General features: G+C 42.0%; 2 protein-coding genes and 2 long non-coding RNA genes across 6 annotated transcripts in view; 1 reads left to right on the plus strand and 3 right to left on the minus strand.

Moving 5' to 3' along the window:
- Positions 1 to 22,965: 22,965 nt before the first annotated feature.
- LOC132447451 (uncharacterized) lies at positions 22,966 to 25,439 on the minus strand. Its single transcript, XR_009523078.1, has 2 exons — positions 25,021 to 25,439; positions 22,966 to 24,850 (listed from the first exon to the last, which is right to left on the minus strand). It is a non-coding gene; the product is annotated as an uncharacterized LOC132447451 (long non-coding RNA).
- A 15,150-nt stretch (positions 25,440 to 40,589) lies between these two features.
- On the minus strand, positions 40,590 to 62,121 carry LOC132447455 (uncharacterized). The gene is made up of 4 exons (XR_009523082.1): positions 61,846 to 62,121; positions 60,141 to 60,315; positions 47,080 to 47,255; positions 40,590 to 41,057 (listed from the first exon to the last, which is right to left on the minus strand). It is a non-coding gene; the product is annotated as an uncharacterized LOC132447455 (long non-coding RNA).
- Positions 62,122 to 62,211: 90 nt separating this feature from the next.
- Positions 62,212 to 67,070, plus strand: kdm8 (lysine (K)-specific demethylase 8). Of its 3 annotated transcripts, XM_060038280.1 has the most exons (9): positions 62,212 to 62,547; positions 62,655 to 62,720; positions 63,590 to 64,087; positions 64,506 to 64,678; positions 65,068 to 65,200; positions 65,285 to 65,335; positions 66,363 to 66,512; positions 66,634 to 66,726; positions 66,847 to 67,070. In XM_060038280.1, exons 3-9 carry the CDS (start codon positions 63,611 to 63,613, stop codon positions 67,009 to 67,011), a joined length of 1,242 nt encoding a protein of 413 aa, XP_059894263.1. In that variant the 5' UTR covers positions 62,212 to 62,547; positions 62,655 to 62,720; positions 63,590 to 63,610; the 3' UTR covers positions 67,012 to 67,070. The 3 variants fall into 3 exon arrangements, with proteins under 3 accessions (XP_059894263.1, XP_059894256.1, XP_059894248.1); XM_060038273.1 differs by having other exon boundaries at positions 62,212 to 62,720; XM_060038265.1 differs by lacking the exon at positions 62,655 to 62,720 and having other exon boundaries at positions 62,213 to 62,547.
- A 1,620-nt stretch (positions 67,071 to 68,690) lies between these two features.
- LOC132447464 (UNC93-like protein MFSD11) overlaps positions 68,691 to 72,089 on the minus strand; it is a 6,978-nt gene continuing 3,579 nt past the window's right edge. The window contains exons 9-13 of the mRNA XM_060038251.1: positions 71,852 to 71,917; positions 71,637 to 71,762; positions 70,803 to 70,977; positions 70,102 to 70,237; positions 68,691 to 69,701 (exon numbers count right to left, since the gene is read on the minus strand). Coding sequence (XP_059894234.1) covers positions 69,549 to 69,701; positions 70,102 to 70,237; positions 70,803 to 70,977; positions 71,637 to 71,762; positions 71,852 to 71,917 — 656 coding nt within the window. The 3' untranslated portion in view covers positions 68,691 to 69,548. The remainder of the gene's footprint in view (positions 69,702 to 70,101; positions 70,238 to 70,802; positions 70,978 to 71,636; positions 71,763 to 71,851; positions 71,918 to 72,089) is intronic.

Genomic DNA, 72,089 nt, shown 5'->3' on the forward strand with positions numbered 1-72,089 from the left:
TTCTGTAACAATACGTCAAGTGGAAACAATCCAATCAATTTAACTGAAAATAAATGATTTCAGTAAAGTTCATATTTAAGCCTTTTATCCATTTGAGACATTGCTTTGTCTGCCATTGTAGCAATGGGTTAAATAAAACAGTGCATCGCAACATCTATCCACTCAGTTTTCAGTAAGGATGTTTTTTCAGCTGACTCGATCTTGTTCAGGGCATGCTCAAGTCTGTTTATCTACATACACGATGGATTGTTCTTGTGCGTGGATACACCTCCATATAAAACCAACTCCCTTGTCTAAACTGAATCTTGTATCACAAAAAACCCTCATAAACCACTCTTACAATATCATATAACATCATCATTTCCAGAATGCAAAACAACAAGCGACAAAAAAAATGCAAGTGACACAAAACTCTAATGATAAACCACATCTTACTGCATCATAAAACATCCATCCTTTCCACAATGAAACGCAACACAAAACAACAGCGACAGCAAAAAAACAAAACCAGTCTAAGTGACCATTAACACGGGGGCAGGTGTCGCTGCAGGCAGCTATAATTAACATTTTCCCAGCAGATGATCGCTGCCAGAGAGATACCCCCACAAGCCCAGCGATGTTCTGACTAAACTAAGCCCTGACAACAATATTAGACTGCCACTAGGACCCCGGCCAGCAGCAGATTGGGCTGTGATCCTGCCAGTCCCTCCCCACACTGCCCGAACCCGCCAACAGAGCGCTTCTTCCACACAGCCATCCAGCATCGCATCCACTTCGCCGTCTCGTGCCAGTGTGTGTGTGCTTCTGTGTGTGTTTGTGTGTGTGTGTGTGTGTGTTTGCACTGTGGAGATGCTAGGGCTTAAAGTTGCAGCGTGACCCCCGCCGACCCACTAGACTGAGACGGCGTGCAATGACGGTTGTAATCGCGACTAAAGGAAAGAAAATCGGAGGCAAAAAAAACATGTACGAAAACAATCAGCGGACCAGCGATGGATTAAATGTCAAGTTTATCCGTGGAGTCTTTTATCACAGTTACGGCCTCAAAGGGTTTCCCAGGATATCATCCATAAGACTTTTAAGTGATTTTTCACTCTACTAATAACAAAAGGGACGATACGCTGTCCTGATGAAGACAGCAGTTTATGTCATATGCTGACAGAAAATAAAAGATGGACAGCATTTGTTTGTGAATGAAAGAAAGGAGTAAAGCCCTCAAAGCCTCTGTAATTACGAAGTGCAGCAAACCTGTACAGATGTCAGGCTGTGCATCGGCCACGGTGTTCGACTCCCAGACAAAAAGGGATTCTGGGTTCAATTCCCCAATGTCTGTAACCAAACTGTGGGCACCCATGAGCAACATCCCTATCCCTGGCCCTGCTCCTTAATGAAATGTATCTATATTCACTCAGGTCCTTTGGATAAAAGCATCTGCTAAAGTGCTCACTGGTTGAAGAAGCCTCAGTCTGCTGGAGTACCATGCGTCTGTCCATAGGGATGCCCGCCTCTTCCGCCACCAATCTGGTTCCAGAAAATATGTCATGGGGTTTCCAAAGTTAGCCCGTGACTAACTATGTTTACCTCTCTGCTGCATCACAGAGCACATCGAATAGAACAGGCATGGGACGGCACAGTTCTGCTCACTCGGATGTAACCGCAAGTGGGACGCCCAACAAGGGCACTTTCATAACAGATGGGGCCTAGGGCATGTGCCTTACGGCCTATGTGAAAGGACCCTGTGATAAAGAGTTCCTGTCCAGTAGCTCGGATATACTACAGGTTGGGTCAACATGAGATATATTAGCCAATAGATGTACTACTGCAGATATATTATACAGCACCACCTGACTCGTACGACTATCTCTTTGGGTTTAGTGAACTGTACCCCTTCGTAATCACATTTGTTTTGTGTTATTACCCGGGATGCACCAATGTTAAGTCAAAGTGCCTGTCTTCAAAGAATCAAAAGAGCAAACAGCCCAATCGAAATGATCTGCTGACATGGTTACAGGTCGTAGTCTGTGAATAGACGTTCACACATTTGGATTCCTGAAATAACCGGTAAATTCATGAGAAAAAGATCCATATGCCATCTGTCTGACTGCCTTCTCCAAATACTGAAAAGTTTGAAGTGGTCGTGTGCTAATCGTGCAGAGGAAAGCTAAGCCACAACATGGGGGCCTTCTGTTTGGAAGTTCAAAATATAACAAACTAGGTTATCGGAATAGAACACGTTTATTTTTTACAAATCGTCCCATTACGAAAAGCATTGGATACACATTGCATCGAAGCAATGGCAGTGATGTTTTTGAAGATCAATGCGTATGTAAAGCTATTCAGCCTATATGTAGCTAATGCTCTCTTGAAAGCAGGACTGTATGATTCCTTAAAGTAGTGAAGCTAGATTGCACATTACAATACACCATTTCTGAACTCGACTCAAGCAAGCGTACACCGGTTTCAAACCATTCCGCCAGCATTTAAGTTATAATGCTACCTCTTCAAACGTGTGCACTGGTGTGGTCTAGCATGCACATATAACAAAGCGAATGCTGGTCATTAAATGTTATAAATATATGGAAGTATTATAGACCTGGTGGGTGACATAAGGATGGTATTCTAGGGTTTTCATTGAATGGAGACTGTTGTATGAGCCGAACAGGGCTTTAATTTCAGCTCGCCTGAAAGAGCTCCCTAATGCACTCCATTGAACGATGTGTTTTTTAAGGCTTTTTTAATTAGATAATTTACAGGAACCATTACTTGTATAAATTGCTTTGTCATTGAAGAAAATGTATACAATATGAGGTTTGAGAATGGGAACGCCTTACCTAAAATAAAACCTTGATATTACAGTAGGCTGCATGTATTTTGTAAAAGTTGGTTATATTTAATAATAATGTCTCTTAATAATTATGAAAAAAAATAAAACTCCTTTTAATGTCTGAAATGAAATGATTTCCAGCAAACTGGCAATAACAGGTATTTTTGTAAAGTAAAAAACCTCTGTTGTCAATGTAATTGTGCTGGTGCATCAAACAAAACAGAGTAACGATCAAAACCGGCCTCCCTTACAGTTGGACCCACAACAGTGAAGCAGCAGAACCAACCCATGTTTAAACTAACCAAGGGGGAATAACAGAGGATTGAAATATTGACCACGTATTGCACAGAATAATATACCGTGCTGATCCACACCCATAAATAAATAATGCACATTCGATGTTACTCGCGGAAAATAGTGGAGGGCAAAATAAAGTTTCCTTTTGTGCGGGCAAACACGTGAGTTGTTATGGGCTCCATGGGTAAAAAGCCTCGGTATCAATCCCAGTATGTGAAACCGCACATAGAGCAAGTCGGACATTGGAATCATCTATATATCATATAACCATCGCAATGCTGCGATGGTTATATGATCTCCTTGAGAAGTCATCAGATGCAACGAGAACTGGAAAGAAATCAAAACTAACTTATTCTTATTCAGACATTTAGAACATTTAGATACCAAAAAAACAAACCAATTCCGCTTCTAGTGGTCCCAGCAGTGCATCAATATGTTTCATGATGACTCATTGGCTAAAAGCTGGCTCTCTCACCTAGTTTTGTGGGCATTGGTGGGATGGAAACAAACAAACATAATGCCCACTAGTTTCACCCACAGAGAGATTCATCCTGGTGGAATCCCAAAATGATGGTTCCGGGGTAAGAGAAGCCATTGACTCTACCGAAGATAAATACATTTAGAGATTGCATATCCTGTGTGTAAGCTGAACAGCCGCCTTCCTCAGGGCCCCGGCAGTGGTTCAATCAATTTACAGTGTGTAAGCAATGGAAACTTATGCTGTTCATTGTTTTACTTCCGATTAAGTGGGTAGGGGAAATAGACTCCGGTTTCTCTTCTAATAAACTCGAGTTTCTTCTAAAAATCCTTCAGTGTTGTTGCCCGGTGAACCCTGCTGTTTTCTAGCTCACGGCTGGAGGATGTTTCAAATTGTGAAAGACAGGTTGCCAGCGATGCTGATAGCTGCTTGCCGGAGGTTGTATATATTCTGGGGCAGAACTTTTGAGTTCCTGAGCTTTGACCCATGACTTGCCTTTCCTTCAACCTCACTAAACACTGAATAAAAAGAAACACATAAGGAAGTAATTGCACATTAAATGCATTGTGCTGTCCATTGTTCCTTCTCATTGGTTCTTGCGGTTGATAATTGTTGTCAAGCGTATGTTTATATACAACCAATCACAGAGGTCACAGGTCACAGGTTGACACGTCACATGAATCAAAATAAATGGAAAAAACCCAACAAGCGTATCCATGTCCCCTCCAAGACAAGTTCCCATTCCTGAAGTTTACAGCATGTGTCTAAAGTCACAGAGAAATGCGAGTTCTCTTGCTGTCGATTTTTTAGGTTGTGCCAGGTGCACCGCCACAGTGAGAACCACCCCACCTGGCTCCGGTGGCGGCCTCACCACCTGGAACGCATTACCAGCAGCAGCCTCCGCCCCCGCCTCCACAACCCCCATCGCAGGGTCTGCGCAGCGTGCCGGTGTCCAGGCGGGCCGGCAGTTCCGCTCCGCTCAGCTCGGATCAATGGGGGCAATCTGCCAGCTGCGGAGGGACCCCTGGAGGGTCAGCCAGAGAGGTGTAGGTGTAGGAGCAGGCAAAGGCCCCAGCGGTTCTTAATTTATGACTGCTTACTTCCTGGTTAAAAGCGCTATTAAATCTGAGTATAAGCAACAGGTTTCAAGTGACTTGTACACCTGGTTACATTATGTCGTTTTTATGAATGATTGCATTTTCTAATGTAACGTTGGCCTGAGTTATGTTGTTTCTGTTGATGCTTATTTTATTGTATTGTTTGCTGTAACAGAACTGTTTGAATACCTTGAAAAGTCGAACATGTATTGGCCAGAAACTCCTTTGGTGGGTTTTTTAATTAATACTATATACCAAAAGTCGAATGAAAACAAATGCTGTAGTGAGTATCCGTGACTGTTCAGGTGCACATGGGAAATAATGCATTCCATATTTTATTTATGTTGCATAGAGGATTAATGTGTGCACTGTTGTAAGGGAAGCAATGGTTGCACACCATCGTTTTGAATAAGACCAAATTTCGTTCACCAATAATAAAGTTCCACACAGTTGGTATGTGTAAGAATTCCTCAATGAACTTATGATAAATCTATAACATCCACAGCTTGTGGATAAGTTAAGAAAAGTGCTTGGTTGGTTACTCACTTAGTTACTCAATATTTTTGGACGAAAGTGATGGCTCCATTGAAAAGAATGAGGTCAATGCAGGTTCCGGCATAAATTAATAAACTTGTTTTTCCAAACTCTAGCTTTGAAAATGTATCAGTTGTTAGAAAACTGCTGGCTTCTAATAAAGTACCCAAGCGTTGCAATTTAGAGGCAGCGCACATTCAAAGGTAAGAACAAATGTACAATTAGCTTTTTAATATTGTAATATTATAGTGTGAAATGGGGAAGCTCTTCTTTGAATATGTATGTGATCTATTGAGGGGAAGGATTATTGAAATACACAGAGACTGTCAAGTCATTAAATAATGTTATTGTCCAAATGGTGAGAGACTGAAATGAAATAGTGTTATATCCTGCAGGCTGGATTGGATTTACTTTTGTTTGCTTGTGATTCACATGTCTAGCAGTTGTCTGCTTAAAAATACCAATGGCAAATACATTTGTTTGTTAAATTTAAGCCTTTCTTTCATGTTTTAAGTTCAAGTATTCTCTTTCCAGTCAGTCTTCTAGATTCTGTGTCTTCTAATAAAAAAATAAAATGAGGTGTGAGAATTAATATAAGTGTGGTCAGACATTATCTTGAATCTTGAATAAACCATGTAAATACCTTGCATACAAAGTCTAAATGTGTAAGTGTGTATTATATATTGCATCTGAGGTATACATTTAAATGTATTAAAGTCGTGCATGATGATTTAATAAGGCAAAAAGCTTTGAGAAAAGAAAATGAAACGGAATGGAAACCAATTATCAATAGCCTTGCCCTAAAATGTCATTATACAATGAGTACGGTAATTATGAATATGAATACCTCTTTGCCAAATAGACCTAACTCGTACACCAGCTTTATAGTCCAGAAGAAGGGGCTTGTTGTAGCTGTTGTTGTAGTGTTAGTATGATTGAGTTTGATTGTAGCCTATATTGTTATTAGACTGTTGCAAGAGAGTGTAATAGCTTGTTGTTTTTGCTAAGCCTGGAACAGCTGTATTAACCATCTAAATTGCTCCAATATATATGTATATATATATATATATATATACAGTATATATTTATATGTATATATATATATATATTTATATATATGTATATATATATATATATATATATATATATACATATATATACATACATACACATATATATATACATATATATATATAGACATATATAAACACATTGGCATGAAAAAGCAATTCCTTCCCATTTTCTGACATTTCCCATTTCCTGTTAGACTCTTGTTATTTCCAAATCTCCGTTCTGTTCATTACTTGTCTTAGATGTTTATTTTTTTTTCCAATCTACTCTGTCTCAGAGACACAAAGGGACATCTGATTACGGCGTAAAAATGATTTGTACAAAGAAAGAAAACACAATCCCGCCCTGTATGCATCAGAGTACCCCATATTTAAAGATAACACTGTTTGATTTACTTTATCATCTTTTGCCCATTTACACATTTACACCCCTCCCCTTTCCCCACCCATCCCCTTCTCCTCATCCTGCCCCCTTAAGTGTCAAAGCTGGATGAATAATGCATTGATCGTCATACTTGCTCAGGACATTCTCAAATATATATTTTCCCCAGAATGGGCAATCACTGTTCTCATGACACATCGTTTTAGCAGTTTGCTGGGATTCCATGAAGGCATCTCAATGCACACATTAACATTTGAACCCATCGGGTCACAGAATGACTCTGTTCAGAATGAACTCATCAAGGCGTTGCGTTGTGAAGACCCTTCCGCTAACTCACAGAGCGCTTCCACTGCCTCTGCCTTAGCTCGCGGGCTGTCAAGAGAACAATGGAAGAGGTGAGAGCGCTAATAACCAACCATTATATAAGAAAGTTGTGAAGAAGAGTGTTTTTCAACTGCCAAAACTGTCCTAGCTTTGGACAGGGCTTGATTAGTATAACCCCCCCCAGCCCCATACTTTACCAATTTGACTACTTTGTCAGAATACTTTATCCAATATGAATGAACAGTGGAATGACATTTATTTTCCCTCCACAATGGGAGTGTTCCAATAGTCCAACAGTATCAACGGCTAATCGACATCATCAGACACATGCGCCCATAATGGAAGATTGAAGGTTGTGGTCAGCCCAGATCATCAACAGTAAACGTCACCTTTAATAACGAAGCAGCTCTGCCGTCTCAATTCCACACTGCTCTGCTGCTCTCACTGTCAACCAACTGATACGGCTGGTCTCCTCGGAGGTATAGTGAACGAGCAATAGGAAGGCAGGAGAAAATGGGGGAAACAGATAAGGAACACAGCCCTCTACAGTTGAATTAACTTGTGGGCTGTGGGGAAGTACCATTTAGCAATCCATTGATCATGAGCCATCTGTGCTGGGAAATCACGCCAATTATGGCATCACAGACCATATTGATGTGATTGTAATGTATTGCAAAAGAAAAGGCAAGTATTGTAGGCATTTGAGGGGCTCCAGATGTCTTCTGATTTCATTATTATTTTGCCCAATGTAGAACACAAATATAAATATTTTGCTATAATGTAATACATTTTCCATCTTTCAAATATATAACAAAACACAAGCAATATACATACTGCAGGGTAAACATTTGAAGTTGCATTGCATCACTGCTGCAAAAATGAACCCATAGACTGAAGCATTGACAGACATTGAATCATCTCAAATATTGCTTTAATAATACAACTGACACAAACAGACAGAAGGTCTCTCATTCGATTTATTTGCATACATTCTACCAGGTACCAGTGTACTAAGTGTACTATTTTGAAGTTAGCAGTTAAGTACTCATAGCACCACAGAGACAGGAGAAAAATCAATGTGCGGTAATATATTCTGCCCCCAAGCAGTCTCCTCAAAGATACACAGCACAGCGCCGGATTAATGATGTATTTTAATTTATTCATTGTTTTTTTCCTTACCAATAATCTATTTTCAACCACTGTCTTTCCAGGGATATTTAAGGTAATATATAAGCAATTGTCATAGCATCTTTGAACAATTAGAGTGCTAAATTGAGATATTCAAACTTCCCTCTGGTGTAACGTCAAAGGACTGAATTATGATTGGCGGCCGCTGTTACCGTGGGCAACCGCTGGCTGCGGTGTGGCTTGGTCATGAAAACGTGAAGGCCCGAATGTGTTTCATTTTAATTATGCAAGATGGCTGTCTCTTTTATTCTGTGTTGGTGTTGAGTCTGGAAAGTAGGTTGTGTCGAGCCCCAAGGACAGGTGTCGGTAGCAGAAATAAAATCACTTAATAAAATGTCTTAGGGGAGGCTGTTAATGTTTGGATTCATCTTCACCATGTCAGCTAAACCAACCGTTTTCCCCGAATGAAGTATAGCCCAATATGCAAAAAACAGTAGTAACAGTAATCTTTTGATGGATCACGCTACAGTAATTTTATGAAGCCTATTGCTCTCGAGAACTTGAGTTAGAATAAGTTACTAAAGCCGTTTTAAATGTAGCTTCAATTCGATGAGACAAATGACTTCATATTGAGCCCATTAACCAAGATAGTTTAACAGAAGACACTTTCACTTGTTTATTCAGCATCTTAGTGGTCAAACGCGGTACTGTTAGCACAGACCACCACTTGGTCGCCATGGAGACACAGTAGCAAAAATCACACACTTAATTGCGACTTTTATTCCCTGTAGTCTTTCTTGATCGACAGTAAAACAGCAGATTGTGGTTTATGCAGTTCCAAGTTACAACTTGCAATAAGTGTTTATTAACGAACCATTAGTTCACATTAGTAAATGCAGTAATAAGCATTAACTAACAGTTAATTTACTGTTATCTAATGGTCTGGTAATCATTTACTAGTAATGGTGGTGTTAACATGTTAACTAGGTTATTGTGGTCATGTTGAATATTAATTTATACATTATTTAACAAGGTTAGGGTTAACTAGGGTTAACTTAACAATAACCTTAACCCTCACCCCTGTGCTAATGCTATATAATAGTGCTTAGAACAGCATTAACTTAGGGTGATTTATGGTTGATAATAATAATTGTGAAGATTAACCCAGAAACACAGATATATAAATATAAATAAGAAATATAAATATTATACCAGGCTTTGTTTTGATTTGTTGTTTGTAATTCAAATGTTTGAAAGGCACTCTGCGTTTGCACATATTTATATATATATTTGAACAGTGTGAAAGCCTGAAACTCCCAAACTGTTGACATCATTCTATTGCGTTGTGTTGAGGCAGTATGTGGATTGTATGTTAAATGAATGTACATATCATGTTATCGCCTTGTATTCAAGGTGCCATGCAACCATACTGGGTCATTAACTTGAATGCCACAATGCCTCACGAGAGAACTACCATTGTGCGATTCTATACAGATTTTGTACGCTGTTCCTCCATACACATGTTCCAATAAAATAGCGTAATCTCAAACATTATTTTCTCCAGCTACTATGGGAGAAAAAAAAGAAACCTGATTTGCTGAGAGCACATCCAAGCATGCAATTATGTCCCTATCTGAAGAACAACCTGAGTGACAGCGCGGTTGTATAACAATTATACTTCATTTATTACATGGCCTGAAGATGCAAACAAAGAAATGTCCCTATGTCACTTAAAACACGTGATTTCATTTGTTTTTTGGTTTTCAGAAATAGAGAGCCATCTGATCACAAACTCATCGCTAGAAATACACATTCAAACGCGTCCAAGATGCCTGAAAAAATATCAACACCCAATTATGAGAAGCACATTGTCCATGCTCTTTTGGCAAGTAGGGAAACAGAGACATGATGTTGGATACCCAGAAAAACATCCGTCACATGACCATGTCTCTCTTTCTCTCTCACTCAGTTGTGATCAACTCGGCGGCCGATGAGGCTTCTTGGCTAGCAGCAGCAGCAAGAGGCGCAGCAGGTAAAATGGCGGTTGACACGATTCAGGCAGGGAGCTTGAGGAGAATCGCTATAGGTGGACTGTTGGAATCCGGCCTAGGCCTTGTGCTGGTGACGCTGTCACACTAGAGCAAACAATGCAGTGGCTGATGGCTGCCACACACACCAAATACATTGTTTGGAAAACAAAGCTGAGCTCAATGTATCCTGGCAAATGGCCTTGGATCTATACTCGGTGAGTCATTTGAATGATTTAGGGACTCATTCTGGCTAGATGGTTAGTAGTAAGGAGATAATAATTGTCTCTGGGGGCTTTTGGAAAAAGTATTTTTTCCTTAAAAAGTCTTTACAAGTGACAACCAAATCACTTATAGTATTGAAACCTCTTCAGTAAATGTTACATCAATGTATTAACCACATTAAACCTATCCAGGTCTAGTTTTTTTTATAATACCTGCAACAGTTGGACATTTTAAATACAAAACAAAGATGTTTGGTGCCCACCATGCATTTGAATCCCATCCCAGAAGCACATTGATGTTGTCCCTTGTGTTTTTTTTCGCTCTGGAGACCGGCAGCGGAGTTATATAAGGAGAGGTATATTGAATGACATTAGGTCAAATCCAATTTGGATTGGATTGCAAAATGGCTTCATAACTGCATGAATTCAATATGCTTGATAATATGGAATTAAAAGACTGTTGCAAGTGTTTGTTTTTTTTGTCTGAATAAATTGGTATCCTTGCACATTTATCAATTGTATCATCACAATAAAAAGCTGATGCATTGGCCAGCCAGGCAATCATTCCACCGCCACCTCCCACACCCTCATTACAACGCCACTGTTGCACAAAATAGTGCGAAATGATCCAAGGGGAAATGGGAAGAATCATTATGAAATTTGATGTTCCTTAATTGATTTTTTGCTTGAAGTAAAAGTATTTACTTTCAAGAGCTTCATAAGTATTGGGTTGAGCAGAACGGACCCCTACGACAGACCCCAAAGTCACAGGATTAGTATGAGTGTGTGTGACTGCGCATATGAACGTGCGTGTGTGTGTGTGTGTGTGTGTGTGTGTGTGTGTGTGTGTGTGTGTGTGTGTGTGTGTGTGTGTGTGTGTGTGTGTGTGTGTATGTGTGTGTGTGTGTGTGTGTGTGTGTGTGTGTGTGTGTGTGTGTGTGTGCGGTGTTTGGGGGGAGGGGGGGGGGGGAATGGAAGGTTTGAGATTAAAAAAGGTAAGCTATCATTCAAAGTGCAGTACAGAAGAATAATGACCTGCAACTGCTTAGCGTACTAAGTCACGCTGCATACGCTTTCACTCATCCCTTGATATTCAATTTCTTGTGTCGTTCACATTTTTCATATCGTACCTTCCAGTTTTGTTATGTTAAACAAGCCGTTAAACAGGCAGCTCTTTCTGGACCTCTTCTGTAAGGACAAACATGCCGGGCCATACGGACATTCCGACATGATATGACATATCACAAATGTGGTTTTCGTTTTTTTTATAGACGGGTCAGCCTGTGTGGTATGTTGTAGGAGGATGACCAGATGGCCAGTCTGCCCCCTGGTTCCAAGTCTCTTTGGGCATCGGGGGACATGTGCTTAATGGGCAGCATATTGAAGGCCCCGTTTTGTGCACAAGTGTGTCATTGTATTCACCCATAAGATGATCTGGAATTTTCTTAGAATCCAAACATACTTACATACTGTATGTCATGTCCAAGTATGGTTCTCTTACACAAACATTTTGGATTAGATTGGATTGGATTGGAAAAAACTGAGATATATAAACAAAGCAAACACATAAACACACACACACACACACACACACACACACACACACACACACACACACAAACACACGATGCGTCACATAACATAAAAAGCTCCCGGTGTACCCGTCCTAGTATTTCATCCGTCAGCGCGCTCAGTTAACGATTTCAGTGATGGCTGGAGTCTAGTGGAGAGAGATTCACTACACTTAGAGCGAGTTGTTAAGGATAAGGTACAGCTCTACTGTGGAAACCATGGCAACGCATTGCACGTGCCACTCTGGTTTCCCTCAGCCCTGCCAGGGTTGACAAATACCTGTGCACGCTCCTCTCCATTCAACACCTGCATGGATGTTGTCCAAATCACCACAGTATGATACACACAAGGGACAGGCGTGTCTGATGGGTTGCCATTTCCCCCTGAAATGTCCTCAAAATAAGCACACCAGCCTGGAGCACGTTGGCTTTGCCCGTGGTCAGATTAGGTGATTACCTGTTTTTATGGAGACAAAGGCACCATCAGATTGTTGTGTTTGCAATGTAAGAAGAGGGTTTTATTTGAAACGCTGTGCCTGTTAGTATGTCTCCTTTGTCTCTCTATCTTTCTGTCTGTTTTTCCTCTGCTGTGATTTATTTTCTCTGTCCAATTGCCATTAAGTCTTTTCTTTTTAGCTTTTTGTATTCAAACAACCTAACATAATCAACCTCGATTAATGGTGTATACATATTTATTCACGTGACATTTCTGTCACTTTAGAAGTTATAGTTACTGAATGCATTCTCAACTCAAAATTGTATCTCTCACACGGTAAACAGCTCCCCTGGCTGATGGCTTAAGAGCTGAGCCATACTGCATTCTGCATAGCAGAATCCAGACCTGAGGCATGAAGGGGGTTTGGATGCATCTTCTGCACCATTATAGGTGATGTGAGCTGGGGGAATTGTCACAATCTTAACTAAATTGAGATCAGACAATAGCGAAGTTCATTAAAATATTTTCTCATAAAATGGAGTGACTTTTGACTGTTGCAAGCACAGGGGTAAGAAAGTGCCCAGCCAACTCAGAAAATTTGCATTATTATTATTATTATTATTGATGACGATGATTATAATGATGAACCATGAACATAAGATGAATCTTGAAATAGTTTGCTTGTGTTGTATTCAATTAATATTGCTCTACTCTTAAGTGTGAAATTGGGAAATTGTGTTTATAGGTACGTAAACATTTATAGAAATACATAACAAGAATGGACTTGCAAAGTCTTTCTCTCTTTGTTCCAGAAATTGTGTTTGGAATGATTTTCATCATTATCTTTGTTATCTATTGTTATTTTCTCATCTACCACTTATCTTACTTTGCTGCTACCGCTACTGTGACATGCCTGTAAACATTGAAAAGAGGAGAATGAATAGGCCTCTTCGTGATTTATATTATACCACAAACATGGCCTTGTGCGACAACCTAGCTCTTAGTAGAAGTCACCCCCACGCTATTTAACAGCCCCGCTAACTTAGGTTCTAAAAGACAGCTACTTCTTTGAAGATGTTCAAAGAAGTTGCTTTTATGCAAAATCCTAACCACCCAGTGATTCTCATTATATTCTTCTGACCACCCAAGCAAAAGTTTTTTTATACAGAAGTTGAGTGCCTCATTTCATCGAAAATGATCTTCATGGGGATTTTAACATCCCTGTCTGCTCACCCACTCGTTGGTAACTGAGTTTACAAACAATCTTCCAAGTTTTAATCAAGTGTATGACATAAGAAGGGTCATACACTTGATTGTCTATCCTTTAGTCAAGACGGAATAGAGACACTACAAAGACAAATATGTTTTTCTGTCTCTTTTACCGGCTGCTCTGATTTCGTATTTCAACTGCCTCAAACCCACACATCTTACCAAAGAGGAGCAGGTCTTCATAACCTAACCATTGGTAAAGGATCAGGTAACATGTGTTCTTGAGATCTTCAAACAAGAACTGCATCAGAAGGCAGTAAAATAAGAAAGTTCAGTGTTTTCTTCTTAAAGAAGCCAACCAGCGTAGCTCAGCACTTTAAGGTGAAAGGCTCATCAGCCCTTTCCTTGCATGTAAACACGTATCCATCTGTTCTTCATCCTTATTTCTAAACACCGGAGAGAAAAATCCATGTCCCCAACATTTTATGCACTCTTAATTTAAGTACTTAATATAATAGCGACTGCATTCCTCCTACAGACTAACTAAGCTGTAAAGCACGATTCCTTCATTTCATGTTTTTCTTTATTTTAGGCGTTTGATTTCTTTCGATCTTACGTCTTACTTTTCCTTTTCAAGGTATTATTTTCTACATAATAAAAAATATTCTACAGTAACTACTTTTTATTCACGACTGAGATTTACCTATGGTGTACCCCAAGGTTCTATTTTAGGCCTTCTTTGATATAAATGTACATCCTTCCACTTTGTGGCTTTTTAGATGTACAATTCCAATGGTAATGTTTGTCATATGCACTCATGCAGCTGTAACTCAGATATACTTTCCAATTATGTCTGGATACTCCATCATCCTCCTACGTGTGAAAACTAAACATAACAATGTCATCTGCGAATTATAGCCGGGTGTAGAGCACAACATGGGTCCTATGCTATCCCTCAAATGTAATGCAATTTAATGAACTTCAGAGTTACTTTGAACCATGAACTTTAGAAATTATATTTATGTAACTAAAGAAATACTGATCACTTTTTCAAACGCCGACGGGTGTAATACAAATTTCCATATGCCGACCCCCTACGACCCTGAAGACCAGGCTGATATCCACAGGCTGGGCCCTTCTGGACTTTGCCAAGTCTGGGCTTGAAAATTATGGTTGTTCAAGCTTTTGCAGTTCGGGGGCCCCAGGCTTAAGAACATCTTGCTTGATGAGATAACATGAGCAAATTCAGAGACATCATTTCTATCACGTTCACGTAAAAAAAAACTTCAATATTCTTCAAGGGGTGTCTACTTAGTATCCGTTTTTTGTATAACCTAATGATTTTACAAGAATTTATAAAAAAAAATACATAAATACATCAAATGTATGATGCATCTCCTGACCCAGTTGGCACAAATGATGTGAATGATGTATATATATCTATATATGTATATTTTTCATACAGAAAGGCAATTTACATAACTAAACAATGAAACCATTCAAATGAAAACAGATTCCTGCACCAGGATGCAGGTGTGAAATGTGAGAGCCACCTGGGAATGTCTCTCAGTCTGAGATTTAATGCATGCATTTAAATCAAATCTGCTCCAGGTTAAGGTGAGTCAAATTCAAGGGATATGTTAATATTGTCTTGCATGACCCTAAATTATATTATCAGGATCTTTGAAAGGAGCCGCTATGAGAGCATAAAGATAATGTTTTCCAGCAAAGTGGTGTGAATGAATTAATGATTTCACATGTCTGAGGATTGTTCAATATTAAAATCTTGGAGAAGTAAGTGTAGTTGGTATTCTAAACAGGATTCTTGCACTAAGCAGTTTGTGCATGCATGATCTCACTCCAAAATGCACCCTTATTTGATCCTCCCAGCTATTATGATGGGCACACTACAATTCTTGTTGTTCTTCCCATCTGTACATTTTACAGATCGTCTGCCAATCTGAACATCCATTACATTCATAATGTAGCGTCAAATGCATTGGCAGACTCAAAAAAAAAACATTGGCAGAGACACTGATAATACACCAGTGCAATCACACCTGAAAAGATGCGTCATTCAAAGGAGTTTTGAAATATTTCTTGGTATACAAAGATTGAGAAAGAAAAATATACGATCAGTTCAAGCAGTAATATTGCTATGAATGCAAAAATCAAATACAATGAAAATCCTATTCCACGGCATCCAAATATGAATTCAAATTCTGATTTATTTTGAGGTACCTAATACCCTTCTCTTCATGCCGCTTGTCCTCAAAAAACACTTACATTTGTCCAAGTGCAGCACTGAGGAGAACACGGCTGCTTTTCCTCAGTACAGCATCATGACTGCGGCAGTTATCGGCTCCGCCTAACAATTCATGCGGGTGTGACAAATTAGACAGACAAAGAGAGGAGTGTACATTGACCGTGACCACAGCATGGAAACCAACAGCTTGAAACCGTGAACTGATAAAACATTTGTGATTCAAGAGGATGGGAATAAACGCTCTGTTGTGTCTCGAAGTCGGAGAGAAACAAACGTGAGAGAGCTTGGCAGATAAAGAGCGATAGAGAAAAGGGGGGAAAAGAGAGAGAGAGTGGTCATGACAGCCTTTTTTGTTTTGCTAGTACGGCCACTAGACGGTTTACAGAGGAGCGCACACATCCCACCACTAATGGGAATGCATAAAATGATTTATTTATTAGGCGCTTTCAGGATATTTGATATGCTTGGTTACGTTTAGCCCATAGCCTCATCATAATGAAACAGTGAGAGCATTTCAGACGTTTTTCAGAAGAAGAAGGAGCATTTCAGTAGAGCATGGGGAAGACTTTCTGAGAGGCCTGGGGGGGAGGGGGGGGGGGGGGGGGGCATGACAACCGATTCTCCCCCAACCCCATAGTTGCCCACTAAATATTTCCTCCTGTCAATGACCTTCTCGACGGTAAAGATCAGTAAAATAAAGGTATGGCGTGTCACTTACATGTGGAGAAGCTTCAAGTGCTGTGGAACGAAGGACAAACCAGGTAGCCCTGCGGTTCTGCAAAGGGTTTTAGAAAGGGTTATTTTTTTAACTCCATGGAGAGCCATTTGAATTTCTTTTAACTTAAGTCGAGGGCTTTTGGGGAATAACAAAGGCCTCAACACAGTTAGGCTATTATGTATTAATGGATTATAGTTTGTTTTTCATATATATAAACACTTTTTTTATAGCCACACTACTTTGATGGGTGTCATCTTTTGAGGATCATTCAATTAGATGTTTTAAAAACCTATGATATACATTCGGATTATATTTATAATTGGGTCATGGGCCAGGCATGTCTAAATAGTTAAAAAATAGGCTTCCTGACCTTGTATTCATTCAGCGTGCTCTCTGAGAACCTAACCAACCCTTACCAGCTTATTTCTTGAGTACAATGCCTTAATTTAAAAAAATAATAACTTTTAAACATACCACAGAAGAGAAACTGCTGAAAGAGCAACTCATTTATTTTAACTGCTGGCTCATGTCACTGGCCGTGTCGGATTATCTTTGAAGTCACAGTGTGTCTTTTGATACAACTGATGATGCAATAGATTAAGCCTGTTAACAATAGACTCTGATTAGGGGCTATGTTACAGACTCTCTCTTCTCAGTTATAATACAACAGGCAGGTTCTGCTTAGATGACTGCAGAAACATCTGCCTCTTCATTTCATCCTCCGTGCACTTTCAATTTGTTTCTATTACTAGATAAACACTTCATAAAAACAGTTGATTATATGGAACATATATACTAGGTGTTTTAATGATTATTAATTTAGTTATGGCTTATTATCAAATTTCGTCCCAAGGTTAGGTATCTTGCGGATGCCTACTACAGCAGACATCGAGATTCAAACACAGAACTTTTCAGCTCGGCAAAGTTATGCATGTTTTTGACCAGTATACTGGTCCAGCCTTGAATATTCTCAAATCCTATGCCACACTCCAACCAGAGCCTGTTGAAAGTACATTCTTATTCACAAAACTGATGGTTGTGGAGGAAAGCACCAGAGATGGTACCAAATCCAAACTCTTAAAATTCCTCATCTGCACAGAGTCTGGGGCTGCCTTGAGAAAATAAGTATTCACTGCTGCTGTTGTGATTGCAGTGTTTGAGATTCCTCTGTTCATTAGGGTGAAAAAACAGAATATACATCAACTTGACACCAACAGAAGTCTTGCAGTCTGGCATAATTAATCACATTCTGACATAGGCTAAATCTAATGAGCAATCCAAATTGTAAATAGTTTATCATAAAATGCTTTGCATATGCACACTATTAGGACTATTCCGTGATTATGTTTGTCAAAAATCTGTTTTGTAGATGAAGTGTGGGGAAATACTGGCATTTTTAAGATGCAAATGATTTTGTATTTGGAGTCGTCATTCGAGAGAACGTTTTATTCTGTCCTACATTTTATTGAACTCGCCTGGTTATGTATTTCATAGGATTTCTTTAAATTATTTTGTGAACATATTGAGAAAACAGTACCTTTGTCATTCATGCAATGAAAGGGAAAGAAGAATACACAAGTGCTTGACTATATTCTGCATGATTATTAGACGTTTAAACAACGCATAAATATACAAGGCGCGTTATTGTCTTGTGAATAATAAGGTCTATTGCTGAGCCTGAGTTGTCTGTCATGTAACAACAAACAACAAACATTTCTGTTTATTTTTGTCTTAGCTCTAAAAGGGAGATGATGTTTGGAAGAGCTACTCTGTTGTGTGGTTAGAAATACATTTTTTGGTCACCACTGTGTACATTACTAATCAGACGTGATGGCTTGTTTTAATGTGACCCCCTCACCATGCCCGCACCTCATCATGACAATTCCCTGCTTCCTGGATTAAATGTGCTGATATTGGTGCCAGTGTTCAGGGTCTTTTGACAGTGTTTAGGGTAATTGCGTGAAAACGTTTGTTCCTGGGGGCTTTTCATGAATCACTTCAAAACTTTCATAGGTAAAGATGTCTCCATATCTCTCAATACTGATGGCCAAATAATATGTATATTATACTTTATGAGAGACTCCTAATGACATGAGAGACAAATGACAGTCAAACTTCCCTTTGAACATGTAATTGAACAATTTGACGTATGCAATTACACATCTGTCTCAATATTTTATGCTAATAATCTGTCCTGTGTGAAGGGCAACATTAAGTGACATTTGAATGTCCCACAATTGCAACAGACTTATTTTTTAGCATCCGACAGCTGATAGCAAACATAGGTTGCCGATTTGTGTCAAATCTTATCCGTGTGTATCCTAACAAAAACAATAGAAAAGATGCAGAGGCCATGTATTTGCTGCTCTTGACCATGACGCTGTTTGAATTTGGAATGTGATAAGAATTAGGTGGGACCATCGCTCTTGTGTCCCCTCTTAAGACGGTAATCTACTGTAAATCCATACCCCTCCCCACACTATCGGCATGGCCAGAAGCTGACCCAGCTTAATCACCCGGTAGCGCTGCTCTTTAAATCACGCAAATGGGCCAAAATAAATAATGACCAGTTAAAGTGTCCACTGTCCACCGGTGGCTCTGTCAAAATTGGCATGCGCAAATGAATTGCAAATTTATGGAAATGAAACAAGCGCAGGCACCTCGCGTCTTGCATTACGCCTGACAAATTGAAAGCTGGGGAACACCCAAGAACTGTCTACCGTGCTGCCAAGTAAAGACAGTTAATCTCTAAGCAGTCCTGGGCAGCTTTATTTCAACTGAATTGTGGACCTCTTTTCTGCCCCCCACCCCACCTCTCTTTCTCTGTTCCGTGCCACCCCCCCTTCTTGCTGTAATTTGGTGGTTTGTGCAGATGACAGCCATTTTGAAAGAAGTGTTGACATTAGCCCATTCCTCAGTGGGCTAATCATGTCAAGGCGTCGCGAAATGAGTTTAAATGTGGCTAATAGAGTGTCTCAGTAGGACTCGATGTAAACAATATAACATCTTCAGCCACAGGGATCATCCGCCTATAGCCCTTTAAAACCGTTGGCAACCAAAGTTAGCATCTGAGGGAGCAACCCGCACGAACGAACGTTAATCTATTGAAGCATGTTCCAGAGCACGATAGTCCGACTTTTTGCGTGTTACACAGAACGAAATGTAAACCAATGCATTCTGAATGGGAGTGTTCTAAGACAATTAACGTGCTCCACAAAACGGTACGAGAGAGAGTGAAAGAGAGAGAGGGAGGGACAGAGAGAGAGAGAGAGAGAGCGAGAGAGGCTTCAGAAAGGGTGTGCGCAGATAGTACAGTGCCCCCTAGTTATCTTTATGCCAAAACCACAAATGCTATATATATATATTGCCTAATTATATATATTGCCTATATATATGTATAGGCTATATATATAATTAGGCTATAATTATATTATTTAGCGTGTAATGAGACAATCTATAGCCAAATTGTCAAAGATGCCCGAGAATCTTCGGGGATATCAGCATGGGAAATCGGCGAATCAGACCCATGAACCTATAAAGAAAGACGTCATCTCAAGCGGGAGAGAACGTTTGCGGTGCTGGTTTGTGTCACGTAAGTACAGGGCTCTCATGTCTCATGCATTCGGCGTGAGACACACGCAATTCAACCCATGCACACGCTCGAACCTGTGCCGTGTTCCAATACCCGTACTGTCCGTACTTACTAGCCAAAATTTGAGTAAGATCCGGCGAAAAGAAGTATACTTCAAGGACCCGGATGCCGTACTCAAAACGGGCTAATCCTGAAGTGTGGATCGAAGGACACTCCCCGTACTCAACGGCAGCCATCTTAGCTACGTAACGGAAGAGGCGGAGCCAGGCTGAGCCAAAGTCGGCGCATTTTCCACATAGCCTGCATTAATAGAGTCATTTTGTAGTTTTTATAGTTTTTATAGCTGCTAGGCGTAAAGAGTTCACCGTTCAAAGCGGGATGTTTATTGCGGGGGAGTAGCCACGGCGGCAGTCGCGATCGTAATTTCCGGTTAGTGCACCACGGAGTACTCGATTTGGAACAGCACTCACATCTGAAAAAATAACGTAGTAGATAGTGCGGATAGTATACTTCCTTTAAGTATACTCATGGAAGTACGGGTATGGTCTCACGAAAATACGTGACACTGTCACATTATTTAATCTATTGAAACGTGATCAGCGACACGTAGGCCTATTTTCTAAATGTTGTATTTCAATTGGAAGTAGGCTATTTGTCGTGTCACTAAGCATGACTTCCAAACTAAGGTTCTGTCCGGGAGCGTTCTCCCTAATGTCCCTTATGGAGCTCCGTACAGATCATTCATTGTTGAAAATTGTCTGTGATAACTAACAAATTACAGCTTTTGGCCACCCGTTTCTACTTAAAATTGTCTGTGATAACTAACAATATGACATCTTTTGGCCACCCGTTTCTACTTTCATCTTTGATACTGAGAAATTGTGACAATACACGGATAGGCCTATATTAAATGCAGGTGCGCTGCTCTGTAGGCAAACCGCGAAGGAAAAAAGGTAGCTGCTTCAGCTAGCCATCTATTCTCTTGTTTTTGGCTATGTGAATGAACGTCCGCGTCGATGCCTCGATCGCAAGTCCAGTGTCGCGAGCGGACGTTGCCATGACATCTAGAAATCATACCGTATTTAATGGGTTGTAGTGAGTGTAACATAATTCACCTACAGTATTTTGTTATGTGTTGTTCTTTCAATTGTGTTAGGCATGTCGTTTACTGTCTTGGTGGTTCAGGGATCGCTGTCCCTTTTAAGGATTACGAGCGTCTCATGACGTCAGAGCCCATGCGGGATTTGTTTACCTTCAGCACGTTTTGATTTTCCGTTTCTCTCTTACTAAATAAACGAGTCACACAACTGTGTGCTCAACGTGCGAAATTGTGTCCCTCACTTATGGCAATTTCCACAGGGTTATCATTAATATTGATGTGTAGTCGTTTTTATTTTTATTTTACCATTGGTTTATTGGCCTAATCTGAGGAGAAATCTATGCCATAAACAGAAATATTATAGGCCTTTATTACACGGGTCTTCTCAATGCCGTGGAAAGCTCTGTTCACTTGCATGGGTAGTAGTCCGGTGACTTGTCTACCCCAGCGTCTACCGTTGCTAAGCGACGTCACCGTCTTTGCGGACAAATTATTTCTCTGCTGATCAACACTACAAATGGCCAAAAGACTTGTATCCCCCCCCCCCCCTTAAATAAATACTATGGCAGAATTATTATTATTATTATTCTCATTCAACTTGAACATGTGTTTTTACAGTAGAGTGGTGGAGGGATGACGTATGTTGGCCAACCCGGAAGTGAGCGTCGCCCTGGATTCCCTCGACAAAAAGCCAACGGATTTTGGATTATTATAAATTGAAACAATTTATTCAATAAATATTTGTGAGATGTCATTACTCATTTGTGAGATGAGTTTGCTTCCTATTTATGTTGAGTATACACCCCTACTGTCCACAAGCATCCCCCATATGGATTTGGAGAATTGTTGCCACGTCCCAGTGGTGGAGGTATCATATATATGAAAGAGGGCATTTAATTATACTTTAATGATCAATTAGGAGGGCGAAGCCCTAAAGGAAGTGATGCAATAGGTGTCTGAGGGTCAACATTTGAGAACCCCTTTTATCAAAGGGGTTCTCAAAGGACTCATACGCTTCAACAGCGGCTGCAGCAGAAGTGTTGAGACGAAAGATGATAAAGACATTTATAGAATATTCCCATTCACATGATTCTTCGCACGACCTGCAGGTTGGAGAGACTGAAATAACCCCCAAAATGAGTAATATGTAAAAGCAGCCAAGTCCCACAAATTGCTTGAACTATTTATTTCATTCCATTGTTGTTTTGTTGATATGCATTATTGAAAAGTTTCAAGCATATGGATTTAATGCAATATCCACAAACAGTTCAAAATGGTACCATGAAATGTCTTGTTAATTGTATTAACCAGTTCATTTCTCTTTTGTGAAAGTCACCAAAAGTCAAAAAAAGTTAAACGCAAGGTCACAGGCTAACAGTGGAGCTGTGTTGGGAACCAGCAGCCAAGAGCTTCCATGGAAACTTTCTACCCATGTTAAATAGATTTAGTTGGCAGTTCCTTTTCTGCCCATTCTTTTTTAAACTTGTGGAAGCACTTTGCAGTACTGGGAGACACCATTTCTAACGGCAATGGAGCTAGATTCTAAAAATATCAAAAGATGCCCAAAGCTAATACCTTTAACCCATAGTTGTGTTTTATCAAATTAAAAAATTTCAGTTTCATTGACCACAAATTGAGCAGAAATATTTTGCATACAAATCTTTAAATAGTTTAACCACATTAAGAAAAATACATTTGTTAATTTTTTTTATTAGTGAAGCCACAAGTTTTGCACATTATCCAAACAGAATACCTGAAATGTTGATATTTCAGCCCTTTCGGGTTGAAACAAGAGAAAAGGACAACCTAACAAGAGTGAAAAGTTTGGGTTAGGTGACCTATAGTTCAAAGATGTCCCTGGTCAGGTAGACTAAATAAAAGTGTATTCCCAATTGCTCCAGGACATTTGTGTAATTTACTTGTGAGCTCTCCCTCAAGCCTAGAGAGACATCAGTGTTGAACCACCAACTGAAAGAGGGTATTTGCCATTAGTATGAGTGACAACATTTCATGGCTATTAATTTAGTTCATTATATTTAGCCGATTTGAATAGACTTTTCTAGCAGGTGAGGCTGTCAAAGAACTAAATATGGAGCAACTACAAAAAGTAAATTTGCAGCATGACCAAATTATACAAAAAGTATAGGAACCGTTCTAGCAGATATGTTTTAGAAGTCTCTTTTGATAGGCAGGGAATAATTGTCTTTGTCACCCTGTAGTCATGCCATCAAATCTGTTGGGCAAAGTACCGCTACTGATTATCCAGTAGACTCACCAGTCAAGTCCCCCTAGTTAGAAAATGGAAGAAACCCAGTTAGTCATGTTAATTATTTTAACACTAATACTTTCCACATATTGCGATCCAAGTTACTGGCTGCAGTCTTGGATTTTATAGTTCTATATGAATAGATTCAATTTACTAAACTATTAATCATGCTTCAGAAGAATTAACCTTTCTTGGATGGCAGATCTACCACAAGCCTCCATTGCCACAACCTCCAGATGGCTTACGACCTACGGCAACTCCTCGACTACTGCAAGCCAACAAATTGGCTCTTGCACACCAGACACGCATTTTGCTTTATTTTAGGTTTTCAAGCATCTTAAAATACCCAAATCATCGCTCCAATACACAAGTCAGCTAATGGCCTACAAGGAAATGCTGAACCTAGTGTTAGTGATGGCGATAGAAATGGACAAGCTTGCGTGTACAAATATGCAACTAGAATTGCAAGGTTCACAGCCCAGTTGCATAAGTGGTCACAACCGTTGGATTGAAAGCAAAGGTAAAAAAATAAATAATAATTCCCACAAACTAGTCAACATGGTCAATTGAAAGCCTGTACAAAACGACCCTGGAATATTCAAATGCAGCTTTACTGCGGATGAATTAAGCCAAATTGCATAAACATCCAATGGTAAACAGTATACAAATGCAATCAAGGTTGCACTCACACTAGGCCATCTGGCCGTGGCCGTCGCAACTGTGGCCTGGCCACGGTAGGCTCTTGTACATACGCCATCACGTCGCTAGCATCCAAACAATTCTACCAAACCTTAACCAACTAGTGAAAAATGGAACAAAACTTTAGCACACACCCAGTGACTAATCACCTTGTCCAGGGGTGTTCCAACGTGGTTTACCAGAGGGCCTTGTGGACTTAAAGTAAGCCACACATTTGACAGAGACAGCACGGAATGACGTTAAACTAAGCTAATCTACAGGTTACTAGTGCTAGTGCAATTACATGAGCATTTTGCACAATATTTGTACTCCAATGCTACGTAAAGCAGGCTTCTTCAGAAACCCGTAGCCTGCTACATTGAAGGGCAACTGTAACAAATCCTGACCAAGACCGAAAGATGGCTCTGGAAGCCACTACGGCCCACGCAGCAGATTACTGCGTGGACCGTGGTGGCTTCCAGATCAACCCTTCGGTGGACCATTCATACACATGTATTCCGAGGATGATTTGAAGACACTGGAGTCCCATGGCACTAGATTCCTTTGAAGACTAAGTTGGTATGGGGGGGCCCAAAGGGGGCCCCCCCATAGATCTTGTCAGTCATCTAACACCTGTTAAGAAAAACACACACGCATCACAAGATACAAATCAGCAAAGCTAGGTTAACAAACAGCAGCGACATGCATGTCAAGGTGCAAAGAGCAGGGATACTGATGGCTTGTGTCTGAGGAGACAGCCCAAAAACGTCAACAATTAATAAAGGAAAATAACTTTTACTCACTGCGGTGGTCTGTTTCGAAGTGCCATGTTGGTAGCAATATTTGTCTGGGCTGTTCAGTCAAATGCCCACAAAAACAAACACGCAACAATGCATACTTACAGTTTGTATAAAGTGACAATAGTGATCTGCAATCTAGATCGAAAACTTTCAACCCTCACTAAACTCAACCTCGATTGACAGAGGCCGATGCGAAAAGTAAACCAAACCCATTGTTTTCACCTTTAATAAAGGGGTGCGTGACAGGTGATCTCAATTAAGAGCTAATCAGAAAGAACACACTGATCTGCCATGAGTGAGACGTTCAAAACGAGGACGAGGATTTAACGGAATTGTTACCATTCAAATTCAAATTTCTTTATTATTGGATAGGGTATGATATCAATGATTTGGGCTTTGAGTAGGCCTATATTTCTTAAATATATTTCTTAAATGTTTTCACCCCTTCGCCTTTTGAATATGAAATCTATAATCTCAGCCTCTCTATAATTTGCCCAACACATATTTTATTGTTCAAATAAAATCCCATCCTTATTTTGCCATTCATATTGAATCTTTACTGTCTTTCATTGTACAACACAATCATCTAATAATTATTCATAACGCTCTTCCATCTCCTTGGCTGCATTAAGACGAGGCTCGGGTCAGAGCAAAGATCGGGATCCACACATGATAAGGGATAAAGTTATTTATTAGAATAAAGTAAGTATCATGAAATCTGTAAAGGGATTAGTGTAGCGTATGGAAGATTAGAAAATGTGCGATTATATGGTTTGGACAGAAAACCAGTACCAAAATCACAAGGACCGACCGAGCCAGAACGGAGGAAACTTACCCAGACAGACAAAACAAATACTGGGAACAACAAACCATCTTTACAATGTTGGAAATACCCAAACAAAATGCAACAAACCAAACCTGAACCGCAAACCAACATATGTGACCAACCAACTGAACTACTGACCAAACACACAATTCTTTCGCCTAGCCTATGTATATGGGCAGTGGAAAGTGTGCTGTGGGGATGTTGAATAGTGTTAACATAAAACAAAACATGGAACCAATCCAAAGGTCCAAAACCTTAAGGAACCACCCTAAACAGAACCCAAGCCCACCTGCCTCTGTGGAAAGAGAGACTGGCTAAAGCCTGCGTGGCAGACCAGCAGAGGTGCACCTCATCAGCTGACAAGCCTCTCAGCCCCGCCCACTGGCTACCTGTAGCAGGTAGGCAAACACAGAGGACCCAGCAGACGAAGGAGAGAGAGAGCAGTCACAGCTGTCACATCTGTTGCCTGAAGATTCTTTGTTTGTCTCCAACAAAACCTTCCAAACAGATTGGCTCATCCCAGAAGTGTCAAATTACTTTTGTGTGTCAAAACGGGCAGGGTGGTCGTGGACTCCTGAAAAATACTATGGTTGTTTTTTGTATGTAGAATAAAATGCCATTGTACATTTAAAAAAAAAAGGGAAGACTTTCACAATGCAGGATTCTGGGAATGCAGTGATGGAATCCCGATAACACCTGTTCCCTAATAAATGGGCTCAAGATTCTGAGTCTGCCTGCAAGAGGTTGTGTGTGTGTGTGTGTGTGTGTATGTGTGTGTGTGTGTGTGGTTGCAACCCGGTATCAACCCTGCGCACGAACGTTAATCTATTGAAGCGTGTTCCAGAGCACGATAGTCCGACTTTTTGCGTGTTACACAGAACGAAATGTAAACCAATGCATTCTGAATGGGAGTGTTCTAAGACAATTATATCTGTACGGAGCTCCATAAGGGACAATAGGGAGAACGCTCCCGGACAGAACCTTAGTTTGGAAGTCATGCTTAGTGACACGACAAATAGCCTATTTCCAATTGAAATACAAAATTTAGAAAATAGGCCTACGTGTCCCTGATCACGTTTCAATAGATTAAATAACGTGACAGTGTCACGTATTTCCGTGAGACCATACCCGTACTTCCATGAGTATACTTAAAGGAAGTATACTATCCGCACTATCTACCACGTTATTTTTTCGAGTGCTGTTCCAAATCGAGTACTCCGTGGTGCACTAACCGGAAATTACGATCACGACTGCCGCCGTGGCTCCTCCCCCGCAATAAACATCCCGCTTTGAACGGTGAACTCTTTACGCCTAGCAGCTATAAAAACTATAAAAACTACAAAATGACTATTAATGCAGGCTATGTGGAAAATGCGCCGACTTTGGCTCAGCCTGGCTCCGCCTCTTCCGTTACGTAGCTAAGATGGCTGCCGTTGAGTACGGGGAGTGTCCTTCGATCCACACTTCAGGATTAGCCCGTTTTGAGTACGGCATCCGGGTCCTTGAAGTATACTTCTTTTCGCCGGATCTGAATTGGAACGTACTGCGTACTCAAATTTTGGCTAGTAAGTACGGACAGTACGGGTATTGGAACACGGCACAGGTTCGAGCGTGTGCATGGGTTGAATTGCGTGTGTCTCACGCCGAATGCATGAGACATGAGAGCCCTGTACTTACGTGACACAAACCAGCACCGCAAACGTTCTCTCCCGCTTGAGATGACGTCTTTCTTTATAGGTTCATGGGTCTGATTCGCCGATTTCCCATGCTGATATCCCCGGAGATTCTCGGGCATCTTCGACAATTTGGCTATAGATTGTCTCATTACACGCTAAATAATATAATTATAGCCTAATTATATATAGCCTATACATATATATAGGCAATATATATAATTAGGCAATATATATATATATATACATATAGCATTTGTGGTTTTGGCATAAACATAACTAGGGTGCATTGTACTATCTGCGCACACCCTTTCTGAAGCCTCTCTCGCGCTCTCTCTCTCTCTCTCTCTCTCTCTCTCTCTCTCTCTCTCTCTCTCTCTCTCTCTCTCTCTCTCTCTCTCTCTCTCTCTCTCTCTCTCTCTCTGTCCCTCCCTCTCTCTCTTTCTCTCTCTCTCGTACCGTTTAGTTAATTGTCTTAGAACACTCCCATTCAGAATGTATTGGTTTACATTTCGTTCTGTGTAACACGCAAAAAGTCGGACTATCGTGCTCTGGAACACGCTTCAATAGATTAACGTTCGTGCGCAGGAGCAAGCAATCGCGTGATACCGGGTTGGAGGGAGATCTGGTGCTGCCTGGGCTTGAAATAAATGAGCTCGGTCCTGTTTTTCAGCCCTAAAAATATGCCTGTGATATCAATATCCCTGAGAACGTAAACGTGGTGCCACACTAAGTGGGCTACGAGTCATTAAGCAGTCTATTATACAGGACCTTTATGAAACCTTGAAAACCTTTTAAAGTGATCGACAACAGAAATCCGTAATGGACTTCTAATTATGATATAAATGGTTAACAAGGTGAGCATCAGACATTTCTCTTCTATTAAATGCATTGCAGTTTCAGGTCATTTCTGTCCATCGATTTCCTTCTAATGTTTCATAAACTACATACAACAGTGTGACTCTTTTGAAGATCTAGTTTATTACCTAACTTTGAGATGTACATTACATAATTTGGTTGGTTGGTTAAGACCCTAGATAAACCGAGCTAAACCTTGCTCCTTCCCCTTCTGTATTTATGTATTTAAAACACGGCAGACCCACTGCTATTGAGTTGTGCACATTGGTTGTCAATGTGATCTAGTTAGGTTTTTGCAATGTATCCTGAAAATATAGGTTTTTCACCAGCACACTTCATTCAGTAATCTCTATTGATTTTTCCTAGCCACTCCATGTCAGGGAAGGCATAAATTGCCCAGCTGGGCAAGAGGTCATTCGGTACATCAAGAACACGTTCTCAAATTATATGGATCCATTATTTGTATACTTTCAGATTCTTTTTTGAATTGAATCGAACCCTTATGGAGGGTTGGAGAGGATAATATTAACTTTGAGTTCATATAAGATGATAATCATAATATATTGTTTCCAGAAAAAATAAAGAATAAATAAATCTGCAAAGTCCAGGACGCAGGGTGACAGCCAATTAATGTTGAATTGTTGCTGCTTTTCACATGTTTTATTTTAAATACAGCACATTTGTGCTGTCCGTGCTTCTCCACAACCGCTTTATGTACACCACTTTCACACTTTCACACTTAGCCTAGCCGCAGTCTAATGGAAGTGTACAAACAACAGAGAACACGAGTGTCATGTATGAAGTTATGCTACCGGACATTGACGTCGCCCATATGCTGGCCACAAATTAAAACATTTAACACTATATTACCTATTACTCTTTTACTTACTGTATAAAGTAACGACGATGAATATTCTAATATCATGAAAAAGGGTTTGATCCCCAATTCAAGCAGTCCCTCTGTATGTATCCTCGAGCAAGTTGCCTAAACCCCCAACCTCCTAAATTACATTTATCTTGGATAAAAGCGCCTTGCTAAATGCTAATTGGTAGTTAATAGTTAACTCAACAGATCATCAATTGTCAAATCTGAATGGAAAGAATTTAAACTAGAAAAGGTTAAGCCCTATCCACTGGGTCTTGCCGTTAGCCCCTGCTTGCTCTCCTAGCATCCTGTGCTAACGAAACAAGTGGACCCTTTCATCTGCCTAGTGGGTCATTACCGACTCCTGGGAAATGGTTCTCCCTGGAACCTCATTTAAACATTAATCCGCCCTGATTAATTCTCCTTCATTCACTTAGAAGAAATCGATATTGCAGGTTTCGCTTAATTTTACAAATGTTCTTTTGTTTTATTCAGTGTAAATGAGGGCACGTGAGAGAGGCGAGGAATATAGCCAACGCCTAGAAAAAAATTGGTAACGTCATTAGCTGCACTAGCTATTACAACGTGAATTAGCCAAGGAATGTTTTCAACTGATTTTACTTGCAAGGGGCACAGGCTCATTGTGTTAGGCACAAAGCTCCATGCCGATGAATTCACTCATTAGGCTTACACTAAAAAAACAAATCTGTCTGGCAACAGCATAACAATATTTATAGAAAGTGAGCCTCCTTTTTGTTCAGGAACCTATATTGCTGTTTGCTTGTTGTTGGTGTTTTGATTGGATTGTTTTATTTTTTCCTTGCCAGGGTCCCCTGATCCACGGAACTCTTTGTCTCCATCCTAACATTGATATGCTTTTCCTAAAGCTCAAGAGGTCCCTCCCAAAGGTTTCAATTAGAAAACGTTGGGAGCGTCGGGCCGGGTCCACTTTAATACTGGTGGGGAGAAGGGGGGGGGCGGTCTCCAGAGTGCTGTGGAAGGAAAGTGTTGTTCTGTCTCTAACTCGGGTTAATTGGGTTCCTTTCAGCTCTGGCCTACAAGAGCACACTGAAAGAGAGAGAGGATCGCCCCTTTTCTTTTTCTCCAAAGCTGCGAATCTCAGCGAGGTGTAGAATTCATTTTTTATATATTTATTTTATTATTTACTCTGACACAAAAGGCTGTCGGTTCCATCAATGTGAGATATTGTGTATGCCACTGAGGGATTTCATTTTGGAGGAGTATATATTTGGCAATACACGAATTACATGCATTCTTCAAATGCATCAAATGCTTCAAATGCATCCAGCCTCCGTTACCTTGTTCTTTCCATTTCTATTAGTGTTATTTAAATCGTTATTTACAACATTAAAAAGGAAAAGGCTGTATGGGGAATCATTTCAGCTTTGTGCATAGGTGTGGATAATCCCCTTATTATCATCCTTTTTTCCACAGAAATTACCTTTTCCCTCCACCACAGTGCTTTGAAAAGAGTGCGCGTTGTAATTCCACCTCATCTCAGTCTCTCCTTTGTGTCTGGTCACATCCCAGTGACCAAACACATCCCCCACAGGCTCACATCTCACACTCTACAACGGAGAAACAATTTTCCCAAACTATGCAAATCGTCCAGATTTTTGCAAGTCTCACACAGAGAAGATCGGGGACAGATGTGTCTGGGCCCACCTACACGTTCCTCTCTTAAGTCAGTTAAATATCAGATCTGTGTTTCTCTATCCGAAGCCAAAGTGTGGAAAACGCCCCAGAAGCACCGCTGCACCCCGAGCAGAAGCCGAGCGGCGATGAATCGGGGAGTACAGCCAGAGTCTTTACGCAGTGCAATAAAACCACATGAGCAGAACGGAACATAGACAATTAAAATGAACAGAATCAATGGGAGTTGCTTTCCATTTCCTACCCCATTGATGGATTATTTCATGGACCGCAGCAAACAAAACTGTTGCTCATTCACTGGTGGGAGTGTCCCCTGCCTGCCATTGCCTTCTTATGTGTTTATTTTGATGAATTTCAAGAGCGGAAAGGCCCCTTTTTCTTTTTTTTTGTCATCCAAAAGAACACACCGACATACTGTGGATGCCACAAAGAGACAGGCAGACAATGTAGGGGGGGGGGGGGGGTCACATAATCCTAGTCATTATCAGACATAAATGAACGGAAAGTGCAATCGACTCCAACGAACAAAGTGATTTCACAGATCAGTGATGCCTTTTGCTGTAGATGGTAAATTAATGGCTGCACTATATATATTTTTTTTTTCTTCCCCTTTTTTGCCCCTCCTGAGCGCAATAATGGTGCATTTGTGGGCGACGTCTTTTTCAGCTGAGGTGAAACCAGCCTCCGTCCTTGGACAACGACAAATAGTGGAATGAGAAACGGTGCGAATTCTAATGGGATTCTGCTAATTGTACATTAACAGCATCTTGTTAATAGTGCGCCTGTTAATTCTGGATTTATTCCCGTATTGATTGACTTAATCTTTATTTTTTGTTGCAAACTCTGTAATTTGGTGTTTGGTGTGTAATCGTTGGCCGCATCTTTAAATAACCAAAGGCTGAACCAGACTCGGGGCAGTTAATCAAGCTGATGAGTACAGGAACGGACATAAATTGAGGTAACGCATACTTAAGCATCACGAGTCGGGCCTTGAGAACCTTGTAACTCTAAATTGGTATTGATACAATGCAGCGGAATGGAGGGGGCCCATCCTCCTGATTAATTTCATGTTAAACAGTTGTTATGTTTTGTATTCACATTCAGATTTAATACAATTTAAAGTCTGTGCACAATAGGAACGTTATAGATCATGACAGCGGCATTCCTTTATGAAACTTTGCAACTGGGTAGGCTCAAACGACACTATTCAAAGACCATTACAGATTTCGAATGATACAGATCATGGTGCAAATGTACCCGCTTTCTGTTCTTTTTGCCATCAGATTATCTTTGCTGAGCACTGATTAACTCTACAAACTTGTCATTAGAAGGAAAAAATGATTTTAATCCATGTCCTGTGGTCCCTTCTTTTGAAGAGGAAAACAAAAGGGTTTGATTCCTGGCTTTTGTGATATGATCCTTAATCAACAACAGTCCAGTCTAGCAAATTGTGACCTTTTCCAGCTCCAGTTCAACTTCTTTGTGTGACCGCCCTAACGACTCCCTTGTCATTCAAAATCATGGCTCAGAACATCACAGCACAATTATATTTCCCCCCGAGGGGCAATAGTATCTGTCTGCGTCCTGCAAGACGGAGGCGTAACTTGTAGCAGGAGGCGTAACTTGTACTAGGAGGCGTAACTTGTTCTTTTCTAAATCGCGGTCCATGCGAGATCTTTCTCTTTTCGCGGTAAACTAAAAGCGTTGTAAATCATGGTTCACACGAGATCTTCATCGAAGTCGGGTCTTCCGATATTCATGACGGTAAGTAAATTTAAGGCCTAATATTTGAGGTCCGAGTTGCGGGCATTTATGTACCCACGCACCACTGCTACATACAGATCACTCCCGCGATATAGAAAAGTACTAGACACGCCTCCGACTACAAGTTACGCCTCCGACTACATGTTACGCCTCCTAGTGCAAGTTACGCCTCCTCCGACTACAAGTTACGCCTCCTACTACAAGTTACGCCTCCGTTGTATCATGACCCTACGGACTTCAGTGGGGGTTTCATTCCGTCTGTGCATGGCACCTTCTCAACGAGCAGGTGTGCACCTGCAGCCAGAGGGGGCGCCAAAACACCAATTCCCCACACAATGTTTTGTACTTCATTGAAAACCGCTACGCAGCGCTTATTTTTTTTTAACTGCTCGTGGCGCACCCCATGTGATTTGGCGCCCCCCACAAAGATGGCGCCCCGGGCGGCTGCCTGGTTCGCCCGTGCCTAAAACCGCCAATGGACCCAACTCGAGGTTAACGTCACAAAGTTAGATTTTGACTCGGTTCTCAATGTCAATGTCTCTCCTTATCTGCACTTGTCCACTTGTCTCTGCGTGTCTTTCGTCTTCAAAGAAGCTGCCGTGTTTCTACACGTAAGTAATCGGATTATCACCTTCTGATCCTTATTCAAAGCGACCGAAGCGAACCCGTGGAACTTCTCCGCCTCTCCCTATAGCCATAGCATGAATGAGGGAGAAGGGGAAAGGGAAATTGAACGGCCGGTCGCGATTAATAATGAAGCCACTGAGCTCAGTGATTGCCTCGAGTTATTAGCTCACGGTGATTACGTCTGCACTATTCTCTGCCAACGTCAACATGATTTCCTCCATTATGTGCCATTGTGGGAGCGGGCATACGCTGTTCTGTGTGCTCGAGATAGCAGTGAGCTCTTCCCAGTGAGGGCACCAAGACCTTGGGTCCGCAGGGCTGTGTGTCTGAAGGAGATGTTTGAACCAGAGGGAGAGGGCGCATAACATGTAATTGAACTCATCGAAAGACCTGTGAAAGGTCTCCATTACACATTTTTATTTAATTGGTTTTTCGGTTTACATTTAATTAAGTCATTAAAGGATATTGTCGATTTGTAATTATGTTCCTGATACATTTGTGAGTATGTATACACTATTGTAAGGAATCGATCACGTAGTGGAAAGGTATTGCGGCCAGTCTCCACCAATTTGTGTTATCTGCTCAGATTGAGATACGTTCTCTTTCCTGATGTCGGAGTGCATTTTAGTATACTCTTCAACGTCACAATAAAGGGACACCGGTGGTGAGGTGTGTGTGGATGTGCGGACGTGTGGAGTTCTTTCTGAGCAATGGTTGATTTTGACATTCACGTCTGAGGATATGGTTCAGCTTCCCGGACACTTCTGGACATAAGGCACAGCAGTGGCCAATCAGGACTGCCAAGCTAATGTGACTTGCCTAATATAAAAGGAAAGGCATATTTTGCTACCAGGTGTGAGGTTGAATAGCGATTACAAGCCATTCCGGATTTGACCCACTTCTGACATCACAAGTGTGAGAGTCTACCCAAATGTACAAGGAAAAACACTGATAGGCCCAAGGCCTCTTTGTTTTAGTGTTTTCAAACTGAGAAGAAGAAAGCAATCTCTTCATCACCTCTCGTATACGTGTAGGCTGGAATACAAGAGTTGACATACAAACATACTCCTGTGTAGTCACAGGTAGACACACTTTAAAATAACTTCTCATGGATAATCAAACACAATATGGTTTAGAATAAACAATACAGGGTAACAATGTCAGGTTGTACCTTTTTGGCAGTTACATTTTACAACTGCAATGGACTAATGCACATAGTGGCCTAAGGCTGCAACTATTTGCTGACCAGCGTAGTAGTAAGGTAATTAGTGCCAGGCAGGCTGGTTCATAAAAGGTGTTCAATAGTCAAGCCCTGCGTCAAGTCTAATTAGTCTTTCTGTGCAGCGGCCAAATATTGCCTCCCCAAACAATTTGGTGCAAGCTGGGCCAACTGGGGGCCTATGTAAATCATCCAGCTTTGGGTTGTTTTGTTTAACGCAAGCTTAGGGATGGATTTATTGTGTGCACTCTGCAGTTGGTGGTTAGATGTTAAGGAAAAAGGCACAGCATAGAAGAAGAGCGCTGAAGCTGGTATGTTTTACTATGAAGGATAATTTGTTGTAAATGTGGAAAGCTGTAGCGGGCTGCTGTATGCAGGTAGCCATGGTCGCAGAATGGTTTATTGGCTAACGTGCGCCACGAATAAGGAACAACCGCAGTTTTCCAATTTAGTGGCCGATAAATACGACACTAACTACAGGTAGTTAGGGATGGAATAGGAATATATATCTATCGTTATATGAACACTTACGAGCGAGGCGAGGAACAATTAAGCCATACAATCAATATAGAAGCGAGGACAAAAGTACGGGCTATCAAAACTGCTACCCTGTGGGGGGAAGTAAGTGTTACTTTTTTTCTAATGAATAACCGATAAACAAAAACATAACGTAACCTGGTATTTGTCCGTAACCTCGAGAATTACCCACAACATCCAAAGTGGTGGAGAGAGTGCGGTCGGAGAGAGACCGTACACAAAACAAATGCGAGTAATTCAAAGAACGAGACATTTAATAGAAGACCAAACAAGATGAAAAGCTCCCAAGGTCATGGGGGCACCACGAGCCGTAGCAGACATGAAGTCAGTCTGCAGTCTTCCGATGACAACAGGCCCATTCTGGCGAATACAATGGCTACAAAACGCATCATGTGGGCAAAAGGAATATTACCGCGACTTTCTTTGGGTGTTTAGTATACATATATACATGCATATATATATATATAATGTATATGTATATACATATGCACAATTCAATTTGAAAGCATGAAATGACAACACTAAACAACTTGTGGGTGTATTTCATTTAGTATGGTACTTTACACTTACTATACACTAAATGTGCACTGCAAAGGAAACACTGATAGCCCCAAGGGGTATCTGGGTTTGTTCCCCGCTACAATCTTGCACGTTTGGTAAGAGAACCCAACTGAGACGAAGAAAGCAAACCTAAAAACAGGCAATTGAACACATGTATCAGCAAGTGTGTTTGTATGTGCGTGCGTGCGTGCGTGCCTGTGTGTGTGTGTGTGTGTGTGTTAAGGTGTGCGTGTGTGTGTGTGTGTGTGTGTGTGTGTGTGGGTGCATTTGTGTGTAGGTGTGTGTTTGTGTGTGTTATTGTATTTGAGATATATTTTTGTATTTCTGCTTCTGTCATAATTCTACTTGGTTTCTAGGTGTGCGTACGACATCACTTCCTGCTTGCTGTGTTAGAATAAATCTCCTACCACTGGTTGCCTCTCATTAGATAGTAGATACATGTTTCATCTGTGAGTCTATTTACCTTGATCTCCTGAATCACAGATTTGTTGGCTCTCTCATCTTGCAGGTGTACTGGAAATGATGAAACGTCTATCAATTTAAATAAAGAAGTATGAGTTTACTGCAAATTAGAGGTTATTGTATGATCGCTCTGAATAAAACTCACATTGAATAGAAAACATTATTATTACATTACCTTGATGAGTATCAACCTCGATTTTAAATGAGCCCGGCGGCGCTAATGTTTGAAACCTTCATTTAGAGGGAAACTACTTATAGAGAGAGCATGCGTTTGTGTGTGTCGATGGATACCAATGGACATTTCTGTTAAATGATCTTGGTGGCGTGGATTGGTGGCTTTTTTTTTTCTATGTCTCTAGATGAACCAGTATCACGTTATTCTTCAGGAAAATGTGTGTGATGTAATATTTCCAAATCTTTGCTGCTGACATCTGTGTTAAATATAAATAACAGTACACAGACAGACACGATAATTAAATACAAATACAAATCACCATCCTACTCAGAGGGGCAGATATTTCAATAATCCTGCTGCGACATTCTGCCCCACTTTGAGTATGCTGCTGGAAAATCCTGGTAGAAATAGGAAAAATACAATGACCATGTTTTTGAGGGGTGCTTCCTGAGCCCCCTCCATATATTATTCAGCTCTGCTTCCACCTTGTGAACCACAACCTGGCCCCTCTCAGCCTCACAGCCGTTATGTGAGTGAGTGCTGATTCTCATACAAAACCATGGGGCAGGTGCTAGACTGTATCTCCAACCATAATGAGAAGCCGGATAATGTTCTTCATCCCCTCTTTTTTTTTTCAGCCCAGAAACCAAATAATCGAATATTTTTTATTCGATTACGGTAGAAACAACTCAATCAGGTGTAAAGCCATTGTGAACTTAACAGCATGTGCAGCGTTCAAAATTAATCTCGTAGCCTTCTTGACAGCTGAATTTTGATTGTTTCCTAACTGATATCATATCATATATTATATCAGAAAGAAGTGTAAAGTTTGCGGAGTTTTATTAATAACATTATGAAAGATTGACAAGATGGATAAATCATCTCTATGGAGTGAAAGAGCAACACCTGAAGACACCACACACACGCGTGCACACACACACACACCTCGACACCCACGCAGGCGCGCACACACACACAGATTCAGTATATTAGCAAATTGCATTTCCCCAAATCGAATAACTGTCAGCGAATCAAAGTAATTATTTGCTAACATTCATTATTCTGTCCTGCTGCCTCCCTTATTCCTGTATATTTACCAGAGCAGCGTATTTGCCTTTGAGAATTCTCTGTCTTGAATATATTTCATCTGAGATATACACATATATATATTCCATATAGGACTCTGTTCACTCAGCATATGCTTCCAAGGCTGGTTTGTTTCCGCGTGTGACATCCTCCTGCAAACCTCTCTAACACATTCACATCCCTGAATTGTTCAGTATTCAAAAAACAATAAATAACAGCAATAACAGCTTTCCGGCCCCTCTTACCGGCTATGTGGGCTGTGTGACTTAAACTAGCGTAGCTCGGCTGGCTGGATGGGACGAGTGGGAAGGCTTTTGGGAGTGAAGATAGTACGATTATTGTAAACAAAGAAAGGGAGGCATGGGCTGGCCAGCATTTTGTATTTGCACAATATATCAGTTTTAAGATGAGAAAACATTTTAAGAAGAGAAACATTACTGATATCAAAATCGTTCGGCAGTGACTACAGATATGTCCAGGTCTGTTTAAGCTACGAGCTAGTTGCAATATTACCCATTGCAACTTTAATAGTATCAACACACTCATCAATTCTTCCCCAAGCTGTTCAAAGTGTGTGTGTGTGTGTGTGTGTGTGTGTGTGTGTGTGTGTGTGTGTGTGTGTGTGTGTGTGTGTGTGTGTGTGTGTGTGTGTGTGTGTGTGTGTGCGTGTGCGTGTGTGTGTGTGCGGGTTCAGAGGGTAGTTCTCTTTCCCATCGAAGCAAAATAATCCTCATAATGATTAGGGTGTCAACAGACCCTTTTCACAGAGGTGTCATCCGTAGGACAAACACAGATGTCGCTCATATCACCAATTACGGGGCTCTGCTTCTGTGTCTATTGCTAGGTGACGAGGTGAACTTACAGGTGCAGAATACACAGCATTATCTGAATGACGTGAGAAAAGCATGTTGTGTTAAAAAACCAACTAGACCTTGTGCATACAGGCATTCATACAACAAATATTGTTTACTCGGGCCCTCATCAGTAAGGCGGGAAAATGAAATGACCGGTTTGCGACACGTTGCTTGCAAGATTTTGCAAAAAGTTTCTAAGGATAAAAGGCTGTCCGATTGCCTCTCGCTAGACTTGACTGTTGCTCAGGAATGAAAAAAAAGAAAGAATAATAAAAGGGAGAAAATATTGAATTGTGGTAGTTATGACTATGATTAATTCTGTTTTTGTTGTGAAAAGGCCGTCTGTGGTAACTAAATTCAAAATGATGAATATTTTCAAAAGAAACAGAATTATCTGAGGACAATTCTAGCAAAAGTCTGCATGCATAACTGGATTTAAGTATATATCCTGTGCATGTGAAAATTATCGCTCTCATTTGTTTCATAGAAATTGCTGTTATTGTTTTGTATAGACTTCAGCTAACAAAAAGATAGATACACTCACACACACACACACACGTACACACACACACACACAACTATATTTCTAACCCTATCCATATTTTCAACACTAACATATTTACTTTACTGATCCACAAATCGTTCTAATATGTTACCAAATATTTGTGAGGTCAACTAGTTCCAACAAACAGACATCTCCAGAAGCCACACTAGGTGGGGACGTGGGGAAGACCGTGCCATTGAAAGAATCAGGTGCAGTCATTGGAAGGTTCATTCTTCCTCTTTTCCTTTTGTTTACCCATCCTGAGCACATAATGTCTAGCGTGACATTGCTGGACCAATTCACAAATGAATGTTAGTGTTGAACCTCCAAGTTTATTTTTGATTTCCAAGGATTGTTCTCAACGGGCGCAAACCCAAAAAATGCCCCTGGACTCAGTTGGAAAGACTTACACAATCCAATCAACAAAACGTCTGAGGCAGCCATTTTGGTTGTTGCTTGTTCTGTATACTCATCAAACCCGCCCATATAAGATAGATGGCTGTGATTGGCCTGACGCGTGCTGGGGCTGCTGGGAGTCTGTCGGAACAGGAGGGAAGCCATTCACATATGCCAGAGCTATTAAAACATAATGTTACATATTGTTTTGTCTCGTCACAGTGTGTGGGAGCTAAAAACACGACAATTAGACGCATGTCAATGAAATAGTAGCATAAACCACTTCTCCACTTGATCTGGTGACCTGGAAATATCGGCTTGACAGGGCACTGAGAAAGAGTCTACCTTGACAAGCCGGGGTACTGAGAAATGACCCAGATAGTGATCAGGCCTGAAAGCCAGGTCAATCTCGGTGTTTAACCTGTGTCAGTACACTTCTGAGGCAAGCATTACGTCAGCCCAGTCGAACACAGATGCTACCTTGTGTGTGTGTGTGTGTGTGTGTGTGTGTGTGTGCGTGTGCGTGTGCGTGTGCGTGTGCGTGTGCGTGTGTGTGTGTGTGTGTGTGCAATGCATGCGTGTGTGTGTGTGTGTGTGGTGAGCATGCGTGTGTGTGTGTGTCTTCATGCATGCGTGTCTATGTGTGTGTGTGTGTGTGTGGTGTGTGCATGCATGTGTGTGTGTATATGTGTGTGGAGTGCAAGCATGTGTGTCGGTGTGTGAGTGTATGCTTTTGGATGGAAACACGATAGGACCACAATAGCATCGCAGCCTTGAAGAAAGAGGTAATACGTACACGCTGCTGCATCCGTGTACTGTTATTATTAAACATCATTACGGTTTGCATATTCCTCCGGTCATTAGGTAATCATCGGCATTAAGTGGGGTGGAAATAGAAATGCGTTTCGGGCAGGAAATAAATAATAATTTTCTAGACCCTTGCAAAGACTTGCGGATAAGTTCTAGGGCAATGAACACGAGCTGAGTCGTGATTGGTAGCATTCATCAGATCTATATTTTATATATATTAAGAGGCAGTGATCAGGTCACATGCAGGACTAGAGAGGTGCTGGGGCCGTGGGTTCATTGGGTGGGTTCATCCCATCACTTATTTCCCAAAGCAGAGGCTAAAGATGGAGGACTTTACAAAGATCCCCCGCTCCTATATATTTCCCTCTTAAAGGGGACATATTATACCACCAGGTGTGAGTGTGATTAGCCTTACAAGCCGTTTCGAAAATCAGCCCCATATGACATCACGAGTGGGCGTGTCCTCCTAGATCTGTGCTGGATAGATGAGTAACGTTTGCTTCAGTCCACTGGGTAGGCTGGTAGACTGATCTATCCAGCACAGATCTAGGAGGACACGCCCACTCGTGATGTCATATGGGACTGATTTTCGAAACGGCTTGTAAGGCTAATCACACTCACACCTGGTGGTATAATATGTCCCCTTTAAAAGAGACATTTCATCACCTTTATGCCACAGCAGGAAGACCTCCAACTAATAAGATGTGTTCAAAAGGGAGACATAGATTATTGCTAAGCATCTTTATCCAAATTAAATTGGATTTTTGACGTCAATTTGTCAGCAGTTGGGATTTTGGGACAACCACCGACACAACTTTTCCATCCATGAAGTATTTTTTATTTCTCACCGGGCTGCTAGCGGTGGGAAAAAAACGATCGCGGAGAAGTAGACTGTGAAGTTACCTGCCTGTGTCCGCTGAGAGAACCACGAAGTAACACCACAAAGTGCAGGACAAATCTGTCATAGGTTGTGCACCTCCACCACCCCCACTGGGGTTACCTTCTCAGCAACTAGACCTGAGGATTTGGAGAAGGCTCTTCTCTTGTCTTGTCCTCCCCTGAGTTGGGCTACACACTCCTGCTCACCCCTGCAACACGGCGTGGCTAATCTGAAAAAAAGAATGAGAGAGAGAGAGAGAGAGAGAGAGAGAGAGAGAGAGAGAGAGAGAGAGAGAGAGAGAGAGAGAAATAGGGAGGGGGGAGGGGGGAGGGGGGGGATTTCAATGAGCCAGAAAATGTAATGCATCTGCCCCAGTGGCTTTGATTGGAGTCCATCAACTTTCATATACATGGGAGGATTTAGATGGTGCGGCAGTTGCAGTATCCTACCCCCCATCCCATCCCCCCCACCCCCCCCCCAGCTCCGCCTCCCCGATGCCCTGGGAGGTACACGCTTGTTCTACGACACGAGTTAGCACTCCTGCAAGGACCAGCTCGGGGTCGCTCCCCCCAACCGATGGCCGCTCTCATATTGTCAGCGCTCCGCTGAGTGCACACCAGTGCAAGTGACAATGAAATCCCATAAATAATGCCAATTTCAGGTCATTCATGTCTGAAACACCCCGCACTCTGAGTTATGGTTTATTATTTGATTCACACTCAACTATTTATGTCCGGGACGGAAACACAGTTGAAGAACAGGATGTTAAATGGCTCACGGGGAAGGCGTTTTGCGCAATGACGTTTTCTCGGGTTCATCAAAATAAATATCGGAAGGCTGATTCGTATTTGATTCTTTCGTCAGCGACAGCCTTTATAGTGATTTTAAAGTGACATTTATTCTAATAACCCTTAACATTATTAATGTTCTTACTATTAATGATACCTATATAATGGTACAATTTCATGATAATTACAATAAAATTATATAATAATAATTTTTATAGACTTTAAACCCCAATAATGATACAAGGTAGTTTCTAGCTGTACACTCCTCAGGCGCTGTACAGAAGGGGTACCACATGACGGGAAAGGTTGTGAGCCAGAGCGAAGGGTTCAATGAGTTCAATGCTACGTTATACTGAAACAAAATACTACAGGAAATTGAAATGCCAATTGCTGCAGCTCGGTATTCTGAGACTGTTCTGCGACAACTCTGGGGTGCAGTGATCTTTCCCTTTTGAGGTCAGGTTTATTGTAACAAGGCGCCGCCAGCTACAGAAGCACTACCCTCCTAGCTAGTCGTCGTGCATGTACAATGATTGAATCCTGAAGGCTTCTATGCACATGCTACACACACACACACATACAGAAACACACACAGACACACGCAGGCAAACATATGAGCATGCACAGCACACACAACACGCACACACATACGCACCCACGCACACACACCGAGCACACAGTATAATTCACCAGAAAACAGGATTGAGCAGAAGCTCTTTTGTTTCCTGACGAGATGTGGAGTCGTTGAGGAGCTCTTAAGTAGAAATGTCAGAGTGCACCTCGGGTTCCAGCGAGGACGCTGTTCAGAGATGGGACCTTTTCTTATCCCCCCCCCCCCCCCAAAAAAGAAGATGAGCACGGGGCCGCGGCGCACCGGTGGCCGCACTGGGAAACGCAGGACGTCTTCGCCAGGGTTAAGCATTCAAACATGTAGCGGTCCCAGCAGCTTTGGGCAGAGGGAACAGATTGCTCCAATTACAGTGAGCCTCACGCCCCACAGTCCCCTCTGACACATGCCCCGGCCTATTGGAGTGGACTCGAGGTATGGGGGGGGGGGGGGGGGGGGGGGCTTGTTGCCATGGCGCCCTGGGGGCTCCCCACAACACATCCCAATGCCAATCTGTATTCCGTTTGAACCCGCAGACGTCTCCTTTTAGCCCCGGCTTCTTCTCCTCTCCTTGCGTTCGGCGGGGCTCAGACTCTGGAGTGCCTCCGACCTGCCAATTCAGGTGATTGGCAGTTACTCTTTGAATTTGTGAGGATGGAAAAAAAAGGAAAGAAAAGAATATAGAGAAAAGAAAAAAAAAAGAAATCAATTCTGCAACAGCATCCCTGAGCACATAACTCTGAGGAGAGGTGTGGTGAGTGTGTGTGTGTGTATGTGTGCGTGTGTGTGTGTGTGTGTGTGTGTGTGTGTGTGTGTGTGTGTGTGTGTGTGTGTGTGTGTGTGTGTGTGTGTGTGTGTGTGTGTGTGTGTGTGTGGAGGGGGGGGGGGGTCCGTCCCCTCTTTCCCTCTCCTCTTATTTTCAGCCTCACAGACGTGTTTCTAGATGAAGCCCCAGGTATAGTTAACCAACACCTCTCCTCCCGCTCTGCCTCTCACTTTCTATCCATCTCTCTCTCTCTCTCTCCATCCACCATCCTCCTTCTCTCTATCCGTCTTCCACCTCCCTCTTTCTCTCTATCCATCTCTCTATATCTTTCTCTCTCTCTCTCTCTCTCTCTCTCTCTCTCTCTCCTTCAACCTCCCTTCTTCTCTCTAGCCCCCTTCTCTCTATCTCAATCGTTCTCTGTTCTTTCTTCCTCTTCTCTCTCCATCTGTCTCCCAATGTCTCTCTCTCTCTGTCTTCCATCTCCCTCCTTCTCTCTCTCTCTCTCTCTCTCTCTCTCTCTCTCTCTCTCTATGTCTTCCATCTCCCTCCTTCTCTCTCTCTCCCTCTCTCTCTCTCTCTCTCTCTCTCTCTCTCTCTCTCTCTCTCTCTCTCTCTCCCTCTCTCTCCCTATGTCTCTCTCCCTGAGATCGGCCTAATTGGCAGCGCTGGAAAGAGGCAGTGTGAGGAGTGGAGTAGCATCGGGGAATCGCCCCGTTAATTGAGGGCCCTGTTGAGCGATTGACTAATTGATCAAGGTTCCTTACCCGGGTAGATAATTCAACGCCAGGAAACACCAATAGGGAGGGGCCCTGTCACAGATGATTCATGCGTCTCGGGGAGCAGCAGGAGGGAAGAGGAGGGTGGAGAAGGTAGAGGAGGAGGGTTTGGAGATGAAGGAGGGGGTGGTTGAGGTCCCAGTGGTGTCTTTTGTCTCGTGTGAAGAGGAGAGGGGAAGAGATCAAATCATCAGCACCTCCGCCCCTGTGACTCAGTCAATCCTTGCCCCATCACCCCCTCCTCCCCCCCCCACCCCCACCCCCCGGAAACCTCTTCCACCTCTACATCAGAAAACAAAGGAAAAGAAAGGATAAAAGAGAGGTGAGTCCTGGTGTTGATGGTGTTCACACATGATGCAGTGTTGCACGTCACTATGCTTCCCCTGGATGCCGTAGCCGCGGTCCCCGGGCAGCGCCCCTGCTACAGGGAAGATGTATGGCGCTGCTTTAATGGAGCCATACAGGGGCTCCTAAGTCACAACAGAGATGTCTCCGTCGCACCGAGCGCTGCGGTAATCATGCCCCGGTGTGATTACCGCAGGGATGAGTGACAAGGTTGTAAGTCTTCAACTTAACGGAGAGGGGAGAGACAGGAAGGAAGGAGCCCTCTCGGATCAGAGACACAGAGGGAAAGGGCTTTGTTGAAAGGTACATGCTTGCATGGACTATGGTGTTGTGTGACGCAATGCAATGACCACGGAGACGCTTCGACGCAGTCCTGAACTTTCTTTGGTTCTGCGTCGGATTTGGGTGTGGTTTAGGTCAGCGGACCAATCCAAGACACACACGCCATTAAGAAGCAGGTCATGGGTTAGGCGTCTCGCTCAAGGACGCCATTGCCTATGGGTGGGTGGCAGACAATGGGAACCGAACCCATATCCATCTGACGAGGGGTCAAAGTCCCTGGCCACTGCACTCTCCTTTCTCCTACCCTGGACCAAATAATAGATGAGGTTGTGGTCAGTGTAAGCGCGAGTGGGGGGGGGGTTCTTCCCCTCGCTATAAGGGCCGATGGTAACAGGTTACCCATATCTTCTGTTACCAAAGGGGTTATTTTAAAGTTGCTGTAGATACGATTTCAGAGAAAGAGAGAAACGCACATAAGAGAGCACGATTTCGATACGAAACCCGAAAAAAAAGTCATAGCCGTTTGACTTCCTAATAACAGACGGATGGCTATGCCATTTCTAACAAATTACTGCTCTTAAGTCTTACCTACGGCACCTTTAACAACAAAACACATTACCAAATAATGAGTAGCTACAAAGTTGGGGCTGACTGTTCATTAAGCATAAAAAATATTTTAGGGGTACTGGAGATAAGGATGACTATGAAAAGTGCCTCAGTCATTCCAAACAAACATCTTTAATTACTTTCTGACAAGTGTGCACTGGAGGTGTTATACTCGTTGTCAATTTTAATGAAGGCAGTACACAGCCCTTACTCATAAAATGCTAATGTTACATTATTTTTATTATTATTATTACTATTAGTTTCTCTCCGATTTGTAAAATAAATCTCCTACCGCTGATTACTTTCCCGACCAGACACTTTTGATTTTCTAGTTTTAGATTGGATTGAATTGGATTTTGCACATCAATATTGAAGGACCACCTCAGGAATGATTAGATGTGTTGTTTATTGGATCTGAGAGGTAAAAATAATCATGAGAGCAGGTTTACGGCTGGAGTATTCTGGCTGACACTTTCATTTGTTGTTCCCAAACATTTATGGATCGAATTGTACCACGGTCCTCTCATTGATATTAAAACCAAATGTATTCTCCCTTAGATTTTTTATTTGTTTTCTAGATAAACCACATTAAATTAACTATGGTGCCAATATAACTGATGGTTGAATTTGTGCATGAAGTTAAAGTGGCATACTATCCAAGTATATAGGCTGAACATAATGTCTGAAAAACTGGATATTTACGCCAGTTTTTGCCAGATTTACAGTTAAGATTTTGCTTTAACTTAGCCAAGAATCATCTAACTGTTGTCACACTACATTACATTTCAGTACCCTTGGTACATACATACATCATTCCATTTCAGTATTACATTTTTTTTTCTTTTAGAACAACAAACAAAGAGACAGTTGAATCCAACATGTGGTGGTCTGCATCATGAAAACACTTCAAACAGTTTCCTAGGTAACTGCAGGGTAACCTTATTGACGTAGACTGAGTTTTGGTTGACAAAGAATACCAGTAACAGTGTTAGTACCACATGCCATTTTAACTGTATACTTAAATAAGATATTGTTTGGAAGCAGGCCTACCATAGAAAGGTCAGCTATAAAGGAGGATAAAGATTGGAGATTAGCCTGTTTGGTTCACCAGATTATCACTCTTAGGAAGGACATATTGTGGGTTCAAATCCCTTTCCACACAATTTAACAACCCTAAACTCTGTGTATTTAATTAGTGATATAGCAAGCCTTTTGGCAAATTGCAGCAAGTAGGGGTACATTTACATGCGTGTCATTAATGAGCAGGTAGGGTGTTTGGAACTCTTTCTCCCTGATGACTACAGGTGGAATGCAGGGCAGACATCAGGATTTGAGCCCAGAATCTTTTGGTTTGGAGTCCAACACCTTTAACCACTACTATCCAAAACCTGTACCTACTCAGCACTCCTCAGCAGAGATTTATAATTGTTCATTTCAGAAGGTAAAAGTATCCCCAGACAGCCAAGCAGACCACTAATGTGCATCGTGGCGAATACAGCGGGGAACACTAAATGCAAAGATATGTGACGTCCAACTCATTTTGTTAGATTGCAGATGTAATCAGAGCAAGTCAAAAAAAACGCGAACACAGAAAGTGGATTATGCATCATTACCCATTTGAAGACTGAATCTAATTTGAGTCTCTCAGGCCCCTGGGCGCATTCAAGGAGATGTGTGCCTGCACACCCACACACGTGCATGCGCACACGCACGCGTGTGTCTGCGGGTGTGGGTGTGTGAAAGAGACAGCAGCAGATTGGTGGAGCACGCATTACTTAACTCATCACACCTCACCCTACGACCCTCCATCTTCCCTCTAACAATAGCGGTGTTAAATATGACTACATGCACTGGTTTGACACATACGATGTTGGAATAAATAATGAAGAGATATATTCAACAAGAGGGGTAGATATTTAAGGAAAGAGAGAACTAGATATTAAAGTCATGAATTTGAAAGAGAGACAGAATGAGAGACCAAGGAGACAACCACCCCCCCCCCCCCCCCCCAAAAAAAAACAAATCAAATAGAAACAAAGAAGGAATTGTTTAGGGAGATATAAAGTATGGCTACAGCTAACTTTTTAGGCAGAGAGGTTTCATCATGAGCCGTTGTTGTTCCAATCGTCTGACTGGGCGTATCCTCCCGGTTCCCTCGCTGATTTGCAAAGGCGGTTGTTTGTGACGGAGACAGTGGCTGGCCACAGGTGTCCCTGAGATTATCTATTCTCCAATTCCTCCCCCTTCTCCTCCACTCCTGAAAACAAGGAAAAACATTTAGCCTCCTACATGCTGACACATGACTGCGGCGGATGTCTTTACCCAGAGTGGGAGATGTCCACGTGCGGAACAGAGAGGAGAGAGAAAAAGAGAGAGAGAGAGAGAGAGAGAGAGAGAGAGAGAGAGAGAGAGAGAGAGAGAGAGAGAGAGAGAGAGAGAGAGAGAGAGAGAGAGAGAGAAAAAAAGAAACGAAAAACCACTAGAGAACTGGACTTTCTTTCCACAAGTAAAAGTGACTGCTGACCTAGTTGGAGAATGCTCCCGTACGCCAAGGTCGGACACCTACAGCTTTGATTTATTCTCACCAACTGCCACAAGTCTTTATTCACTCCTTTGGATGAAGCCCTGGTGTTTGTATTGTTTTCCTGTTGAATTCCAGAGCAACGTTCTGATATTTCGTCACTGTTTAACCGGATGTTTGCATCTTCTTTTTTCATGTCGTGTGGTAGAAATTAAGGAGTATATTCTGTGGTGAACCATGATTGTGATGAGATCTGTGTGTCTAATAGTGGAGAAACACACGGGGCCTGGGTGTCTGGGTTCAGAACAGATGGTGCCCCTAAAAAGGAGCAGGACGCTACGGGGATAAGGCATGCTGACCTCAGCCTTGTGTTTTGGGCTATCTTTGTTGACCATTTGTTGTCTATTTGCTGACCATTCAGGTTAAGATGGATTTATGACTGAGTGGAGGCAGACACCTCAAGGAGAAGCTGCTCTGTTTGTGTGTATAAAAAGACGCCGCAGTTTGTGAACGACAGTGACTTTGCAAACTTACTCAGGCTGTTGTCGATGTTGTTGTTTTTCTGCACGATAAAGTCTTTTGTCAATTCTTGCTCCGGACCCCTCGATTTCATTTCTCTCTCTCTCTCTTGAATTAGTCTAAGTGTTTTAAATCTCGATTAATCCACAACATAATTTGGCGTCACGAACAGGATGAAATAGGGACTCGTCAGCTGCCGGGCCAGAGGACGGGACGCGAACGGATCATACGACCAGAGCTCAAGGGTAAGTTGTCTTGCCATATATAGGATAGAGTCGTTTGATCTGTTCTTGCCCCGTCTGAACGCCGAGCAGCAGGTAAAGTGTCTCTTTGATCAAACGAACTAAAATTATAGATAAACGAGCGAGTGAGAGAGACGGGAGCTCCGGAAGAGATTGACGTGTGCGCGCACATATGCCCTAGGCGCTGTGGTTTTAAATGACCAAGACGCATTGTGATTCCCTATTTTGAAACGAGTAAACGAGTTGTTGTTATTTGGTGTTTTGGTGTTTTGTTTAAATAGGTCTTCTGTCAAATCCTGTGGCTGTCTTCTGGAGGAAGGAAGGACAGTGCAGTGTTTTGTTTAAATTGACTTTTTATAAAGTCCTGTGGCTGTTTTCTAGAGGATCGAATTAGTGGGAAAGTTCCAATAGGACAGTAACAGGTCCGCAGGTCGATTGAAGTGCCTGTTGGATGTTTGAGAGAATCTCAGAGAGCTGAGTTGGAATTCATTGCCGTTGATGAATTCATTTTTATTTTAGAGGTCTGTTTGGGATGTCGACTAGTTCCGGTGTTGGCATTTTTGAGAAAGCAGATTCTCGCACTTTTGAATAGATAAGTTTCTTGTCTATTGGAATTCATTGCCGTTGATGAATTCATTTTTATTTTAGAGGTCTGCTTGGGATGTCGACTAGTTCCGGTGTTGGCATTTTTGAGAAAGCAGATTCTCGCACTTTTGAATAGATAAGGTTCTTGATTGGAGTACCGTTTGAGTTGGTATTTTGAAGAGTCTCTTGTTTGTTCGTAATCTGGTCGAGTGTGTATGTGATTAGCCATTATTTTGAAGGAATAGACTGGTTGTGCGAAACATCGATTGAGTGAGTTTCTTTTATTTTGGGCCAATTGAACAGTCTTCTGATCTTGGATCGATTTAGTGAACTCTCTCTCTTTTATTTTGGGCCGATTGAACAGTTTCCTGATCTTGGATCAACTGAGTGAATTTTCTCTTATTTTGGGCCGATTGAACAGCTTTCTGATCTCGGATCGATTGAGTGAATTTTAATTCTGATGTTGGCATTATGAGGGAAAAGGGATTTTATTTTAAGTTCAGGTTGAGTAGCTCAGATTTGGAGTACTTGACTGTTCATGTTTTAATCAAAAGGCCAGTTTCTACGCTCGGTCAACCTTGTATTTGTAATTGATTACAAACAATTCGGACATTTTTCAATATAAGATAAAGAAATTGTATGAACCGGCTTATTGTCTGTATTTAAGTCGTGTTAGGATTAAGTCCTCGGAGGTTTTTACGACCCGGTTCATTTTTTGTTGTTGTTGATTCTGTCATAAATAAATTAGGTGGACAGAGAATAGTTAATTTGTTTAAATTAGTTGATAATCATAAATAAATTAGACGGATAGAGAATAGTTAATTTGTTGAAGTACTGAATAAATGTGTAAATCCTCTTTGACATCACCGCGCTGACTAACTGCACGTGCACGAGCAAACACACAGGGGTCGAGCAGGAGCCTGCAAGGCAGAGTTGGTAATTGGTAGCAGTAAAGTGTTGGGGCCACATTCCAATCTTCAGGAGGGAGACGAGCGCTTGGGGGGAGTTCACGTTTGTAGCTTAGAGATAGTAAAGTATTTAAACTAACTAGTAGAACAAACTCAAATAAATTGTATTAATAAATAGTGTAATTCAGAAAAAATAAATAAGGTAATAAAGTAATAATTAAAAATGGCACCAACAGCGGTAGAAGTTTTGAGCAGAGATAATCCACTCCTCAGAAATGAGATCAAACGAATTTCTGAGAAGTGGGAGAAGCGGACAGTTAAATCAGGTACAATTTGGCCCGCGGGAGGGACTTTTGATCCAATAATGTATCGAGACATGGAGGTAGTAATAAGGAATTACATAGATAACAGAAGTGGAAAAACGGCCTTAGCGAAGAAAGACAGGGAAAGGTTAGTGCTAGCTTTGTTCTTAGAGGAAGGAGAGAGATGGCGAACATTACAGAGAGTGGCGGGAGAAATAATAGCTAATAACAACAAGGCTCAACCATTGCCTCTGAAGGTTGAGCCACCGCTGCACAAATTAGTATCATTGCACCCATTGCTAAAAGGCAACGTAGAATCGAAAGGGGAAGTCACACTAGATGAAGGAGATAATAAATGTAACACACAAGGGAGGGTCAGCTTGTAGCAATCACAAAACAAGCTGATGAGGAACCAGTACTGCAGGTTCTGATAAATTATAGAGGCACGCCAATGATGGCCCACACTGGAGCCACTTACACTTGCGTAGGTCCAAATTATGCCTCTCACCTCACCCTGGCAGGTAAATTCACCAAAACTTTAGGATTCTCGGAACACACGCAGTTAATGCCTATGACAGCTCCAAGGATGAGAATCGGTGAATTCCTATTTTAAGTTGTATATGTGAGTGAGTGAGTGAGTGAGTGAGTGAGTGAGTGAGTGAGTGAGTGAGTGAGTGAGTGAGTAAGAGTTAGCATTGAGTTGAGTTAGAGGGGACAGATGAAGTGATTTGTGAAGAGTGAGACAGAGAAGAGGAAGAGTGTGTAGATTGGCAACGAGAAGTGACGATGAGATTGGAGAAGGCTTTCCGGTTAGAATTTTCTTTGGGGAGATTCATATCTTTCGATGGCCTTTTTAAGATTAATAAATCTAGTTTTGGAGAGTGTCCAAAAAACGAATAAACCAGAAAGGAAAGGAAAGGATTACTGAAAGTGAAAATGGTTATGGAGATTTGTGAAAGCAAAGGAAGTAGATAAAGAGAAGTAAAGAAAGTTAGAGAGAAGGAACGTAAGTAATGAAAAAACCCGCAGGTGGGGGCTGGACAGAGAGACAACAGAGAGAAAGAGATTGAATTTGCATTGTGCCTAATACATGATTTATGCGTTTGGATGTACTCTGTAATTGGTTCCTGTATGTAACCCATGTCCACTGTTTTAGAAAAAACCTAGAACCACCGCTGGGATTGGTGATTCTGTGGCTCTTGGAGACTCTCCATCGCGTCGGAATATCATGTGGTATATATCATTACATCTTGGTACACAGAGCACTGGTGAGACAACGGGTTGGATCAGAGAGAGAAGGTGTTTGGAGAAGGGAGAGGAATGTATAGAAAGCAAAAAGGGCGGATGCGGACCGACCCGGAGGTAATAAATCAGCGGAGAGGTGGCTGGGGTCGTTTAGCTCAGGAGGTAGAGCAGTTGTCTAGTAACCAAAGGGTTGCTGTTTCGATCCCCATCTCTCCTAGCTGAGTGTTGATGTGTCCCTGAGTAAGTTACATGGTGATCACAGGATTTAGGAATAATTATCTAGACTCCAAAACATGAGCAATTAGCGTTAAAAATTGTCTGCACACCACACTCCACAGGAGTCAATGGGTTCAATGGCGCCAGGGTAAAGTGACTCATCAAACGAGGAGCAGACCCAACCCATGGACTCTGCGTGGATAGGTGAATGTTATTTTGGTGCTTGGGCCTGACGAGGTCTGGGTGCCAAGATAACAACACAAATAAAATATTTCCTTCGAGATTATGATAAGTAATAGACAATTTATTAAAAGCAATCTTATAACTTAGAAAAACAATCGGCAATACTTAAAAATTAGATCAAATAAGTATGATAGAACGTTATCCAAATTTCTAATTTAGGTTATACACAATGACAAATGTAATTTAAAATAAATAAGTAAAATAAAATAAGAAAGGGTGTGTGTGAGCCTTTTCTCATGTGTGTGTCAGGGCTGCCGAGGTAGGGGAGAATCCTCTCCTACTCCAAGTGACTGAGTACACAAGGGGATACACAAGCATACTTCAGATAAAACAATATGGTTAATTACTAAATAGAAACAATGTATCAATTCAGTGTTGAATAAACTAGTTAAGATCAACATAGAGGATTTGGGTTTGGTATAGTAGTGAATCAAAATATGGAAAACACTAAATGCAAGCAATAGGTAGAATAAAAGGTATAATTAGGTCGTCCAATTCAAATAGATAGTGAAGGGCAATCGGGTAGTATTATGAAGAGAATTGTGATTTTGAGCAATGGTTAAGACAAAAATGAGTCGCCCAATATTGAAGATGCAAGTTTTAATATTGTGATTTTTGTTTTCTTTCACATCTCCCTAGTAAAGGACAGTAGGTGGGTTGACGCCACATCTGCTGGGAAGGAGTCATACGTGCTATGTTGTCAAATTGGATTCGGAAGTAGTGGGTTTACCTTCAAATGCCACTAATACTGCTGCAACACTTTAATAATTTTAACTCTGATAAATTATCTTTTGTTTTATAGTCGCCCTGATTTGTATTCATTACGCACACATATGGTTGCATAAGGCAGATGCGGCTGATGACTCTGTCTCCATCCCTCCACTTTGCGATCTATACCACCATATAGGTGGGGATTGATCGTATCCCAGGTACGGCATCCTGCAATAAGCCAGTATGGAAGGCTGGTTAGCCAACGACGGGTAAGATCCCACCTTGAAGCCCGGGACAACCTAATTCAGGCACAGTCACGATTACTTGGCAGAGTCACTGTGAGCACTGGCTCACTTGATCATGGAGTGACGGACTGCAACCATCATAGGAAAAGCCGGCTGATGAAAGGTGGAGGGGGAACAGGAGTCAGATATGTCAGCTATGGCAGCAGAAGTGGTCTTGGAACGGGGCATGTCGCGTTTTTATTTTATTTAATTTTTCCTTTGTGGTATAGAAGGCCACTAATGCATGTACGTTTTTTCGGTTTAGTGCATGACTTTGGAACAGCGTGGTTTCAGGCGGCTGATGGTAAACCCACCCATATTGGGCTTTGGATTTGAACATACAGGTTTCGATTTCCCTTCCCAAAAGATTGGTTTCAGTTTGCTGATGCTTAAGGTTACACGTTTCGACGTTGGTTGCACCAACGGCGTTATTAGATTTGCTTATCATTTACTGCGCATGGCTTTGACCATTGCGCAAGGGGGGAGGTATTGAGGAGAATTAGAAAAAATTTGAAAACAAGGTTTTTCTTCACCATACTTGCAAACAATGATTAACATCCAGCTAAATAAGTGTGAAATATTTGAAAAAACAGTGTTCAACAGATGGGTAGAAGCAGTCCCATCAGAAGACCAAAGTGCGGTTACGGTAATCAAGGTTCTGACTAGAGAAGTCATGCCAAGGTTTGGAATTCCGTCACAAATTAGCTCAGGCGACAGAGCAGCGTTTATTCAGAAAACAATCAAACAAGTGATTTAACATCTGCATGTCAAACAAAGATTAGGCTGTGTCTACATTCCTCAAACCACAAGGTATGGTGGAGAGAGGAATCGGACGCTTAAGACAAAGATTAACAAAATTAAATTTGTGTACTAAATTAAAGGACTAATGCACTACGACTGACACTAATGAGTTATCGTATGAAAAACTAACAGAACGACGCATCTAACCCCGCATGAAATGTTTACGGGTCGACCCATGCCTTCATCTGTCATTCGAGGGCCTCACAAAGGACCTCCATTGGAACAATTGGAAACTGAATTAAGACGCTATATGGGACAACTAACTGGCATACACAGGCTTATTTACTAAACAGGAGAAAGACAGAGTTCCAGAGTTGGAGAAGGAGCCACCAAGGGGGGTGGAGCCGGGTGACCACTTGTACATCAGAATCTTCAGGAGAAAGTGGAACAAACAAACCCAGGAGAGAAGGACCATACAAAGTCACCAACGCAACACCAACAGCCATCCAAGTGGAAGGAAGTGCCACGTGGTATCATCTCAACCACTGCACGTGAGGAGTGAGGAGGAGGAGCCAGACGCAGACACACGTGGGGCTGACCAGCTGCCCCAGGACCAGATCCAGTCGAGCCAAGAGATACAGCAGCATGGTGATGCTGAAAACGGAGACCTGTTTCTGATCCTTTACGAGTTGTGCCAGATTCCGCTGGCACAAGCACAGACCCCGAGGAAGGATGAAACCATTGGGGCAACACAAACCTGGAAGGGCCAGGAATTAGGGGGTAGTAGGCCAACTGAAGAGAGCCAGAGAGGAACACAGGATAATCCGGCCCAAAATCATTCAGGACTGGTTGACAACAAAGGGAAAATAGTCTTGTATGCTCAGATACCACCGCAAGACCAAATCAATGACTTTGTGTATACTGTTATGTCGGATGATGAACACCTATGTGCATTAACCCTCCGCCAGAATTATGAACATGCACATAGGAAAGATCGGTGTAAATTACATATCCAATTTGATTCAATGAAATGGTGTCTAAAAGTAACGTCAGGAAGAACATGGGACTACAACGGAAATTATCAATTGAACGTGAGAGAATTCATATTTTTTAAAGCAGTGTCAGACAGAACGTTTAATTTCACATTAGAAGCAGAAGATCCTTGTGTAATCAAAAATAAACTATGGCGACAAGGATCTTTACATCAACATCCATGTCTCTTGAAGAGACTCTTGTAGAACGAACAACTGTTAAGCATTGGTCGCCGCTCTACAGCGTTTGAATTTTGCTTAGAAGAACGGACACAGCAGGAGTATGATATAGAGGTCAATTTAAATAGAACACGAACAGAAGGTATTCCATATCAGAAAAAGTATGTTATATGTTCAATGAAATGTTTTCTGCTGTTAGGATCGAGTCAACATAACAAATATCTTGAAGATAAATATGACGGAATGCCATGGAATGTAATCATGAAAAGATGCCGAGAATTTGATATAACTCTATCACAAGAAATAGGCGAAGTAACACGACCAACACAAACCAATTTTCAAATTGAAGGATTAGAATGCTTTCAAAATGACGAAGGAAACGGAAATGCCAGCAATGTAGGTAGTATAACAGAGGAACAATGTAACATAATTTGGAATGTCACGCTATTCGATATAGACGGGAAACTAATGTTATGTCAGCCACCTGCGATTAAAAATGTTCAGCTTTTACTAGGCTCTCAGCAGAAGTCTAGAGAGAACTACATGTCAATACTGTGGAGTGATGGAGCATTCGTGAGCCAGGACAGAGTGGCTTGGCAGAACAGACAGGCGTTAGATTGGCTTCTAGCAGAAAAGGGGGGAGTTTGTGCTCTTATAGGTGAAATGGGTTGTACCTTCATTCCAAATAACACTGCCCCAGATGGATCATTCACACTTGCGATGAACAACCTAGAGGAGTCGGGTGACTGGGAGAGGATGCTCTATGGGGAGATAGATTGGAGTGAATCTAGAGAGGAGACCGAACTGTGAGAATCTGACATCAGAAGGAGGTCCTATTTTCTTAACTGGCGACCTCTCCATGTGAACCACAACCATTTCGGACAGTTTGAACAAATGGACATTGGACTAATGGGTTTCAGGGCTGGTGGCTGCAAACAGAAGCAACAACCACGATGCCCAAACCCCCCACGTTTATATAGTATACCGGTACATGACGATAATCAGAGCTATCCAAGTCTATGCAAGCTTGTTGACAATCTTAGTTTTTTAATTTCTATTATTTACTCATTTTTTGAAATGTCATTTTTCTGAGTTTCATATTTTTTGTCATATATTCTGAAATGCTAATTTTCAATGCATGCTGAAAATACTATGTTATGTGTGAATTCTAGTTAAACATTTGATAGATCTTTTTGCCTTAAACAGGTTTAAAATCCTGAGAATTATACAGGTTGAGATTCCTGAACATGCTTAAAGGTTTTTAATGATGATCAAATGTAGTGCAAAATATGGCCTAAACGACTGTTATGTTTTTGTTGTGATCTTATCTTACAAAAAAGGGGGGATGTGTGGTAGAAATTAAGGAGTATATTCTGTGGTGAACCATGATTGTGATGAGATCTGTGTGTCTAATAGTGGAGAAACACACGGGGCCTGGGTGTCTGGGTTCAGAACAGATGGTGCCCCTAAAAAGGAGCAGGACGCTACGGGGATAAGGCATGCTGACCTCAGCCTTGTGTTTTGGGCTATCTTTGTTGACCATTTGTTGTCTATTTGCTGACCATTCAGGTTAAGATGGATTTATGACTGAGTGGAGGCAGACACCTCAAGGAGAAGCTGCTCTGTTTGTGTGTATAAAAAGACGCCGCAGTTTGTGAACGACAGTGACTTTGCAAACTTACTCAGGCTGTTGTCGATGTTGTTGTTTTTCTGCACGATAAAGTCTTTTGTCAATTCTTGCTCCGGACCCCTCGATTTCATTTCTCTCTCTCTCTCTTGAATTAGTCTAAGTGTTTTAAATCTCGATTAATCCACAACAGTCGTGATTTGTATTACATTTACTTGGCCTATATGTGGGCCTAGTACCCTTAAATATTAAAGGCTTATCTTTGAGTTGGGTCTGCTGAATGTTTATATTACTAGGGTTATTTTAACGATGCACATGAAAACAATAAAGCAACAGATGGGTGGGATATTATTCTTCGTGGTTTAGAAAATATCAAGTGGATTCTGATTAGAATATGCATAACCACAGCCAATGTGATATGTAAGAAAAAAACGGGTGAAAATAATTCACCAGAACTTCAGAGACGGATTGTCTTGTCTACTACAGTTTATAAAATATGCATGCCGAGCTGGCTTCTTCCGTGTTTCGAGTCATTATGAAGATAGTTTTCCTCTTCCAGTTTCACACATTCTTGTCCTAATTACACGCCCACACTGAGCACTGGGAAGCTCAGCATTTATACATCAGGATGAAAATACTGTGGCAAATGAACACTGTTTCACAATTTGTTTGTGTACAGCGTGGCTGTAATAGCAGGTGAGCGGTTCAGTGCCCCAACACTGCTCTCTGCTGGCCTGTGACCTTCCTTTTTTACAAAGTGACCTTCAGGAAGTCATCAGAATGAATCATGTTGGGTTGGATTTTTTAATAAAAGATATCGTTCTAAGAAGCCCAACCAAAAAATAGGTCTTTTTTTTAATGAGGCTATGAGATCTTTTTAACCACTAGCCTTAATAAACAACGAAAAGCAAATCATAATTCAGAGATAGAAGGTAACATTGAAGCAACCATTAACGTTAGCAAATATGTGTCACTCGTTGAATTTCTCTCTGATTTTGATTAAAGGCAAAATAACAATTTCAGTCGATGCGGTAAATCTACGCTCAAACAGAAATAGCAGAGAATAGGTGGGCAGGATGTGGCTCCTATTCAATGTATCAAAGGTGGTGCTGGCACCAAATATGTGTCATAACGATTTTATTTGGTCATGCGGCTTCTACCTTCCGCGGCCACAGAGCCCCTAAGGATGACCATCACAGTACCTGGGAAGAATTATTTTGCATGTGGGAAGCGCTCTCGCTCTCTCTCTCTCTCTCTCTCTCTCGCTCTCTTCCTCTCTCTCTCTCTATTTCTCTCGGTATTCATCTTCACCACGCTTATAACTTTACATTAGAGAGAGCGCGAGATCAAAGGGGAGTACCATCTCCGTACCACTTGTAGCCAATAGACAATTTTCCACAGTTCACAGCAGAATAGGTGAATGTCACTTTGAATCTCGAGTCTCACTGCAGCGTTATTACATTGAGTTGGTCATTACTACAAATGTTAAAAAGCTGTTATTCTTCAAAGGCCATGAGGAAAATCCAGCAGACGATATGATATTTTACTTGCAGACAAAATAATTGTATTGCCGCTGAAGGCATAACTAGATATGCTTTCTTTAAGATGAGAAGGGATGTACTTCATTAATCCCAGACAGGAAATGCAGATGTCACGGCAGGAAGAACAGGACAGCAAGAGAATTAAAAAAAGTAGAAGACAAAACCATTAAAATAACGAGTGAAACAACTGCATAAAATAAATACGTTGCCATCGCAGAAGTATGAGAACTCCATCCACTTGTTGCAGAACCCAGTGTCCTTGGGCACGTCAATGAACTGTCCCATACATCATCATCGCTCAAACGAGTATCAACCAGTGAGGAGAAAAAACAAAACAACAAACAAACCCCCCCCCCCCCCCCCCCCCACTGCTGTCTACCCCTGAAACAGATGTTTGCACTCCAATTAAAGGGAGCTAGCAGGTGCCACCTGCTAGCTCCCCCCAACCCAACTGTAGCCCTCCACCTGGCCACAATCAGCGACAGAACCCACTGCCGCTGGACGAGCGCCATGGCTGGGAACCCGCAGCAGGCCTGCTCAGGGAGGGAACGCATGGCTGTCTCCGAGGCCATGGACCGGGTGTGAGAGCCTGGTGGAGGAGGAGGTGGTGGTGGTGGTGGTGGTGGTGGTGGTGGTGGTGGTGGTGGTGGTGGTGGTGGTGGTGGTGGAGGAGCAGCTGGTGGTGGGAGGGGTGGTGTTGGTCGTTGTGTAGGAGATGGTGGTGGTGGAGAAGATGGTGGGGGCTGGTGTTGGAGGAGGTGGGTGGAGGAGTTGGTGGTTGTGGTGGAGGAGGAAGTGGTGGTGGGGGGGTGGTGTTGGAGGAGGTGGAGGAGTTGGTGGGTCGGGTAGTGGGGGTGGTGGAGGAGGTGGTTATGCGAGCGGTGATGGTGGTGCTGCTGGTGGTGGGGCTGGGGGAGTAAGTGGTGGTGGTGGTGGTGGTGGTGGAGAAGGGTTGCGGGGGAGGTGGTATTGGAAAGAGGTGTCGGAGGAGTCGGGATCGTCGGTAGTGGCAGTCATGGAGGTGGTGGGGTTGTGTCTTTTGACGGACCCCTGGAATTGTTTAGTCATCTCTGGCTGTTCTCACAGCCGGGTTGGGCAGAGGGTCAGAGGAGGACGGATGGTTGGATGGATCGGGGTGGGGATGGAGGTGAGGGCAGGGGGGGGGGGGGGGTGGCGGCGGCGGTGGAGGCAACATCTGCGAAACCGACCTGCGATGCGGACCCCCGATCATGTCTGGGCCGAGATCCGGGTGTGCCCAGGATAATTGACTGTGGAAGTCTCCCCCACCTCCTTCCCCGCCCCCCCCCCCCTCCCCCATACGGGCCGTAAAGGCAGCTTGTTTCAGACCTCCTCGTGATTTCACAGGACATTTAACTTTACACCTCTCGTTTGTTACATCTTTGGGGTATTTTGGAGTGGCCATTACAGGTATGTAACAGCCCTTAACCTCTTATGGGTTTTATGCATGCATAAATTACCTCTGAGACAAACTGCTTGGTGATAAAACATTGTCGCTGGGAGTTTGGGGGCTCTGCGGCTGGGAGTGCGTGGGTGGGTGCCTGTGTCTGTGTGTGTATATGAGTATATGTGTACGTGTGTGTGCGTGCTCTTCGGAGTACCGTAGGTAAGTGTAGGCCCAAAGCATATGTGTGTCAGCTGCGCATGTATGTGTGTGTGTGTGTGTGTGTGTGTGTGTGTGTGTGTGTGTGTGTGTGTGTGTGTGTGTGTGTGTGTGTGTGTGTGTGTGTGTGTGTGTGTGTGTGTGTGTGTGTCAGTGCATGTGCACACTCACTCCTCACACGTCTCAGAATATCTCTGACCGTCTTTCCAAAGTTGCTTCAGGAATGCCAGAATGACTCATTACACACGCGCACCTTACTCCTGTCATCCCCATTGACAAAAAAAAAAAACGTGCCAAACATTATTTATCAATCGCAACCCGCGTCGCAGCGAGCAGCAGGGTGGCGCGCCCAGGTATGGAGCCCGAGCTCAACATGGGTTTGACTGGCTGCGGCGCAACTCTCTCGCAAACACATTCTTTTTCGCGTCGACAATAGATTAATTTCATGAGTCAACAGACTACGACTGGTGGTTGGTGTAGAGCTTAACGGTGTTTAATTGGATTCTGATCCGTAGCGATACCACCCCAGGGCTGTTTCCATCTTTTATTTCTGCAGCACCTGGAGCGTAATAGGGGCTGATTGCATCCCACCTTCCCCCCCTCCTCTCCACACAACTCCACATACCTCCATGCTGGTCCCTGAGTGGTTATGCCTCTGCAGGCATGCCCCCCTCCCTATGGGGATGCTGTGGTGGTGGTGGTGGTCCTGACTGTCACGCTCGGCTCCGCCGTGCCCCCCCGACGCCCAGCTCCAGCTCACGGGGGGAACCCCGAACGTGTGACACGTTTGTGACGCGCACCTTAGGGGGCCAACAGTAAATAAGATTATGATGGTGATAATAATGGTGATACATACTACGTCTACTACTGCTACGACTACTGCTATCAAATCAGACTACTACTATCCTACTGATACTACTTATAATCATGATAATAGTCATAATCATAACCATTATTGATCAAATATTTGATGGCAAACACAGTTTCCAAATATGTTGATCAATCTGAAGCAAATACACAAAACAATGTAAAAAAAAAGATTTACAAATCAAACTAATTAATTCTAACTATTTTCAAATATCATGCATATTCATATTTCAGGTCATTTTCATTTCTTGTTCCATTTTCACAGCGTCATCCCCCCCCCCCCCCCCCCCCCCGCCTTCCTGCTCCATAAATCCCGGAAAGGTCATGACCCCCTGCTGGAAAAGATTCGGGAGGACGGCCAGCGCATGGTGTTGACAGCACGGGGATCAACAGCATCGCTGCTTCCATGACCTTCAATGAGCCTTCACACCCTATTTCAACAAGCAGAGTGATACACATCTGAATAATGCATTCTCTCTCCTCTCTCCTGGTATACCTCTCAATCTCTCTCTCTCTCTCTCTCTATCCTCTCTCTTCATATACCTCTCTCTCTCTCTCTCTCTCTCTCTCTCTCTCTCCTCTCTCCTCATAGACCTCTCTCTCTCTCTCTCTCTCTCCTCTCTCCTGGTAGACCTCTCTCTCTCACTCCTCTCACTCTCTCCTTGTAGTCCTCTCTCTCTCCTCTCTTGTGGTAGACCTCTCCCTCTCTCGCACTCTGTCTCTATCTCTCCAGCTCACTCTCGCTATCTCCTGGTGGACCTCTCTCTCTCTTTCTATCTCTCTCTAGCTGTCTCTCTCTCTCTGTGTCTCTCTCATGTACTACCACAGCCAAGCCCTGAGAAAAAACATGATGACAGCTACTTCAAAAAGTCTCCCACTGCTCCCAAACACAATAACACGTGAACACCTTGCAGGCCTGCCCGCCTGCGAGGCCACATGAGGCCCGCGCGCCCCTTCTATTTCCACCTCCCTATCTCCTCCCCTAGAGATAGAACGCTCGCCATGGGGAAACTCTTAAATCGTGTTTATCAAATGGCTTTTCATGAGAATTAATTGCTAGCATTCAATAATAGAATGTTAATTAAAGCCGTGCGGACATGCTGTAGTGTCTTTCTATACAACAAAAAGGAGTCGGTGCTGGTTATACATAACTGTAGTTGGCTATTTCCGTTGCTTGTTGAAAAACAAAGAAATAAAGTATTTTATCTTATTTGGTAAAGACAATTATAATTGGGAAAGTTCATTGATAAGTGAAGAAGCTGGCTTTGTGAGAGGTGCGCATCTCCACAAGCAGTAGCACTACATGGACAATGAAAGGTCCCTCTACATGGTTAAAACATTCGCAGCGACGAGAACAAAAGCTCCCAAAGATGACTCAAATATATTGGGCTGTGACAGTCGTCGTATGTTAAAGATGCTAGAGTGAGCCATGGAAGAGTTCCTCTCATGTTTATTGGTCTTACCAAAGTTCCGTTGTTAATTGACGAAAATTGTGTCCCTTGAGTGTCACGCCTCAAATTGTGTTGACTATTTGGAAAGTGTTTCAGCAGTAATAGCTTGGAAAATAGGCTAGAACATGTTGTTAAGCCTATTTTCCAGCCTTTAACGAAGGATTGTGTTGTTTATTTTAAAAACATCCACCATAATCACGTACGCTATTTGATTATTTATGTCTTTCGATTGGGACTAACTTCGAATAATTTCAAACTGAATGAGTGACTATTTCGGTGGAGCCTGCAGACCACTCCGCTGCAGACTATCTGTACGTGCGCGCGCCGCAGTCCACGACCGCGCCCACAACACAGAGCACACGCGCATAGATTCAAACGCGCCACACCGCTGGATCGGGAGGGCAGATGCAAGTAGTAAAAACAACGCGTTCTTGCATGCATTTAAATTATCAAACAATTGTTTGATGGTAGATTTTTTGAAAGTGCAGCGTGCTATTCGATGTGGAACAATGCTGCAAGAGAACCCCGTTGCTGGTCGGACTGTTTTTATTGTCCCACTTGGCCATTATCAGTGCTCATAACTGGTTACGAAGCGTTTGAACCTACTGTATATGCATCGCTATCTTATCAATTTATTTTCTATTTCGATAACGTTAACGTTAGATGTATAGTTGATTCTATTTTAGAAATATAAATGCTACCAGAAGATACGAGGTGAGAAACAGAACTAAGAATATCTGCAGGGAAGTCCAAACTGCAGAAAAGCTAAGAATGAATATACTTATAGTTTTGTACCCACATGTCTCGTCTAAATGTTGCAGCATTAACGTCAGGTTTTATGGATCTGCCCGAAAGAGAAACGTACCGTAGTAGGCTACAATACACAAGTGAGGATCCCATTGTTTGGATTTTCTTTCTATGCAGATGAAAAATAATCTTAATTCATTAAAACCCAGATATTGCTAATATACCTGGGGCACAATATAACGTATTCAGCGGTGATTAAAGTTCACAAGTTAGTTTTTTTGCTCCGTTTTCTGTTGTGGTTCAGCGAATTCCCAGTTAATGGCTCTTATAAACTATTGTGGTTTGTATACCTGTTTACTTCGCTGAGATGGGATCCAATGCGGCCTTCCTTAATCCCTTGTAGGGATGATTTCACTCCCCGCTGGACTTGGTCAAAGTCAATAGGGTCGTAAACAATGTAATAAAATGAAGACTGGTGCACAGGCTGTTAACCCAAAGCAATATTAAAAGGTGCACACCATCATCAGTGCCTTTGTGTCTTGTGATTAGATTGTGGGGATTACCTAAGCCAATAACACACTGTAGTACACTAAAGTGTTTCAGTTGTGGGATTCACAAAGGTCTTCTGCAAATAAATGTTGTTGTTTTTTACAAATGCATTCTATGATGTTGTTTAGTTTAGCACACTCCAATGCCTTGCCTTGCCTTATTTTTTTAATGAGGATAAAGACCTTTGTCAAATGGGACTGGATTTTTTATTATCCTGCTATAATGTGTGGCCGTTAAGTAGAAAAATAACCCGGTTTGTGTTAACCCTCGCCATAGGCTGTACTTTATGACTGTAGTAATAAATAATCCTGAAATCCAATATTCAGTTCAAACGAAGTGGGAAAAAAATAACAGAACCAGTAAGCCACAATAATGAGTGCTTTCCAATAAGGGCTACATAAATCCGAAGTGTCCCAGGTGTGTGTGTGTGTGTTTCATTTCTTTTAAATGTATTTCACAGTGCCGATAAAGACCCTCAGTGATGGCGGCGTTGTGGTCAAACATCTCCGCCATCTTGCCTCCGGACGAGGCCGGCTTCCCGCTCCAGTTCAGCGACAGCGTGCACTCCAGTGTGGCGGAGTTGCTGCTACGCTGCAGGCGGCGGCTGTACACTGACAGGAGCCTGAGGATCCTGAACCCCCGGGACCACGCGCTGACCCTCGCCCAGATGGTCACCGACCTCTCCTGGGAGCGGCTCAACACGGGCACGTGGCGCGACGTGGACAAGGAGTGGCGGCGGGTCTACGCCTACGGCTGCCTGTTCAAGGCCCTGGCGCTGTGCCGCGGGGACCCGTCCCCGGAGAGAGTGCGCCAGGCCGTCAGGACGTGCGACATGGGCTTGATGATGGGCGCGTCCATCATGGACAACGTTCTCAACAGCCTGGTGCAGATCCTGCAGACAGAGGTCAGGAGAGCCACCAAGGAGGAGGTTCCCACGGAGCCCCGAGTTCAAGCAAAGGTACCGGGGCATTTTATTCATCACATGACCATTTTAATAATAATAATGATACATTTTATTTCAGGGCGTCGTTCAAAAGTTTCAAAGTCGCCTTGCCGTTAAGAAAAGCCAACACAATTTAAAAACAGACAAATATATTTAAAACAAACCCATTTTTTCCATAAACATTCATATTCATTAAATAAGCTGGCGGTGGAGTTAAGTGTGTCTTGGCAGTTGGCACAATACTGGTGCCTAGTTTGAATTCATAGACAAACTGAAAATGTATCAGGAACAGGAGTCACTAATGGCTGAGTTACAATCACATAAAAGCACCACCCGCAGGCAATTCAACTTTTGTCCATTAAAATGCATAGGTGCATGCCGTCAAATGAGATTAAATCCTCCATGACATCCAATGTGTTTGCTTTGTGAACAGAAGATCAAGCTTGAAGTCCCACCTGCTCCTGTTATTGAACAAACCACTGCAGTTCCCAGGATGAATTGCCCTTCACTGGAACGCTTCAAGAACAATAATCTGCTCACCAACCAGCCAGTTATTCTGGAAGGAATAATAAACCACTGGCCAGCCCTTAACGACCACAGCTGGAGGTAGGCCTGTTGTCATTAAAATACAAAGACAAACCATTTACATTTGGATGTGTGAATGGCCACGAAGGGAATTGGTTCTATAGGTTCACTATATTACCCAGCTTAATACTGTACATTAAAGTTGTCATTACGAAGACCAATTAAGTGAATGGATGATCTTTTCCTTCCTGTAACATCGGAATATTGGCATGAGATTTTACTGTCTGCATAATGGGTTTTGACTTTATAACTGCAGTCGACATTATTTATTTGTACATTTGCGGATATATTTCATGGTCGTTCAAGCTAAAGTTTGAATATTGACTCTATGCCAAGTGAACATCTTTTATTGAATGTTTTTTTATTTTAATAAATATATTTAATGAGGTTGTTTACACTCTTGTGCAAAGCCTAGAATACATAAGATCAATTGCTGGATGCCGAACGGTGCCAGTGGAAGTTGGGTCAAGATACACCGATGAGGAGTGGTCACAAAGACTGCTTACTGTCAATGAATTCATTGATAAATACATTTCAGTAAAAGTAAGTGATGCCTGATAATACTTGACTCTATTTTCATTGCCTGTTTGATTATTCTTCCTAACGTCTCGTGTCAAATCTGTGTAGGTGGAGGACGGACCAGTGGGGTATTTGGCCCAGCACCAGCTCTTTGATCAGGTAAATTGTTGCATGGTGGTTCATTGGATGAGATGTCTTCAGTCAACCGCTGGTCAGTGTCACGCCCATTTTTAGGGTCACGTGTTAATATTACTGTCTCCTTGTTATATAAACAATGTAAATTCCCGTGTTCCTCCTGTTGTTAGTCGACTCAGTCGACTATTGTATATTATACAATAAAACGGCAAATCGTTATGATAGTCTTAACCACCTACGTCAGCCTTATGGTTGCGCTAGAACTTTAGAACCTTCAACTCTAGGGTAAGTTGAACATGTTTGTATTTTAATTAAATTCGAACAAAAGCCTTTTTATTTTTCGTATTTTTTTCAATACAACTTTACATTTCATTGATTGCAATTGGCTTCCAGATAAAAGCCAAATATGTTGCAACCATATGTGCTGCAAGCTGTTTGCAGCTCTGTAATATTGGCATTTTAGTTTCATATTCATCGACTTGTCGTAACGGCGCCAAATCCAAACAGATGTAGGTGAAGATTCAATTGAACAAAGTTTGTGAATTCAACTGACTACTGACAATTATTGATTAGTTATCGCATACAGAAAACAACCCACACTCCTGTCATAATGATCAACACAGATATCTGTGTCACTCAGGATTGACCCTCCAAACTTGTTCAAGATTTTGTCTGACAAAATGGATTGCATTTATGTAGCACTTTTCTTACCAGTGGCCGCTCAAAGCGCTTTACAATATTGCCTAACATTCACCCATTCACCCATTCATGCACACATTCACACAACGACGGTGGTGTTAACCATGCAAGGTGACAGCCAGATAGTCGGGACCAGTAAGGGATAGGTGTCTTGCTCTTGGACACCTCGACACTGAGCTAGGAGAAACCCGGGATCGAACTAGCCGCTTTCCGGTTTCCAGCCAACCCGGTCTACCTCCTGAGCCGCATGCCGCAAAAAAGTCTTTGCTTGTGTACGTGAGAAGAAACGCATAGAGATCACAAGGATGTATCTTTTAAAAGAGGTCCATATGCGTGGCGTTTGTGTGTGAAGATCCCCGAGCTGAAAGAAGACATCCGCATCCCCGACTACTGTTGCCTGGGCGACGGAGACGAGGACAACATCACCATCAACGCGTGGTTCGGCCCCTCGGGAACAGTCTCCCCACTCCACCAAGACCCCCAGCATAACTTCCTGGCTCAGGTAACAATCATAATAGCAATAATAAAACAACGTGCGGCGCACTTTAAGTCCAAACCGCTGCTCACGCGAGTTGTCTGTCTCCCCCCACTCCCCTCCTTTCTCGTTCCCTTATTTACACTAGGTGTTGGGAAGCAAGTACATTCGCCTATATTCCCCCAGCAACAGTGGGAGGCTCTACCCTCATGAATCACCGCTCCTCCACAACACCAGCCAGGTGGGGGCCTATGGAATACCTGAGCCTGAGCGTGAATATACATCAATTTATATATATATATAATATCTATATATCTCTCTGACCGTGATCCCTGCATCCACCCTCCTCCTCCCTAATCAGGTGGAGGTGGAGAATCCCAACGTACAGCGCTTCCCAGAGTTTGTGGACGCTCCCTACCGGGACTGTGTTCTGAAGCCCGGGGAGGTACTCTTCATCCCCACGCAGCACTGGCACTATGTGCGCTCCCTGGAGCTCAGCTTCTCAGTGAGTTTCTGGTGGTCGTGACGCACAGAACTGACACTGTATAGATTTTTGTATGATTGTAATAAAACAAGTTTAAAATCTGTATTTTTCTTATTATGGAAGAAGGAACAACTGATGACTGTGATAAAGGGTTGTCACAATAACAATTAAATTACTTGTATTCCAACGGCCAAGACTTGCTTTTCAGTGTAATGAGGGACACAGGTTTCCCACAATCTTGATCCAAACTATTAAACGCCATTTTATACCAAAATTAAAAAGGAACCCACAGTGTTTGAACTGCCTTGCGCTCCTCTCCTGCAAATGAATTATAGAGCTGTTAGTCATTTTAATTTAATAGAATATGCTTTTTCAAATTACAATATTTAATTTTTGCCTCCAAATGTATTCGTACAAACACTCTCTGGTGTCGTATTTCCATAATGTATGCCAACAGCGGGCTGGCTTATCAGATGTAATTGCCTGATGAAAAACATGCCGTTTGCGTAGTTAAAAACGATGTATCCTGCCTTGCCAGTTTAACTTATAAGCGGTAATCAGGTGTTGTATTTACTATTTAGTCATTTTGCAGGTGCTATTATTCAAACTGACGCAGTAAATGCAGAAACAGGAGATTAGAGAGGGGAGTTAGTGGGGTAGGCATCTTGCAGTGATGTCTTCAGGTAGGCTACAAATATTGGGCATTGAACCCAGAACACTAGCCATTACACTATCCTGCTCCCCATATCTAAATGAGCACATTTTGTTTATTAACGAGTAAATAAATCATAAACTGTACAAGTTGGTCTGTGGATGTGGGAGGGAATAGGACAAATAATGACGTTAAGGCCATGAGAAGCAAAGGCTCAAGAAAAACACATCTGGTTCATGAATGAACATTACTTAATTGAACGGGGCTCACTCGATGACCTCACTCCATCGATCATGTGACATATTGATCACTAAGCAATCTAGTGTTGGGCTTTAAAAATAAACTACCAATATGGTGCAGTGTGTGGATCGTTCACTTGGCCCTCCAGTGTATAGGGCCCATCAGTGGTCACCTGTGTGTGTGTGTTTGTGTGTGTGCACGTGCAAAGTGCAGTGTGATCTGCCGAAAGTTCTGAAAAAAATACAAGCACCCAATGAGGTGACACCCAGTTTAATGCGACGTTTCAGTCGATTACGATTACCCTTGTAATTAAATGCAATTTTAAGAATAAATCCTGTATATTCCACTTAAACCTGTGTTTTGTAGGTGTTAAGTGGCACAATTGATTGAGGACAAAACTGCTTACTTTGCTTATAATATAATCAATACTCAATTATCAGTGATGTAATATGTTAACACTAGACCTTAAACCCCTTCTCCTCCCCTAATAACTTGCCTACACCTTTTTTGATTAATGGCTTTCTGGTTCTTGAATAAAATGCGGCTGTTTGATCTTCCTGCCTTATAATACCACCAAGTGACCACTAAATTAAACTTTTAGAAAAGTACTAACGCAAGAAGAATTAATAAGTAATTGATGGATGTTTATTCTATTCTCTTTGCATAAACAGTTTGTATAAGCACATTGTCAAATCTAATTTAAACGAAACCACTAATAATTTGCATTGAGTCAATGGTAGATTCAATTTAAAAATCAATGGACTGATTACTTCAATGTGACATTAATTTGCAGTGATTGTTATTGGAGTAGAATGTTTCAACACAGAGATTGTAGTAATGTAAAAAGCTTTATAAAATAACACAGGACAGAGTTTATTGTGTGACATCCATTTCCATCGTATGACATTTACCAAATATAAATAAATATTATAACCCTACCATTTATTTAAACTTGAGCAATAAATGTTACTGAACTGGTGATTGTCTCATATAAGTATTTTCTTGTGTTTTAAATGTAAATCTCTCATTGTCTCTGATAAAAAAGAACACAAAATTGAAATAAATGTAAAAATAAATGTAAACCAAGCTCTGATAGGATTTGGAAAAAAAAAAGGAACCCTGTAATCCAGTCTTTTTAGTTTGTTCGACATACTAGAGATTGTCCATTCCAATTGAGTTATTAAAAAGAGGATGCTACAGTTTAGCCTTTACACAAATCTTGGTTCTGGTTAAATGCCTTAAGTTTCTAAACATAGTAACATACACGTACCAAAAAACCTGATCCTGTTTGGCTTCTGCAACAATCTTCAAAGCAGAATGCAGTTCTAAAGATTATAATATACTCGTGTTGCTAACATCACCTTCAACATTGAGACAATAAAATAATAATAGTAAATAGTCATGTTAATAAAATGTCAGCGTTAATATCAAAACAGCATATTAGTGATGCGCAACAGCGCAGTTTAAACTTAAATATTCATGAATATTAGCCCGTAGCAAAAGAGCATTTGCCAGCAAGAGAACGCAATGTGCAAGTGAAATTACAGTAATGTCCGTTCATTTATAATATTACATTTCAAAACAAAGCTGGAAGTCACAATATTAATCACATATAAAAGCTAGTCATCCTTATGAGAACACACACCCCTCTCCTCCCTCAATAACTACACTCCTTCACAACTAATTCCTAGGGGTCATGCGTGTCTACGGAGATGTTCTGCATCCTCTCCACCAGGAAGAAACCCAAGGTCCCCGTGAATCCCAGTATGACCATGAGTAGGAGTTGCCATCTCAACAGAAGGTATCCGCTGTAGAAGAAGGCCAACGCTGCAAAAATCGACTGCCAAGGACAACCGAGGAAGAAAAAAAGAGAAAAGATATATATATATATATATATATATATATATGCCTTTGCTACGGGCTGCCAGCTCAGACCCAACCGCCAACAGATTTAGTACACTAAAACATAAACACATTGTGGTTATGGGACTTTGCTTCATCTCCGGCTTCAATACATTCATAGTGGATAATATGTGAGGAATTAGGGCAATTAGTTTACAGTTATAACATCAAAAGTATTTTGTTTCCATTCAAATATATTTTTCACTAGATATTGTAGCGTTTACAATCTATAACACAAGCTAACCTTCTACGAGTATTTCGGCTGTTGATGACTATTTTAACTCCACCCACTCCGCTTCCAAAAGACTGCGTCTTAAGATGATGACTGAGTTAGCTACCTGGATGAACTTAAAGATGGCGAAGGCAGGTGTGCTCTGCTCTGCGTACACACAGCCCAGGAGGCTGTACAGCTGGGTGTTGAAGCAGCTGTCTCCAAGACCCAGTAGGAAGCTACAAAGCAGCGCTATGGAAACACTGAACACAAAAAGTGTTAAAAAAATAATCAAAACCCATTTCCGCATAAATTAAATGTCTTCATACACCAGCTTATAACACAGGTAGTGTGCTTACCACATTCATAGCCCTAGAATCATAGGATGTGTTACAAATTGTTTTTTATGTGGATTTGCCTATGAATCAATATGCAACTTTTAAAATATGAATATAAACCCTAAATATAATAAAAGTGCCCCTCCCCACCTTGCCCTGTATACATTATTTGGGTTGGTCAGGCAAAGACAAAGGAAAATTAGCAGATAATATGTGCCCTATTTATTCCACATAACTGATGACGTTTTAATTGAATTGAATTGAGATGCAGGATAGTATGCGTCAGACTCCCATTCGATAGGTACTGGTTCCGAACCCCCGACCCCCCCCCCCCCCCGCCCCCTCCATGTCCAAAGGCATCCCAGTGGAGGATAACCCTACCGCCTACCTGCTCCTTAGAGACCCGGCGCTGAGTTCCCTGGCCGGGGCTGTGTATAAAAGTTTCAGCTCATGAATGAAGATTCTTCCTTTTATCTAGGAGCATCATCACCTGGGAGTTAGATAGGACGTGAACTGTGCACTGGTCTTCAGCACGATGGGAGCGTCGTCCGGGATGCTGAGGAAGATCAGGTAGAAGGCGACAAAGTGGACCACCATCCCCAGGAAGACCACCGACGTGCGGCGAAAGCGATTGTTTGTGCACATCAGTCCGAAAAACCCCCCACCTGATGGGAATAGACACTCTTTATTAGCGAGCAAGCACATGTTGACTGATGATTTGTTTTTGGTCAAGACTTTAGGTACTTCTTTGTACTGCTGTATATGTATATATATATATATATATTTTTTTTTTATTATTTTTTTTTATATATTACCTGCCTTACACTACCGACACTTTACACTGCCCGGTATCAGATGCTAACTGCATTTATTTATACTGTAATGTACTGTGCAATGAGGAATGCGATCTAATCCATAAAACAAAACAATAAGTAGCCAATTAATTGAAATTAGCATATGGCTGCAATTAAGGATATGCCAATAACTGAAAGTGAGCTTTAGCCTGTGCCAGGAGAAGAGCAACACTTAATAGGTAGTTTATGCCAGAAATAATACGATTGTTCCTCTTCCCACACACTTCCCCAGACTTTCCGTCACACCGCCTACATTGTCACACTCCCAAACTTGTCAATCACATTTTGCAGTTGGAAGTAAACAGAAAGAGGAAACGTTTTAACAATATTAATATTCAATCACATTTCAAAATGTTATTCGAAAGAAGGCAGTATCATAATGATACACTGTCTGTCTGGCTGGCTGGCGTTGTGCTTATACAAATACTTTGTTAGTTTATGAATTTTTAATAAGAAGAGAGTAAATATACCTATTATTTCTCCAATGCCAACTACAATTCCAGAAATGCCAATTAGGCCTTTCGCCGACTCCCCAAACTGTTCCGTCGCACCAATACAAGTACCATACACTCCACTGTAGAAAGACAGCTCTAGACCTGTAGACAAGTGGAGAAGTCAATGCTGAGAGAAAGGATGCTTCAAAAAGTGGAACATATTTAATTATATTATTATGAGTTATACTCACCACTGTATGCCATGCAGCTGCTCAGGAGCAATATTGTTTTGGAACTGAGAAGTTGGAGGATGGTCTCTGGAAATATGAGTTGTGTAACATGAGAGAGAGATTAGATCGGATAAGATTGGTTTAGAATAGGTTACATCAAATAACAAGAATTTGTCCATATATCAAATGATTAATACGTTTCCACATAGCAGTTGGTGGGAGTACAGCTGTACAGGTATAGAGAGGCAGCAACACTGTG

The sequence above is a fragment of the Gadus macrocephalus genome, chromosome 2, assembly GCF_031168955.1.
Source record: "Gadus macrocephalus chromosome 2, ASM3116895v1".
In the NCBI taxonomy this organism is placed as follows: domain Eukaryota; kingdom Metazoa; phylum Chordata; class Actinopteri; order Gadiformes; family Gadidae; genus Gadus; species Gadus macrocephalus.

Coding starts and splice junctions, on each gene's coding strand:
- kdm8 (XM_060038273.1), top strand. CDS start 63,611: ATGGCGGCGTTGTGGTCAAACATCTCCGCCATCTTGCCTCCGGACGAG. Junction 64,088..64,505: donor AGCCCCGAGTTCAAGCAAAG/GTACCGGGGCAT, acceptor CTTTGTGAACAG/AAGATCAAGCTTGAAGTCCC. Junction 64,679..65,067: donor CTTAACGACCACAGCTGGAG/GTAGGCCTGTTG, acceptor TCTTGTGCAAAG/CCTAGAATACATAAGATCAA.